Genomic DNA, 72,089 nt, shown 5'->3' with positions numbered 1-72,089 from the left:
GGACTGGATACATAGGAGAAGCTAGATACTTCTATAGCCATACAGGCATCTGTGCCACCTCTGGCAATGACTCGGCTTATTCACAGATGGTTAAATAAGCAATAATTAAAACTGTCTTAAAATTGACTTTGTTTCCTGGTAGTATCTGATATGAATTAACTAACGTACATGTTTAATGTAGCGAATTTGTCTATAACAACATATCTGCAGAAAAACCTAATACAATAAAAGTGCCATGTAAGACAGAACATTCTCTAATATGTATAATATCAAATCTGTTTAAATGTAATGTAGCAATTCATTCTTTTATATGCGTTCATGTATTTTAAACGTGCTTCACAGCGCGCTCATGTGATTTTCATCTTCTCACGTGCGGGGTCTTGTACCTGTGGGAGTGGGTGAATCCGCCATGTTTGTGCGGTTTGGAGCGGACGCGAGCAAAACAATGGATTATTTACCAAGAGATATTAATGTATGGCGTCATGTCGACAAAACAGTTCTGGTGAGCATCGACACACATTTACATTTGTAGTCATTTTACTTAGCAGACGCTTATAAAGGAACTTGTTAACTTCACGTGACTGCCGCAAACGCGGCTTTCTTGGCCTGTCTGCAAATTTTCGGTGTGCCACTATAGCTAATGAATGGACAAAATCTTTTTCATCTTTGATCTAAGCATTGATATGTGGATCTCGAATGTTTATGCTGCACTAAACTTTGACGAGCACCACTCTGATCTGCAAACAAAGAGCTGAGGAAGAGGATGATGGCGGTCCTGCATTCACAAGAAGAAAGAGCAGGTTTGTTTGTTTTTAGTTTCCACGCTCATATATTTATATAAATGCAATTGTAATAAGCAAAAGTTTTTTTATTCCATGTTTCTTCAAGAAGGTGAGTAAAGAGGATGTTTATACTGTCATAGAAGATCATTGTTTTCAGATAACCTCAATTTACTAAATACAAAAGCTAGTTACATAAGCTAGTTTCACTGATTATTTTTTTTGCTATGATGAGAATACTGCAATCCTATGCATTAGTATGTCTGAGATCATCTTCAGATGCTAAATGTTAGCAGATTTTACATTTACAGATTCTCATGACTGCTACCGCATCACAGCTTTTGTTGCTACTAGTTGATTCTTCGCTCAGCATGTCAAGGCGCACAGGAATAAGTTATTATATCTTATTACATGCCATAAATTGCTTTTAATATTTCTGTTTTGTAGTAATCAAAAGAAGTGTTATCATCGCTGAAGAAATGGCAGATTTTAATCCTGAGACACCGAGCAGTGCAAACCCTGTAACACCATGGACATCATCTTCTCTGACTGAACTAGCAAGGAGATGTTTGAACCAATGACAAGGTTGGTAAGTTCAAGTAAAGTTTGGCACATTCAGTTAGACCATGTAACCTTTATTAATAGACACTTTTTTTTACAGGTGGAATGTAAACCTGAGTAAACGCCGCTACTTTAATGATTATTTCTAAGTTTACTGAGTGATGTAAACTGCTGTCATCCACGTCACCTCATTGCCCTAACCGACGTTACCTGAAGAATCCTTTCAGCGTGGCATATATTTGCAAGCGTCTGGAGCAAACTTAAAATGTAAGTAAAGCAAAACATTTTCTTTTTTTTTTTTCTTATTTGATTTTGTAAGGTTATTTAGGCAAACAATGTTAACATTACCTACTTTTTCCCCCTGTCATCGTAGTCCTACATTATATAAGTGTGTTGCTGCTTTTTGTTAAGCACACTGATCTGAGAAATGTGATTTTATTCCTACATTCATGTGAATAAACTAGCAGTAGCTTTATCTATGATTAGTAAACCTTTACAATCTTTGTTTACTTGCAGGCTGAACTGGATACTTACTGGAAAGTGAGCTTCAACACTTAAGGTAACTTCAGTTGAGTTGAAATGCTAGTTGCGTGATGTTTCCTCAGATAACTGCACACAGACGTGACTTTCTCTTTTCTACATCCACAGTTGGTTATACACTTGTGTGGTTTTGGTTTTCTAGGTTTGTAAAAAGTTACACCGTATCACTGAAAACGGAACGCATCAACAAGATTTCAGAGACTCTGCGTGACATTTTAAATGTTTATGATCTTCAGGTGAGTTTAAAATTTGTCAACACTTACTACCTTAATATAAAATAAAGTTGGCTTGCTTGTTTAACATGTTAATTTTTGCTTGACTTTGAAGGGTGATGACTTTGATGATGTCACCATGAAACGCACCGTAGCCCTCCATGCTCCTCAGTGTACCTGTGAGGAGGACATACAGTTCTTCAAGACTTGAAATGTAGGTATTCAATGCATTAACAGATTTGCTAGTATCGGTGAATGTAACAGTCTACTTTTAGTCTACTGAGTGAAACTTACAGAAACTTACAGGATCCTCAATGCTTATTTCAGGAGGCCTTGGGAGAGCCAGACATCACTGATTCTGTCATTGTGGTCAACGAAATGAAAGCACAAGTCCTTCAAGCACTGCAGTTGTGATAGAAGATGATCTTCAGTTTTATAATAAAAGACTAATCTACAAAAAAATCTTCAATTGTACAGCTGGATTATTTTATTTTTTTAGGTTTTGTTGTTGTTTTTTTGTCTTTTGAGTTAGTTTTTTTATGTAATGAAGTCCTGCAGAGGTGCCTGATCCTGTTCCTGGAGATCTTCCTGCCTGCAGAGTTCAGCTAAGTTATTCAGCTCATTATTTTCATTATAAGTACAACAGCAAAACATTTTCCATTTATCAATGTATTTAAAACATTAAGTTTGTCTATACTTATTCAATTTTACACTCTGTGTATAAGTAAATGCTAGTGTATGTTTTTTTCAAAATGTGGTAAACATTTACAATAATTGTATAACTGCTGTTATTTGTAATATAGTTTTGTAATTGTTTTGTAAATAAAATGTTTTCATGCCAACCAGATCAACTGAGTTCTTTTCAAATGGACATATAATTGCTTTTCATAATAATGTGATTTATAGATTTAAGCAAAGTCCCTTTAAAGGGATACTCCACCGTTGTTTTATATTAAACTGTTATTCCCTTAACTAAGACGAGTTGATACATACCTCTCTCGTCTCAGTGCGTGCACTAAATCGCTCTTTCTTGCGGCGAAACTTTGTTAGCACTTAGCTTAGCCCAGTTCATTCAATAGGGGCCAAGCAGAGAAGCTACCAAACACCTCCACGTTTTCCCTATTTAAATACAGTTACTCGAGTAGTGTAACTCGACCTAGGACGGTGACACAAAACAAAACGTTGCGCTTTTCTAAACATGTAAAATGGATAACTATATTGTATGGCGGAATACCATAGCAATTGCTCGGGAGCACTTTCACTTGGCGCAGTAATATCTTCACTCGTGAAAAGTCCTCTCACCGGCCCCTGCTCCCTCTCCTCCTCCCTCTCATTTACGTCAATAGAACCAATGTGACTTACCACCTGTGCTATTTGCAAACTGCAAGAGATCATTTGCAATGGCGGACTTTGTAGATGATTATGACTTGTTTGTAGCAGACCCAGAGCCATATCTGTTTGAACCCGAGTACACGGAGGAGGAATTAGCTCTTATGGACCGTGAGAGGCAAAAAAGATACGAAGATACTCTTCGGAGGCGCGAGTCTGACTGTTTCTATAGAAACCGGTGATTCTAACGGCCGCTGAAGTGACGCGATGACTTGACCAGTCGGCGATTGGCTCTTGGCTTTAGAAGGCGGGACTTATTCCGCCATATTGCGCGTTACACTTTCTCCCATTCAAAACTATACGAGTGACACGTCTTGTGTTATTCTATAGTCTTTGATTTAAGTATTGTTATTTATGTATTATAATTTATATTACTAAAAAGTAAACGTTTTGGCTGGGTATCAAATTTAAATGAAAAATGAATGAACAGTATGGTAGATACATAAACGGGGATGGGCCGTTTCTGGCGCGCTGTGCACATTTGCGACGGGCCGAAACCGGCTTGATTCCGGCAGTGTCGGCATGGTAACGGCTGCAGTGTCTGGCCAGATTGACTCGGGCCGGAATAGGGCAGTGAGTACACCAGGCATCCGGTCCGAGTGGTAAGTCTTCGGCAGGCGAGAATCTAACCAGAACTGGCCCGATTGTATTTTGCTATCTGGGAATGTGCGGAGGCACCATGTTGAGAAACACCAGTCTTTCCGCAGCAATTTTCCCGAGGGATCTCAAGAGAGAGCTGCAAAAGTGCAGAGTTTGATTGCATCTTACAACCGGAGCAGTACTATGTAGGGAAAACACCCTAGGAAGTAAAATTAGCTCAAATGAAATATTTAGGGAATTATAAAGAGTTGTTTAGATTACGACCGAGCAACTGATTCGTCCAGCGTTCATTTGCTCGAGCCGTAATAAGCTCTTGTAACGGATATAAATATCCAACAATCGTGAAAACACTGATTAGAGCACGGTAACTTGATCACAGTTTAAGACATTAAATCATAAAGCACATAATACAAGACACTTTCCTTTTAAAATCTACAAGAGATTTTATTTATTCTAACACAAACTAATCTAACACAAAGGCACGCACATACACACACACACACATTCATACGCGTTGCAGTAAGAAGGAAATGAGAGAGAAAGAGTTTTGAAAGAGAGAGAGAGAGAGAGTGATCTGATTAACCGAATTCCTATCAATGCATAAGGACCAGAACGAACCATGAATCATTCATTTATGCACCAGTTCAGTTTTGGTCTGGAGGTACTTGCTTGCGTTGACTTAAAGGTGAATTTCCCTCGTCGTGCAGAGAGGGGTTTCCCAAGTCGATGATTGGTCCAGATCAGGTCCGTGTGGAACAATGAAGGAAGTCTCTTTGTCGCTGGAGTTGAAGCGGCAAAAGTCGTTGGTTGAACTTTGCGGCGAAACGTAGGACACGAGACTTTCAGCGGTAAAGGAAAATTAAGTAAAGAAAAGAAAAGTGAGTGAAGGTTGGATGGCTTGAATGAGCGGCTGGTCTGTTCTTCTTGTTACTCCATTGTTCTTGGTACTCTGGTCATGGTTTCTCTTACCAGAACTAACCAACTCCAGTTCGTTTACTAACCAACTTCTCTCCATTCACTATCTTGCCATATGATCATTTAAACTTAGTTGTTTGTCACACCTCTGAGGAGTCTTGGCCAATCAGACATTGTCCTGTTTCAAGAGGGCCTTCCTCTGCCCCCAATAAAACATAAGTGTTACATCCCGGTCTGTCTCTGCTTTAGCAGATTGCCATTTTAACATAATTGCTGTTAAATGGGATACAATACATTTTAAACAGATTTCATTCAAGTCAGGATATAGGAAAGGGGGAAAGATTCAAATTAAGTCCAAATAAGGCATACTTTCAGTCATTCAGTCAAGAGTTAACACATTTACATGAATTGTGAGTGTTTCTAAAGCCTAACTGTTTACAGGTAGTACTTGTGGACACATAATGCAAAATGTATGTAGTTAAAAGATGTTTGATAAGTCCGTTAAAATTGTTGGAACAATTTTGAAGCAGATTTATTTGTTCAACAGTCTCTTTGGCTCTCCTGTGAAGTAAGGAAACAAAAGGGTCTGGATTGTCTCTCTGTCTTCTTGGGTGACCCTTTGGTATGTCGCTTCTGCTATCAGGAAGCATGTGTCGTAAAAGTAATCAGCCTGGCTTTATCTGCAGACGGTCCGGAGCCGGAACCTCAATTCTGAATTAGAATTATGTTTTGAAAGAATCATCATTCATTTGTCTGGTTCGTCCACAGTTGCTACAACTACCATGGTGCGGTCATTCACAGCCCAAGAGAGAGCTACTGCTGCATCCCTTCCGGTTTCCTGGATATTGGCAAAAAAGAAATGGCCATTCACAGACTGTCGTGGATGAGGTGATAAATGACGATAAAATTAAAATGAGCGTGGTATCTGCTATAAAAAACGTACCCCTGTCAGGATTGAAATTTTTGCTGCAGATGTGTATGAAACGCTGTTAGGAGACCTGATGAAAGCTGACACTATGTCTATAGCAGTAGATGAGTCCACAGACAAAACTGATACTGCCCAGTTGTGCATATATGTCCGTTTTTTTGATAAGAAATGCTTCCGAGAGGAGCTGCTCGGCCTACTGCCGTTAGAAGGACACACAACTGGCGATGTAGTCTTGGGAAAATGTCCGCCTTTTTTAAAGACAATGGTCTGGATATGAAGCGTGTGTGCATGCTCCATCCATGACAGGGAAAGTGAATGGTTTGGCAGCACGTTGGTCTGCTGTTGCACCTCAGTTGATCTCCATACACTGCATTGTGCATCAGGCGGTGTTGTGCGCAAAACTAAGCGGGGTGCTCAAAACGACAATGGACAGCGTTATGGCTACAATTAATTTTATTTGCTCCACATCAAGCCTCCAACACCGCTTATTCCGCATGCTGCTGTCAGAAATGTCTGCTGAGCACCACGACCTTCTTTTGCATAATGACGTGAGATGGCTGTCCAAAGGCAAAGCACTGGAGCGTTTCTGCAGTCTCAGAGAGGAGATCATAACTTTCCTCCGCAGCAGCAAGCAAAAAAAGGCAGAAACGCACTTGAGTCGCATACTGGACGACAACCTCATGGCCGATGCCTGCTTTCTGAGCGACATATTCAAACACCTGAATGATCTCAATTTGGGAATGCAAGGCAGAGACAAAACTGTCATCGACCTTGTGGAACAGATGCGCGCATTACAAGTTAAATTGGACCTTTTCGCAAATGATTTGAGCACAGGCCGAATGCTGCATTTTCCGACACTCCGCAAATGCATCTCATCCCCCGCACAAATCACGGATGTGATGACAGATTTCTTTGCGATGTTGAAAAATAACTTTGCTGGTCGATTGGATGGATTTTTGTCAGAGACCCGTTCACTGTTGCAATAGAAGGGGACTTATCTGCCAGAGCAAAGAAAGTGGTCCCTTCCACTGACGAGGGGAAATTCACACTCAAACTTGTTGACATGCAGTCATCTGTAACCATGGCACAGGAGCTTTCCACTAACGGGCCTGCATTGTTTTGGACTTATGTCAACGTAAATCAGTTCCCTAACATTAAGAAAGTAGCGATCGTCATGCTCAGTATGTTTGGATCAACATATACGTGTGAGTCAAGTTTTTCACACATGAACGCCATTAAAAGCAACTCTCGTTGCTCCCTGACTGACCGTAGGCTACTCTCCACCAATGCCTTCGGATTGCATTGACAACTTACGAGACTAAAGTCACTGCTCTCGTTCAAAACAAAAAATTTCACTTCTTCCACTAAGTCAGCAGGGTACACTCAAAAAAATTAATTGTCGGATTTACTTAAATAAGTGTCAAGTGGTTCCACGCAACAATATTGAGTAATTTGTACAAAAAACGATTTAGTTGAATGAACAAAAGAAATTTAAGTAAAGTAAATACAAATAATTTGAGTGTCACTGACATAATATTTATATGTGCAGTTTACGTAATAATGTTATGTTGATTACATAAGGTGAACACATTTTTTTTTTTTGAATAATCATTTAAATAAAAAGGATACAACATAACAGAATGCAGCCCCTCACCCCAAAATGCACTCAAAAAATAACTAATTGAATAAACTCAATTGAATTGAGAGCAAGAATTTACTCCTATAAGCATGCGTTTATGAGTGCACACAGCCTAAACACAGGCGACACTCTTCTGCATGATGGTAACCACAAAATTCAAAAACATTACAGAAACTACTCTAAATGTCCAACATAACTGAACATTAAACACTAACATAAACTAACAACATATTTCCCTTTACTGAAAAACACATAAAATAACACTTTAATCCCTAAATTTACTCTCCTAATGCAGTCCCTTGCAAAGCATGCTGGGAACTACGGATCCACTGCACAGTTAGTTATGCGAACAATAATGTGTGCGTGAACAAACACTTACTAAGGAAAGCTGACAATACTCAATTTTAGTAGAAACAACGCTGTTAAATTACATTCATGTAGTTACATGAGTTTTTTAAGTAATGTGAACAAGGGTGGTTTAAGTGAAACTAACAACAGTGAAAGTTCATTTTTTTTTAGTGTAACTGTAGCCTACAGCACATCAGTATAATGTGGGATACGTAACAAAGGCATGCCTAATCACACATGGTGATTTAAAATATGTTCCCTAAGTGTTGTTATAGTTGTGAATACTGTGCACTTTTTATTTTATGCACTTTGAGATGTTCCTGGGTCAAATGTGTGCAAGATGTTTATTTTGTTTCAAAAGGAAACATTGTTATTTCTAATAGCCTACTTTTTTATGCACTTTGTGATCAGATAGGTCAAATATGTAGCCTAGGTCTGTTTTTTTTTTTTTTTTCTTTTGTAAGTGGAAAAAATAGGGGCTACCTCAGATTCTGTTTAGCTCTTTTATTGTTATTTATGCACCTTTTGCATAACCAAAGTTAAAAGAGAAACAATGAATAAACCTTATGTTTTTCAATAAATTTGTTTGTGTTGGTTTTAAAATTTGTCATTACGAGCTGCTTCGCCGCTAAAATGACTGGCCCAGCTAACCTTCTTGGTTTGAAAATCTGGCCCAACTGAATTTGTAATTGAATAGCCCTGTTGTAGTGTATCTAATGTTAAATTTGAGTATATTTTTTAAGTTTACTTCTTCATCCTTGGAATTCATTATGTTACTTGTGCTATTTATTTCAGTATGAATGCATTACAAGCCCATTTAGTATATGCAGTGTAGCCTATACAATTTCCAAATATGTGTAAATGTTTATTAAGTTTACACTGGCAGAATCATTTTACAGTCGTACGCACAAATCTATACTAAACAACACACCAGCAGCACAAGTAATGTTACATGCGAAAAATAATGTCTCTTCAACTTGGTCTGTGACCAATCAGATTTTGTTGCTCATTGCGTTCCTGAAAGAACCGGAGAAAAGTGCTGCTATTGGGAGGTGAGTTGTAGTCTACCAGTTAACAAACTTTATTTTGTTTTCTTTAACAAACGGAGAGCGATATTTCGGATTGATATCTCCTTTTTGAGTTTGTGTGTGGTGGTTTATGGCACATGTTTGTATGCAGCACCAAAACATTCATATGATTGGTCAAATTGGCCCGTATTTTGTACGATATTAATTCATAAAGTGTTTTATGCTTGACTATGTACCGAAAACAATATCGACATGCCATTCTGATACAGTTCTCTGCTGCTAATCCTCATTTACTGTTCAAAAATAGTATTGGTTAAATGTAGGATTTAGACAGACTATTGTAAACGTGAATAAAGAGTTGAACATGCTGTCTTATATTCTGTCAACAGATGCTGTTCTTAACGAATCTCTGCGGTCATCATTGTGCCATCAGACACAATGAGAAGATCATCAGAAAATGGAATATAATGTGTCATTTGTATTTGTGTATAGAGGGTCACCATGGTCCAATTTTTTTTTTTTTTTTGAAAAACATGGTATGTTTTGCTGAATCTAAGTTTAAATAAAAACTATTGGATTTGTCAATGAAATATGTCTGTTCATTAGTGATGTTGTTACATTTTATTTATTTTAATGGCCTTGAAAACAAAGTGTGTAATGTTTAATATTTGGAATAAGCCAAAGGTACTGAGCATACAGTATATACTATTACCTGTAAAATAATATATTCAGTGTATATTGCTTGTGTTTTCTGAAGACACTTGTAATTATTTTGTAATGTACTTAAATCACAAATAAAGTGTACTTATAACACAAATAAAAGTATACTTATAACAGAAATAAAGTATACTTATAATACAACATATATTATAAAAAATATACTTTTAACACAAAGTATACTTATAACACATTAAGTATACTTTAATATCACTAATCAAGCATTTAATTAGTCCCTACACAGACATATACTTAAAGTGTACTAAGTATACTTGAAGTTGTTCCAATTTAGCACACATAAGTATACTAAATATACTTAAAGTTGTATTTTAATACTACTTAATTTCAACTTAAATATACTTGGTACAAAATTAGTTGTTTCAAAATAGCACACTTTAAATAAACTAATCATTAACACACTTGAAATATACTAATAATTAGTCTTGCTGCAAGTATACTTAGCATATTTTTTTTCACTAGGGTTTACAGAGTAGATCATTTTTCATAAGGGACACTGGGTGATTAATGCTTTTAATCATTTTTTTTTTTCTTTTCTCTTTCCTTTTCTTCTTTTTTTATGTACAGGTGGTTAGTAAAATTAATGAAAAGATAATCAAGATTTGATCAGTAGTGGGAGGGGTGAATGTGATGGTCGTAACCACTTCAGTAATGCGGTAGTCCTGTTGGGTTGGGGGAGTACAGTACCTTCTGGTCCCATTTCCTCTTTATGAATGGAGTAGCGTTAGCCCAGTGTCAATGTGCTTCACAGATAGGCTTTACAGTAACACATTACTTTTAACATTTACAACAAAATATCCAAGTTACTTTTTCAAATAAGTAATGCAAGTTACTTTGTTTTCCCATTTATTGACTGACAGCTGTCAGACACAGACGAGGGTAGACGAGGTAAATAACTTAAGTTTATTGCATGTTAGCAGTATAGCAGCGACAACAACGCAGTGCAGGTAAGTGGAACAGTGACTGAAAACTTGCATGTGAACTTAACTAAAGGTAAAAGAGTTCTTGACCGGATGAACAGGAGAACAACGAACAGGAAGATGGGCAGAAGACAATGACAGGATTGGAACTGGATGGCAGGTAAGGAGTTACAGGTGAGTCCATATAGTCTTGACGTAGACAAGACCAGACATGGAAGTGAGGGAACGGTGAGCTTATAAAATGTGGATTGATGATGGCATGCAGGTGCAGGTGATCAGTATTCTGGTGATTGTGAACGAGTGGGTGGATCTGGTGTATATGGTGTGGTGACTGAATCTGTGACAGTACCCCCTCCTCCACGGGCGGCTCCTGACAACCGGAAGTGGCGAGGATGGGGATGACCATGCCCTCTGGGAGCAGGACGATTTGGGTGGTCACGGTGGAACTGGGTAAGGAGCAATGGGTCGAGGATGTTGTCTCGAGTTTCCCAGGAGCGTTCATCAGGGCTGTATTCCTCTCAGTCGACCAGGTATTCCAGGATTTTTCCCCGTCGTCGTGAGTTAAGGATGGCCCGGATCTGGTAGATGGAATCTTCCTCTGCGATGTTGGGAAGAGGAGGTTCACCATCATCACCATATGCTGTGAGGGGAGGGGATTTTTTTAATAGTGATACGTGAAATGAAGGTGAGATACGATACTGTGAGGGAAGGTTGAGACGATAGGTGACGTTGAGCTGCCTCTGCACAGTGAGTCCATGAGGGGTAGGCGACAGGTACAACGTAGGTTCACCCCTCAGGACCTCCTGGCGGAGCAGGTTCTGTGATGGTGGTTTGGTGGATTTGATCGTCGATAGATCATTGTATGGGACTAACTACCATGGCTGGAGGGAAGATGGTCCCAGGAGATTGAGGTTCAGGATCAGGAAGGTATAATCGTGAAAGAGCATCTGCTTTTACATTCTTGTGACCCGGGCGGTATGTAACAATGAAGTCAAACCTGCTGAAGAACAGAGCCCATCGAGCTTGGCGGGGATTGAGACGTTTGGCTTCACTTAAGTATTCCAGGTTTCTATTATCGGTTATGACTTTGAACTGATGGGTGGCTCCCTCCAGCCAATGTCTCCATTCTTCCAAGGCTAGTTTTATGGCCAGCAGCTCACGATTGCTGATATCATAATTCTGCTCCGCCGGGGACAGCTTTTTGGAGTAGAAGGCACATAGATGTAGGCGTTGTGAGTCACCCTGCCGCTGAGATAGTACTGCTACGACTTCAGTTGTAGAGGCATTCACTTCAATGACGAAGGGTGACTCTGGATCAGGATGGTGAAGGACTGGAGCGGAGATGAAGGCTTCTTTGAGTTTTTCAGAGGTGTTGGTGGCAAATGGTGTCCAGGACAGAGACTTGGGCCGTTTTCTCAGAAGGGATGTGTGTGGTGAACTGAGTAGACTGTACTACACACACCCTATCAACCACATACTCTAGCACCACATCCCAGCAACTGCATTGCAAGAGCCTAGCAACCCACTTTAGCAAACACCCAGAATGGCCTTACTGACCAAACTATTTAGTTTTTTTAAACAAGATTTAAGCTGGCTTTATGTCAAGCCAACATAAATGTGTCTTTCAAACTTTAAGTCTAGTTATTGATTTTCTTGATTGCTAATGCACAATTCATAACACAATTCAACATTTTCTCACAACTATAAACATGATCTCAAATACAAACTTGCACAAACCTCACACTTCCAGGTCAAAATAACATTTTCTAGTCAAAAACTTATTCTCTTCTGACAAAATGAAAATTTGGCCTCAGATGACGCACAAAACGTAACAAATACACAGACTACTCCACTGCCCATTGAACACTAGTGAGATCAATTCATTTAACACTAACAAAAACCTCTTATTGGGATTCATGAATTATTTTGCAGCTCACTGTCTACTACACTATACAAAAATAAATTTACAGATGCAGATACAGTAAAATACAGCAATGAACTTTTACAATTGTAAAGTGATCTTGCAGTAGATGAAAAGCATGAGAAAAGTATGTATATGAACTTGGTATGCACCACAGTACAGTATACTGTCAATTACAGTACAGTAATAAAAGCAAATTCAGCATCCTCTGCACATTTGGCCAAATATCATTACAGTATATACTGTACTATAGAAGTATATTGGTCTTCTGACACAAGACTATATCCCTATAGGCAGTCATTTCTCAGCTCTGCTAGGCTACACATAAAAATGACTACAAAGAAAGTTGACAATCACAAGTTTGAGGGTGTACAACATGTGCTACGATGTACTGTACATAGAATAGTGAAATTTTCCTCATCTAAAGTACTGCTACTCTAATTATAGGGTACTGTATGTGTAAATGATCTCTCTCAGATTTTGACTGGTGTGTCATCAGTTTTGCTACCTAATGTTGTCATTGTTAAACGCTTTGAGAAATATGCCTTTCTTTTAAGAACTGAACGAATGGTTTGGGGAAACTGGGCCAACTGAATCACTAATTAGCAATCGAGAAAAGCTAAAATACGTTTAGATTCTTACCTTAACTAGCTTGCCTAAAAATTATGAAATTAATCTCAGACATATTAGGATAGGATTACGTTTCTCTGAGGATTTCTGAGGTAGCCGAGAATAAGTCATTTTTCGATTCACGAACAAATAAAAAACAATTCGCAAGGGAACTAGGCTGCACTGTGTGTTTTTGACTCACAAACAACTGGTTCATGAGAGTAATTTGTTAAAGGATTAGTTTCAAATGAAAATTTCCTGATAATTTACTCACCCACATGTCATCCAAGATGTTTATGTCTTTTTTCTTCAGTCGAAAAGAAATTAAGGTTTTTGATGAAAACATTCCAGGATTTTTCTCCATATAGTGGACTTCAATGATATCCAAACGGTTGAAGGTCAAAATTACAGTTTCATTGCAGCTTCAAAGCATTCTATGTGATCCCAGACGAGGAATAAGGGTCTTATCTAGAGAAACCATCACTCATTTTCTAAAAAAAAAATTAAAATTTTATACATTTTAACCATAAATGCTCATCTTGAACTAGCTCTCCTCTTCTTCTTCTCTGGCAGTGTAGACACTGCTAAGTGTATTACTGCCCTCCCCAGGTCAAAGTTTGAACTAAATTGTCATATTCAATATGCTAGTGCAAGCATATAACAATTAGTTTAAACTTTGACCTGTGGAGGGCAGTAATACACTTAGCAGTGTCTACACTGCCGGAATTCGAAGAAGAAGAAGAAGAAGAGAGCTAGTTCAAGATGAGCGTTTATGGTTAAAATGTTTAAAATGTTCATTTTTTTTTTAGAAAATGAGTGATGGTTTCTCTAGATAAGACTCTCATTTCTTGTCTGGGATCATGTAGAATGCTTTGAAGCTGCAATGAAACTGTAATTTTGACCTTCAACCGTTGGAGGCTATTGAAATCCACTATGAAGAAAAATCCTGGAATGTTTCCATCAAAAACCTTAATTTCGTTTCGACTGAAGAGAGAAGGACATGGTAAATTATCAGGAAATTTTCATTTGAAAGTGAACTAATCCTTTAATGAAGCTGACTACACTAGGCGCGCTGCGTTCGCGTGCAACCATAATGCATTGAAAGACGTGTTTTCTTGCTATTGTTACGCTTTCGTTTTTATGTCATCACATTGAAGCCCCGCTGCTGAAAAGCAGTACTTGAAACACTGCTAACATATTTTATTTTATTTTGTGATAATTGTGGGGTGGTAAAGCTTCCATTTTTCTTCTGTTTTATTTTCGTATTTATAATTGTTTGATATTTGCACAATGTTTATTTAAAAAGCAAGGCTCCACGAAATAAAAGAAATACAGTCAAAGAAAATGGGGTTTACTGATCAAACTGGCGTCGTGACGCGAGTGCGTTTGGCCACAGTCGATGATGTCATTCGTCCGCGACACCACTCTTCTAGCATGTAATGCTAACCGACAGTGCAGAACGAGTGGAGGGTTTATTTTCGTAAAAGGTGTGTATCTAGCTTCAGATATTTGAACAGTTAAAATGCCTGTGTGGTTTAAGGACAGGCAGTAATCATTTAGTATATGTATATAGTACAATAAGCGTTGCAAGCCGTCTGGAATTAAATGCTAAATGTATAAATAATACTTGACTCTAAGAACCATCTTTTAGCATATTTTTGTAACGGAAGTTCTAGCTGCAGATTATTTTAGATTGTGGTTTTATGTTTAAAATACCTATATACTTCTAATTGACAACTTGTATGATACTTTAGCTTTTGTTACATAGCTTGCAACACGTTTATATGTATAATCCTGTTCTCATGTTTGTGTATTTCAGTGTTTTGGTTTGGGAAGGAGGTAAAATGTCTTTATATGATGATTTGGGGGTCGCAACGAGCGACACTAAAACAGAAGGATGGTCTAAAAACTTTAAACTGCTTCAGTCGCAGCTGAAAGTGAAGAAAGCTGCATTAACACAAGCAAAGGTGGGTCTATGTTTATGACACATGCCTGAAAATGATAATACAGTCATTGTATGTCTCTTTCCTATATTTCTAACTGAACAGTGTAACGTTAGGTGTCAATGTTCCAGTTGTCATTTAAAACCTGGAAACATTAGGGAATTTTAAAATTATTATTTCCATAAAAAATTTAAATGACTTAATTTATTTTGTGTTTCTATTATTGGTTAGATTTAAAATATTTAATTGGTGAAATGGACCAATGTGAGTGATATCTCTATCAAATATGATATATCTATAACTAGGGTTGCAAAGAGGAGGAAAGTTTCCGGTAAATTTCTGGAAACTTTTCAAGGGAACTTGAAGGGTTTGTTCACCCAAAAATGAAAATTCATTTTCATTATTTGTCATTAATCATGTCATTAATTACTCACCCTAATGTCATTCCACACCCATAAGACCTTCGTTGATCTTCAAAACACAAATTAAGATATTTTTGATGAAATCCGATGGCTCAGTGAGGCCTCCATAGCCAGCAAAGACATTTCCTCTCTCAAGATCCATTAATGTACTAAAAACATATTTAAATCAGTTCAAGTGAGTACAGTGGTTCAAAATTAATATTATAAAGCGACGAGAATATTTTTGGTGCGCCAAAAAAAACAAAATAACGACTTCTATAGTGATGGCCGATTTCGAAACACTGCTTCAGGAAGACTCGGAGCGTTATGAATCAGTGTATCGAATCATGATTCGGATACAAACTGCTGAAATCATGTGACTTTGGTGCTTCGAACTGCAGATTCGACACGCTGATTCATTATGCTCCGAAGCTTCATGAAGCAGTGTTTTGAAATCGGCCATCACTGAATAATTTTTTTTTTTTTTTTTGGCGCACCAAAAATATTCTCATCGCTTTATAATATTAATATTGAACCACTGTACTCACATTAACTGATTCAAATATATTTTTAGTACCTTTATGGATATTGAGAGAGGAAATGTCATTGTTGGCTAAGCAGGCCTCACGGAACCATCATATTTCATCAAAAATATCTTAATTTGTGTTCTGAAGATTAACGAAGGTCTTACGGGTGTGGAATGACATGAGGGTGAGTAATAAATGACATAACTTTCATTTTTGGGTGAACTAACCCTTTAACCTGGGGAATTTTGGAAATATTACAATTTGGAAACTTGACAGGAACGTATGGTAATTTACAGGGAATTTATGAGAATTTTTGGGAAGTAATTGGAAATTTTGGGAAATTTATATAAATGTATAATATTTATATAAAATGTATCATATAAAAACGATATAAATATAAACATTTTGTTTGGTCATAATATGAAATAACAATTATTTATTTTTCTCATTCAATTAATTCTAATTTAGTAAATATGAAAAATATATTTTTATTGCAGCAATTATGTGTTATTTATTTCAATGTCACATGATCCTTCAGAAATCATTCTAATATGCTGAATTGATACAGTTGTGCTGCTTAATATTTTTTTGGAACCTGTAATACTTTTTTCAGGATTCATTGATTAATAAAAAGTTAAAAAGAACAGAATTTATTCAAAATCTTTAATATCACTTTTTATCAATTTCACACATCCTTGCTAAATAAAAATATTAATTTCTTTAAAAAAAAAAACAACAACAACAAAAAAATACTGACCCCAAAATTTTGAACTGTAGTGTATATTACAAAAGATTTCTATTTTAAATAAATGCTGTTCTTTAAATTTTTATTTATTAAAGAATCCTGAAAAAAGTGTTGGATAAACAGTTTAGGTCCCTTGAAACCAGATATGTTGAATAAAGACCCAGAGTCAGAGTTAAAAAATAAATAAATAAATTGAAGAAAAATTTAATGAAGAGTAGTTTGCAGTTTCATCAGCAAAAGCCAGCTTCAAGTCACACGAGTTCGTAGGCCACTCTGTGTACATACACATTTCCACACCAATTATACTCTAACAGAGTCTACTAACTACATCATTACTAAGGTAAAAAAGATTCTGATTGGCTAAGAGAAGATAGACAAGATTAGAAGATTTCCACACATGGTCAGATAATAAGAAGCATATCTCCCTTCGTCGCGGTGATGTTGAGGGGGACCCTGGATTTAGGTACCGGATGTCCTTTTGGGGTCATGACATGGCGTCTGCTGGTCTCGACCTGCACAAAACTCTTAGCGCACATACACAGATACACATGATTTACAGCTTCTTTAAGGCTGAAGTTGATCTGAGCTCTGCTCTGAGCAGGAAACTTTCCCCAAAACATACTGATAACATGTTCTTTTCTCTCAGTGAGAGGTAAAGAGGAAAATAGATGCTTTAGCATATATTGTTAAGTCATTCAAATAATTCAACAGAAATATAAATGTTGATTAATAACTTAAAAGATATATATTGAAGCGGCAGTGGATTCCAGGATCCACCCCTTCAAAAGTATCACAGGTTATATAAAATATTAAGCAGCACAAATGTTTCCAACATAATTGATAGAGTTTCAAATCAGCATATTAAGGATTATGTGACACTGAAGACTGGAGATATGATGTTGAAAATTCAGCTTTGCATCATAGAAATAAATTATATTTTAATGTATATTAAAATAGAAAACTATTATTTAAATTGTAGTTATATTTCACAATATTACTGTTTTCTGTATTTTGGATCAAATGTGCACGTTATGGACTGGGGGAATGCACAGTGTATGTAGGGGGTGTGGCCTCAATATTCCTGCAGTAAGTAGTGTGCTGTGTGAATGTGATTGAGGAATGTGCAGGGTAAAAATTCAACTGAAATTGCATTAAATCTGGTTGGTTTAACCAAAATTACTTTGCAAGATGTTTTTTTCAACTACGTTTAAGTACCCTGTTATAGGCTAACCTGCAATTTTGCAAATTCCCTGTTAGTTCCCATTAATTTCCTTTAATTCCCATATATTCCCGTTAATTCCCATGGAAAGTTTCCAGCTTTGAAAATTCCCGGAATTTTTCAACCCTATTTATAACAATAATAATATAGTGTACAACATGTATTTTATCCAGTAATCACAAATGATTGAAAAAGTTATGGAGATTTATTTGTGAAACATGGAAAGTCGAACAAATGAACCTGGCTTCTTTTGCAGACTCAGAGGACGAGACAGTCAAATGTTCTAGCTCCAGTTATTGATCTGAAGAGAGGAAGTGCAGCAGATGACAGACAGATCTCTGATACACCTCCACACATCGCTGCAGGGATGAAGGTAAACAATGTGTATATTATGTGTGTCCTATTATTGCCGTCTTAAAAAAAGAGAAATAATTAAAGCTCCGGGCTAGATGAGTTGGCTTTTGTGGCCAACAAAATTGTGATTATGTATCAATATGATTCTAAAATTATTATTATATAGTATGATTATTATTATTATTACTACTAAATAAAAAATATTTAACAAAATAAGAAATATTGCTATTAAATATTTCACAAAAAAATTGAGTATTTAAGAAATGTATTATAATAACAATAATAAGTGTACTTTACAGTACAACTGTAAAATTACAATAAGAATATTTTTCAAATGTTCACCCATCAAGCTTTAATTTTGTCAAAAAAACGCTGGAATCTCTTAAAGCTTCTTTTGTTGACGACTGCCAGTTGATAAGCACTTCTCATTACAAGTTTACAAAGATGGTTGACGCATGTTGCTTTCCCAAAGCGACCCAATGTCCGAGCAGATGCAGAGATGTTCATGTGGAACAACATTTACTGCGTCACTGAAAACACTGGATCGTGAACTGCTCACATGTTAAAGAACACAGTGCTGTGCTGCACTCTAAAACATGCAGTTTAATTAAAGTATTAAACATATTTCAGTATTTAATTTAATTACAACCTCTGCGATTTGAAAGTTGGACAAAGCCATTCCACGATTTTCTGTTTTATCTTGATTAATCGTGCAGCCCTACTGGCATCTCTTAGCAGAAAGTTCAATATGCTTTTAAAATACTGATGTCAGCATTTGAGCTGTTTAAATCACAACCCTTCCTCCCAGTAATATGTTACATTAAAAATTGAGGATTTCTCACTAAGTGGTTCATTATACTAAGTTGCTCTTCTTGACTGTGTGTGTCCATTTTAGGACTCTGTGTCAGGTGGGTTTTCATCTGGAGATGTGCTGATTCCATTGGCTGATGAATATGACCCCATGTTTCCCAACGACTATGAGAAAGTGGTGAAGAGACACAGAGAGGAACGACAAAGACAGAGAGAACAGGAGCGACAGAAGGAGATTGAGGAGAGAGAGAAGTATGCATCCACTAGGGCTGCATGATTTTGAAGAAAAATGTGATATGTGATGACTATAAATTAAATGATAAATTTGATATGCTCTACAATAATGCTTTAAGTGTGTAAAGTCAATTTTAATTACATTTAAGTATATTTAAAAACTGAAAATGATATAACCAACATACATGTTTCACATTCTATTTTTTTAAGAAAAGAAAGCATCCCTACAACTTCTGAAAGTGAACAGCAGTGTTTTACTGTAGCATTACATAAAAAGTAAGTGTCATTTTAATGTCAGTGTAAACCAAGGGTTTCAGGTAGGCCTACATTAGGTTTATTTAAAGGTGCCCTAGAACCCTATTTCACAGGATGTATATAAGTCTAAGGTGTCCCCAGAATGTGTCTGTGAAGTTTCAGCTCAAAATAGATTTTTTTATTATACAATGTTTTAACTGCCTGTTTTGGGGTGTAATTAATAATGCGCCGATTCTATGCATGTCCCCTTTAAATGCTCGTGATCCCCGCCCCCAAGCTCGCAACTCTATAATAAATTGCATAAACGAAGTTCACACAGCTAATATAACTCTCAAACTCTCAATCTCAGATCATGTAAGTATGGTATTTATTTTGTGGATGTTTACATTTGATTCTGAATGAGTTTGATAGTATGCTGTGGCGAACGGGGCTAATGCTACACTGTTGGAGAGATTTATAAAGAATCAAGATACGTTTATGAATTATACAGACAGCAAGCGTTTAAAATTTAAAATAACGACATGGCTCTGATCTCCGTGAATACAGTAAGAAACAATGGTAACTTTAACCACATTTAACGGTACATTAGCAACATGCTAACGAAACATTTAGAAAGACAATTTACAAATATCACTAAAAATATCATGATATCATTGATCATGAACAGTTATTATCGCTCCATCTGCCATTTTCGCTATTGTCCTAGCTTGCTTCACAATACCTGCAGAACGTCTGATGGTTCGGCTGTGCAGCTCCAGATGTTAATACTGGCTTGTCTTATGCTTATAACATGGGCTGGCATATGCAAAAGTTGGGGGCGTACATATTAATGATCCCGACTGTTGCGTCACAGTCTGTGTTATGTTGAGATTAGCCTGTTTTTCAGTGGTCTTCTGCACAAATGAGATTTACATATGCAGGAGGAAACAATGGTGTTTGAGACTCACTGTATGTCTTTTCCATTTACAGAACTCTAATTATTTAACTATGCCAAGGTAAATTCAATTTTAAATTCTAGGGCACCTTTAAGGACAGAAATTGAATAATTAAATGTAAAAATATGGATTCACCGATACTAGGGGGGTGTAATATATATATAATTATCTATGATAATATTGTAATTGTTGGGTTATTGATGTGCAAATTGACATTGAGTATGTCCCTCACTTTGCAAAAACCAAACAAAAAGAAGACTAGAGAGTGCATACACTGCATCATGTAGACTTTCCGGTTTAGGTTAGACTAGTGCACATGTGCATTTAGAGTGCACGCTCTCACTGCGTGATTTATTACTCTATTAAAATGCAGTAAAATGCCCTTGTATTTGTCTTTTGGCTATATTTATATTATACAATTTAGTTAAGCAATCAGACACAGAGTGCTGTTTTATTTTTAAATGTCAGCACAATTGCAAATGCGATATTGATTTTACAGTTTAATAAACAATTAAGTGACTTACATTTTAGACACAATATTGACTGTTTTGCTCTATTTCGCCAATGAAAATAGTTCCAAACAAAGCCACAGCAAAACTCTTTTGCGTCTCTGAGTAATACACAGCGGCGCCGGTGTTTCGTTACTAAATGAATACGTTCATTTGAACAAATCAGTTGAATTAATGACTCAATGATTTGCTCATTAACACTTACTTTCTGCTACCTCTGCTACCTACTTGCTTAAGTACTTAAGTATCTTTTCAATTTTAAAACAATTTCATGTCAATGTTTTATGTGTGTGTGTGTGTGTGTGTGTGTGTATATATATATATATATAATTTTTTTTTTAATGTTTTTAAAAGAAGTTTCGTCTGCTCACCAAGGCTACATTTATTTAATTAAGAATACAGTAAAAACAGTAATATTGTGAAATATTATTACAATTTAAAATAACTGTTTTCTATTTGAATATATTTCACAAAGTAATTTATTCCTGTGATGCAAAGCTGAATTTTCAGCATCGTTACTCCAGTCTTCAGTGTCACATGATCCTTCAGAAATCATTCTAATATGCTGATCTGCTGCTCAAGAAACATTTAATGTGTACAATTGTACAAAATATTTGTGTACAAATATTTGTGTTCTTTTGAACTTTCTATTCATCAAGGAATCCTGAAAAAAAAGTACACAACTGTTTTCAACATTGAAAATAATCTTAAATGTTTGAGCAGCAAATCAGCATATTAGAATGATTTCTGAAGGATCATGTGACACTGAAGACTGGAGTAACGATGCTGAAAATTCAGCTATGCATCACAGGAATAAATTACTTTGTCAAATATATTTAAATAGTACACAGTTATTTTAAATTGTAATAATATTTCACAATATTACTGTTTTTACTGTATTTTTAATTAAATAAATGTAGCTTTGGTGAGCAGACGAAACTTCTTTTAAAAACATTAAAATTCTTAGTGTGTGTGTGTAACAACACCCTCATGTCACGATTCAATACATATTACGATAGTACATATAGTAAAAGGACAGCAAAAAATGTACTGTTGATAAAAATGCTAAATTTGGTATACATTGGGGGTGGAAATTAATAGGCTTGGACTTGGTGCTGGTAACCCAATGCACAGGACACTGGTGACACCAGAATAAAAATATTCATGATTCTAACACTGAAACCACTGAAACACAGATTTATTTTAGATGAATAGGTTTGCATTCTGTCACTAACTAGATATATTTAAATTAATTTAAGCCACTTTTTACTGGTAACATAAGACTTTTGGCATTATCAGGACCCACAAATATTCCCCCATTGCATTATTACACATCAGATTCAACATTATATATAGTAGTTTAATGTAGTACTGACACTAAATCTCTGTAAACTTGATTTTTTTTTTCTCACACAGTAATTTTTATTTTGGGTGAACTATGCACAACACATTGTCACTATCCACAATGTGATATTGTATTTTTGTATTGCAATATATTGTGACACAATATATTGTTACACCCCTAATATATGCCTGATCTGCACAGATCAGTGTTGATTTGTTGCCCATTGTGTTATGACCATTTTGCCCCTGTCTGTTAGGAAACGTAAAGAGAGGCATGAAGGAGGAGGAGCTCCAAGCGGATTTTCACGTTTCCCAAATCCTGAAGGCGAATCGGATGAGGAGGAGGAGTATGAGAGAGAAAAGAGGAAGAGGAGTGAGTTCCCTTTTGAAACAACATTTCTTCATATCCTCCTAACTCACTTTCTTTTATATCGATTTTGTCATATTTTGACAATTGTGATTAGATTATCCAAGGTAAATATTAAACAAGTGCTCTTAATATAATCTTCTATGGTTATAAGCTGTTGTTCATATGGCACACAGGTATGGGTGGAGCTGCCATTGCCCCTCCAACATCACTAATGGAGCGAGACTGTAAGTAAATCCCATAGATCTTTTAAGAACCTGTTTTGCCACTTTTGAACTCAATATACACTGATGAGCCAAAACATTGACTAGTCACAGGTGAAGTATCGTTGACCATTTAACCTACCCAGACTTTAATATGTGGTCTTGTTAGGTTAAATGATAAGCAAACAATCAGTTCTCGTAATCAGCGTGTTGGATGCAGGAGAAATGGCAGGAATAAAGATCTGATCTGCACCCTGCCACTGCACACGTTGTTCAAGAATGGTTTGAGGAACATGATGAAGAGTTCAAGGTGTTGCCCTGGCCTCCAAATTCCCCAGATTTCAATTCAATTGAGCATCTGCGGGATGTGCTGGACCAACAGGTTTGATCCACGGCAGCTCCACCTTGCAACCGACAGGACTTGGATCTGCTACTAACATCTTGGTGCCTGATACCACAGGACACCTTCAGGGCTTTTGTAGAGTTCATTGCTTGTTGGGTCGTGGCAGCATTTAGAGGACCAGCAGCATATTAGGCATGTGGTCATAATGTTTTGGCTCATCAGTGTATGATTTTTTGCGTGTTGTCAGTTTGTCTCTGATAGGTTGCGGCTTTACACAGTCTTAAATCCATTTGTAGGAAATGTGAGTTAAGTAACAAAACTGTGTTTGTTGACATGACAGCATCATATTCATATGACGAAGATGGTCGCCAGAGGTCGAAAGCTGCAATCCCACCTCCTGTGTTTGATGACTCGGATAGACCACGATCTCCCCCTGGACCAACTAATTCATTCTTGGCCAACATGGGGTAAAAGCCCTTCCAAATGACACCTCTACATTCAGAAGTCATTATGATTTTAGATATGGAATGTTGTTATTGGCCAATGATTGGCTGAACATTCTGGTTCTGAATTTATGCCAGAAAATTTAGATCCTCATCAAAAAAAAAAAAATATATATATATATATATAATATATATATTTTAAAACTTCTTTTTTTTTTTTTTTAGGTTAGATCAAGTCATTTTGATTTCCCAAAAATTTGATTCAGCGAAACAATCTAAATGTTACTAGAAATAAGGAAATGTTCATTTGGATTTAATTCAAATACTTTTAATGTTTAACAAGGATGTTTTTATCCAAATATTTGAAATTTAGCTAAAGCATTTAGATTTAACCACAACAATTTGATCTAACTAATAATAATTAATTTAAATGATTTTTTTTTAAATGGATTTAGATTTCAAAAGAATTTTACATATTTATAATTTACATATTTTAAAGAATTTAGATTTAACAAGAAAATTTTAGATTTAACCAATAAATAAATCTCATATTTAATTTAAATTATTTTTATGCCATAAATTTAGATTTAAAAAAAAAAAAAATGATGTAAAAATTTTATATTTAACAATAATTTAAATTTAAATAAATTCTGATTTAACTAAAAATAGATAAACTTTAATGAGGTTTATAATATAATAAATGAAGATTTAAACAATAAATTCAGATTTCCAAATAATGCATTGTAAAGGATTTAGATTTAACAAATGTTTTAAACGATTTAACAAAGTATTTTTTTAATATAACTAAAGGGTTTAGATTTAAGCAGAACATTTTTGATTTTAAAAAATCTTGTAGTATTTAATATAAATGAAGATTTAAACAATGAATTTAGATGTCCAAATAACTGGAAGGGATAGTTCACCCAAAAATGAAAATTTTATGTTTATCTGCTTATCCTCAGGCCATCCAAAATGTAGGTGACTTTGTTTCTTCAGTAGATCACAAATGATGATTTTTAACTGCAACCGCTGACGTCTGTCAGTCAAATAATGCGAGTCAATGGTAACACAATTTATAAGAGTCAATAAACATGCACAGACAAATCCAAATTAAACCCTGCAGCTCGTGACGACACTTTGATGTCCTAAGACATGAAACAATCGGTTTGTGTGAGAAACCGAATAGTATTTTATATAATTTTTTACCTCTAATACACCACTATGTCCAACTGCGCTCAGCATTCGCTTAGTGAGGTCTGATCACGCTCTGACAGCGGAAGTGATGTCTCGCGCATATACTTCAATGAGTGCTTAGGACAACAATGTGTCGTCATGTGCATGTTTATTGACTCTTATAAATTGTGTTACCATTGACCCACATTATAAGACTGACAGACGGCAACGGTTGGAGTTAAAAATCATCATTTGTGTTCTACTGAAGAAACAAAGTCACCTACATCTTGGATGCCCTGGGGGTAAGCAGATAAACATCAAATTTTCATTTTTGGGTGAACTATCCCTTTAAAGAATATAATTTAAATCTAGAATTTAAAGACTATTGTCTGTGTGTTTTTCAGTGGTACTGTGGCTCATAAAATCATGCAGAAGTATGGATTCCGGGAAGGACAGGGCCTTGGAAAACATGAGCAGGGCTTAAGCACAGCACTCTCAGTGGAGAAAACCAGCAAGCGAGGGGGCAAGATTATTATTGGAGACTCCACGGAAAAGAGTGAGATACACACACACAAACACACAGCAACCATTTACAATCTCACACATCACAGATTCAAAACAAACATTCTTGTTTTTTTTGTTTTTTTTGTTTTTTTTTATGCTCCTTTTTGTTATTTCAAGTATCATGTTTGTTTTCTATTCCATGTTTTGTCATTTGCGCAACCATACACCCACTGCGTGAGTGTATCATTTGGCTCATTCACATTTGTGTCTGTGTGTGCGTGTGTGTGTGTGTTTCAGCATCAGCATCCAGTCAGAATGTGGCTGATCCACATGGCTCTAATTCAGGTTTGACTTTATTTTATTTCCTGTTTCCCATATCATTTACTTAAATCCAGGGCTTAACATTAACACCCGCCAAACACATTTACTCCTACTAGCCACTTTGACAGATTTAATTTTATATATAATGTATACATTTTTCACCTGTAGTCTTTTAAAATGGCATCTGAAATGATAAACTAAGTGCGATGTAGTGTTGTCAAAAATATGGATTTTTCGATACACGTCGATACTGAAATATCTGAAACACTTTCAGTACAAATTTTCCGCAGAATAGACACACGATACAGCTGCAGGTTTTCACTCTCCCATCTCTTTGACAGCGAGTTGACACACAAACCCGCCTCACACTCAAAGTGTGTGCACATTAAGCCGCCTCTCAGTACTAAATTGAGTTGTTTTTGGCTGCTTATTGAGCTTAAACAGCCAAATACAAACAAAGTAATGTCAAAATGCAGGTCTTGAGAGTATTCCTTGAAACACAGTCAGTTAAGTAAAGTGAATGTAAACAGTTGAGGAAGAAAACGCACATGTAACAGTATAATGGATCTGCGCATCTGGTCTTAAAGTGACAGCAGCCTATTTTCCCCATGGTATCAATGTCCAAATTGTGGCCTGTGAAAATGCTGAGTGGCTAGTAACTTTGGAAAACCACTAGCCACAGTGGCTAGTGAGCAAAAAAGTTAATGTCAAGCCTTGCCTACAACATTTATTTGTTTGCATCTGCATCGTGATAACCCACATTAACACATCTGTGCTCTATTAGTCATTAGGAACCAGAAATTGTGCCTGTCATGTTTATGTAAACAGTGGCAACAGTAACTTCCTTAACAGGTGTAATAATAAAAATGCCATTACCACCAAATGCCCTTTTAGAGAGTATCTGTTCAGGATTTTTATGTATTTTTCTCTCTCTCTCTCTTTTTTTTAATCATTAGAACAGTCTTTTTAACATACCAGCCATTAAATTCATGTTTGAAGCAAGATGTAAAATACAGTAAAAATCTGGTAAAATGACGTGCTTTTCACTACATGAACACAAAGGAAGACTCATATTTAATCATTCTCATTTATATGCACCAGTATAACAATACATCGTCATAAACAGCAATGTTTACAGTACCATTCAGTGATTTTTTTATTTTATTTCTTTTTTATAAATTATTACTGTTTTTAGCAAGGATGCATTAAAATGATCACAAGTGAGTCTTTTATAATGTTGTAAGATTTCAGTTTCAAATAATTGCTTTTCTTTTGAGCTTTATTCATCATGGTGTGGCAGGGTGTCTGTAGGTCTTAAAAAGGTTTTTAAAAAAACTAAAAGTTCATCCTTCCTTCCTCAAATTCCGTAAGTCATGACATGTTGCATGCACTGCAAAAAAAAAAAAAAACTTCCTCACTTTTTTTTGTCTCAGTATTTATTTGAGATAGAATATAAAGGTATGACGTTTTCTGAGAAATTGAAGAAAATTCAGTGAGTTTACACTTGAAACAAAAACAAACATCTGTCAGTGGGCTATGAAAACTTAACTGAAAGGAAAAACAAGTTTTTTTTTTCTTGTTTTAATCATAAACTCACTTCATGTTGATCAGTTTCACAGAAAACAAGACTTCTCATCTTATATAATTTTGCTTCTTGAGTATCTTGATTTAAAGGATTAGTTCACTTTGAAATGAAAATTCCCCCAAGATTTACTCACCCTCAAGCCATCCTAGGTGTATTTGACCTTCTTTCTGATGAACATAATCGGAGTTATATTAATAAATATCCTGATGCGTCCAAGCTTTATGATGGATGGATGCGCTTTCTTGAGCTTCATACTAGTTGGTCCCGTTCACTGCCATTATAAAGCTTGGATCAGGATATTTATTAATGTAACTCCGATTATGTTCATCAGAAAGAAGGTCAAATACACCCAGGATGGCTTGAGGGTGAGTAAATCTTGGGGGAATTTTCATTTCAAAGTGAACTAATCCTTAAAGAATCTTTAGACATTTGCACTATAAAACAAGACCAAAGTACTGTCACCACTTTTTTTGCTGGAGGTACAGTAAAAGTTATGTCCAAATTCTAGTGGTTGAGAGCAGAGGGATTCAAACCTTAAAAAAAAATACTTAAAAGTGTTGCTAATACAACTACCTTCATGAAACCTGCAGAAATCCTGGAGTAGAAAGTTCAAAATAAATTATAAGTGTTGTAACAAATGTGTATAATGAGATAATAATGAAAATAATTGTTATAATCATTAAAAAAAGATAATTTATAAGAAATTTTCTTGAGCAACACATCTACATATTAGAATGATTTCTGAAGGGCCATGTGACATTGAAGACTGGAGTAATGATTATCACAGGAATAAATAACATTTTAAAATATATTAAAATAGAAAACACTTCATTTAAATTCTAATAATATTTCACAATATTACAATTTTACTGTGTTTTTTTTAAATAAATAAAAATTCAGCCTTGGTGAGCAGAAGAGACTTTTTCATAAAAATACGCCAAACTTTTAAACAGTAGTGTGTATATTTAGTTTTAATACTTTTCATATTAAAATACTTTTAATATTTTTTTTAATGCATGGGAAATGCCACATGTGATCACGAGTGATATCACAGACAACTCATAGTATCAGTTTTGAATTAATTCAATAATTCATTGACATTCATTATATTACTGTTATCAGCATTAAAAGAAGCTTTTCTATTAAATGAAGCTTTTGATATAAATGTAAATGTAACCATGATATCTGTTTTATAGCGGATGCCTCAAAGAAAAACGAGACCAACCCTCTTACAGAGATTCTCAAATGTCCAACAAAGGTGGTGTTGCTGCGGGTAAGCTGTGTCAATCATTCTAAATTAAACAGAACTTCATAAATGTCTGTTTTGGAAAGCTGATAGAGATTCTTCAAGTGAAACGCATGAAAGACTAGAATGCCAATTGATTTCAACAGAATTTGCTGTTGGATTTTTGCTAAGCTTATAACACAGTAGTCTAATAAGAATAATACTGCATAACAAAATAATTTTAATACAAGACCTTTTTATTTTTTTGAGACACTTTATTGTTGAATGATATGTAAGTGTTTATAATCATCTTTTAGGCCCTGTTTGCCTGGTATTAATATGTCTTTTGGTCGATCAAATCACAAGTGGACAATGCTAAATGCAGGTGTAAACGGGGTGTAAATGTTTTGAGTTTGTTCACTTTAGACCATTTCCAGAAGTAGTCGAAAATGCATTCGACTGGATTGTGTTCGTTGGATAAACACTTATGTGGTCGAATGTGTTTGAACAGCCACTAAAGACCGCCTACTCTCGGCCTACTGACACACTAAACATTATGGGAAGCGTGCAAAACAGACGTTTTTCCCGTCATCTCCAGTTGCAGTCATATATGCAAACTGCACACGGTTATTTTGCTTATTAGATCAAACGATCTGAAAAAGCCCATAACTTTACTTGCCTATAGACCTGCCCCCCAGACATCAGGACAGAAGTGGTCGAAAGTGGACAAAAGTGACAGATTGAAACACCAGGTGTAAACGGGTATGTCTCTCCCTCGTCCACTTGTGATCAGAATGACCAAAACGCAACTTAATACCAGGTGTGAACAGGGCCTTACATTTTTTGGATGAATTTCATTTTTTTCCTGATTCCTTACATTTCAGTCAAATTCTTTGAATACAGACATATGACACAGTTGCACTTCTGTTGACCAGTGTTGAAGTCCTAGCAAAAAAGACATCTAATAAATATATAAAATAAATAAATACCATCTTGCCAGCAATTGTTTTTCCTATTTATGTTGAAACACTTCAATTATTTACTTCATTAATTAACACCTGCATGCAGGGCAATTTATTTTTTTGGCAATTTCTGCCCCTTTTGACTTCATATTGCATGATATCCAGGACAATTTAGCCAAAACCATTTGTCGAGATTAATCTGCACATAAAAAACTGTCTGTCTGTGTGTGTGTATAGAACATGGTTGGAAGGGGAGAGGTGGATGAAGACCTGGAAGCTGAGACTAAAGAAGAGTGTGAGAAATATGGCAAAGTCATCAAGTGTGTCATCTTTGAGGTGAGGGTTATGTCGAGCATGTCTCACATGCAGCTGAAAGTTTACCTGCTCGTGTATGTAAGCTGCAGATGTCATCTCTTGCTGACATGAAACCTGTGTGTCTGGCTTTTGTTTTCAGATCTCAGGTGTGTCTGACGATGAGGCCGTCCGCATTTTCCTGGAGTTTGAACGGGTCGAATCAGCCATTAAAGGTGAGCAATTAAAGGACAAATTTGAAGTGGGTGGGTGTGTGTGTGTAGGTGGTCTTTATTTCAAGCGCCCCAGATCTTGCTTGATAAATCAGGTAAGTGTGTGAGGGCCATCCCTTAGGTGTTACATCACCTGGCTGGTTACATCACTTCCTCAAGGGATAGCAGATCAAACCAGTTTTCACGCTCTCACTTTCAGACCCTGACCGAAATATTAACAAGATGGATATTAACTCATCCTTCAAAACAATATTTTTCCTCAAGGATAGTATTTTAAATTAATATCTTGATTTGTATATTCATATTATAATGGTTTGTGTGTGTGTGTAATATATATACTCACTGATTGGTGAAGTGAACAACACTGATTATCTCTTCATCACGGCACCTGTTAGTGTGTGGGGTATATTAGGCAGCAAGTGAACATTCTCAAAGTTGATGTGTTAGAAGCAGGAAAAATGGGCAAGCATAAAGATTTGAGCGAGCTTGACATGGGCCAAATTGTGATGGCTAAACTGGCTCAGAGCATCCCCAAAACTGCCGCTCCTGTGGGGTGTTCACTGTCTGCAGTGGTCAGTATTTATCAAAACTGGTCCAAAGAACAGTAGTGAACCGGCAACAGGGTGATGGGCGGCCAAGGCTCACTGATGCACATGGGGAGCGAAGGCTGGCCCGTGTGGTCTGATCCAACAGACGAGCTACTGTATCTCAGATTGCTCAAGAAAGTTAATGCTGGTTCTAATAGAAAAGTGTCAGAATACACAGTGTATCGCAGTTTGTTGCGTATGGGGCTGCATAGCCGCAGACCAGTCAGGGTGCCCATACTGACCCCTGTCCACCACTGAAAGCACCAACAGTGGGCACATGAGCATCAGAACTGGACCACGGAGAAATGGAAGAAGGTGGCCTGGTCTGATGAATCATGTTTTCTTTTACCTCATGTGGGTGGCCGGGTGCACTTACCTGCCGAACACATGGCACCAGGATGCACTATGGGAAGAAGGCAAGCAGGTGGATGCAGTGTGATGCTTTGGGAAATGTCCTGCTGGGAAACCTTTGGTCCTGCCATCCATGTGGATGTTACTTTGACACGTAACACCTATTTAAGCATTGTTGTCCGATCCATGGAGGCCCCACCTCGCAACTTACAGGACTTAAAGGATCTGCTGCTAACATCTTGGTGCCAGATACCACAGCACACCTTCAGGGGTCTAGTGAAGTCCATGCCTCGACGGGTCAGGGCTGTTTTGGCACCAAAATGGGGACCAACACAATATTAGGAAGGTTGTCATAATATGCCTGATTGGTGTGTGTGTATATACCCTGTGTGTGTGTGTGTATAATATATAATATATATATATTATATATTATAGCAAATTAGCTCAAAATAAATATGAATAATTAATCATAACTAGTTATAATTAATTATTAATATTTTAATCAGTCAATAAAATTAACTTAATGTAATAAAATTAATATTACAATCAATTAACCTGTTGTTCAATGAACACACAGTGTTAATTGTTTATTAACTAAGAAATGTTCATTTCCAGGTTATGGGAAATAACAATCTTATTCTACTAAAAGCCTGTAGTCAGGACCGACATGAATAGGGACTCCCGTACATGAGCGCAAAACACGGACAACCTTACGTGTGACATGAACAAGACTTTATTAACTAGACTAAACACTTAAACTACTCTAACATTCACACACATACATGCATACAGTTTACCAAGAGAGAGAGAGAAAAGCAGAGTACAGGAAGCAAGAAGTTACAGCATTGTTGGACATTCAGCAGATCAACAGCCTTGAGCAAACCATCAGTTTAGTTTTAACAGGCCCTTTCTTAAAGGGGTAAGGATACTCAATGTATCCGATAATGAGACTAAGTTTGATACTTGCATGTCTCTCCAAGTTGAATTAAAACTGTCCTGATGCAATTTGTGGAGGCTCCTGTTGAATCTTTGCTGATATTTTCTTGACGAAAGAGAACCGGTTGGATTCAGAGGATCTTTGGTGAATGGAAGGTCTAGGCCGAGGCCTGGCACAAGCTTGGGGTTCCTTAGAAGCTTCTAGCTTCTTAAAGCATCATCTTGACGTCAGCATTCATCAGTAAAAGAGAAGAAGAGGAGGAAGAGCAGGAAGAGAGGGGGTTCCTTGTGATCAGTGAATATAAGGGGTGAAGATGTCACACCCTCTTGAGGTGTCTGAGCCAATAAGGAGTTCCCCTTTCAGAGGGAAGTTTTACGAGTCTTTGTTCTGTAGCAAGATATTAGCATAAGACACTGGATTGGATGAATGAGAGAATAACCTTCTAGATTCTTATAATACTAATGTGTCACAGAGTTAGTAACATGTGACATAAATTACCAAATAGGAAATGAAAGTTGGAGTCCGTAGATACCAAGCATGCTGCCAATGTGATCTCAGTTAACTATACATTTGCAACTATGGAACATTAATACCAAAATAGTTCAAAAGAGAGAATTAATACATAGAATAAAGCCTATAAAAGGAAAGTCATGAGATGGGAAACTTGGATACATGTTTATACATTTCCCAAGTGGTTATATAGAGAATACATAGGATTAAGAGAGTTTATTTGTCCTTCTCAGGAAGAATGAGTCACTAGTCTCTCCAGAATTCTTCTGGATCATAAAAGTACCATATAACTGTAACAGGACACCTAGGTTGGCCTGTGTGCTAGCAACATTGGGATGCTGGTTACAGTTTTAGGGGGATGAGTTCAGAGAACTTTGATAGGGAGAGTGAGTTTATGGGTAATTCATTAAATACAATGAATAATTGTGTGGCTGATTGGTCCAGACGTTACATATATATATATATATATATATATATATATATATATATATATATATATATATATATATATATATATATATAATATAATATAATTATACACATACACAGGGTTTTTCCCGAGTCGGAAAGTTTCGGTGGTGGCTGACAGACATGGTCATCAACACACAGTAAAAAGTACCCGCCACACTAACAATAAATTACCTGTCACTCTTGCCCTCTTTGCAAAAAAATCTGTGAATTCATAGCTTTGTAAGAAAAGATGCTCTTTGCTGGACCTGAAAATTATTTTGGTATATAATAATAATAATAATAATAATAATAATAATAATCAGTTTTAAAAAGTAGCATTAAAAAGTTAATTTAACTAATAATCTAATTTTCTACCATATACAATTAAATGCACCTAGCTAACAACGGACCCACTTTATATTAAGTGGCCTTAACTACTATGTACTTACATTTAAATTAATAATTTGATACAATGCACTTATTGTGTACATACATGTTTTTACATTGTACTTATATTTTTAAAACACCTGCATGTAATTACATCTGTAATTAATTTCTGTAATTACATTTATAATTACACTGTTGACCCATCCCTTACACCTTACCCCTACCCTTAAACCTACCCATACCACCAAAGCTTTCCCTAACCTTACCCGTATCCCACCTCAATAGCTGCATATGTGTTTTGCAATTCAATATGAACCCAATAAGTACATTGTACTTGTTTTTTGATGTAAGTACATAGTAGTTAAGGCCACTTAATATAAAGTGGGACCACAACAACTTGCTTTGTTCTGGTTTCACCTCACTCCAGTCTAAACTAACTGATTTTATAGGTAGGCCTCATTTATTGAAAGTGTGGTTTATGTCAGCTGCATGTGCAGGTTGCCTGTCAGGAAGGTAATGTTCTTTTGAGCACTATTCACACCCAGCGGTTATACAGGGGAAAAAAATTCAAAATGCTCCACGTGAAATATGGATTCGGTCTTCCGAACTTTTAGCATCGTGCCCGTTGATTTAGATTATTATGTGCGAGGGAGAGGGAGCAAATACAGCTCTTAGTTTGAAGACCGAGAGAGTTCGCGCACACGAGGGAGGAGCTCTCTGCTCGTTCTGTCCGTCAGCGCAGCAGTCATCTGCATCACTAATAAACAACTCTCAATAACTGATCAAATCAGGCTTTGGTGGGACAAAAATTCATTTTGGCGGCCGCCAACAAATGTTCAGTGTAGGAAAAACCCTGTGTGTGTGTGTACACACACACACACACACACACACACACACACATGGACAAAATTGTTGGTACCCTTGATAAATATGGCTGTAAAGATGACTAAATAAATCTTCATTGTTTATCCTTTTGATCTTTAATTCACAAAATTAGCTAAAATTTAACTTTTCATTGAAGGAAAAGAATTGAAAGTTTGGGGGAAATCACATTATGAAATAAATGTTTTCTCCAAAACACGTTGGCCACAATTATTGGCACCCCTAGAATTTTTTTTATGAGTAAAATATCTCTGAAGTAAATTCCCATTCATATTTACATTTTTGCTCATGATGATCATGAACATGAAATTGTCCAGCCATGACTTCCTGTTCCACAGGAGTGTAAACATGAGGACACAAAAAAGGCCAAATTCCCCTAATCTTTCATCACAATGAGAAAAACCAAAGAATATAGTTCTGATGTGCAGCAAAAGATTGTTGAGCTTCACAAAATAGAAAGTGGCTGTACATAGATTAGTTGAGTCTTGAGTCTCAGAAAGCCTAAAAAAAAATTATCAAACAGCACCTACATCCACGCAAGTTGTTCAGGAGGGTTTCAAGAAAAATCCTCCTCGCTCATCCAAAAACAAACACCAGCATATTCAGTTGTCAGACAAGGCTAGAACTTTAAAAGTGACCGGCTTCTATGGCCAGATGAAACTAAAAAAAGGGCTTTTTGGCAGCAAACCCACCAGATGGGTTTGGTGCACAGATGGATAAAAAGTACCCCATGCCCACAGTTAAATATACTGCTGAATCTTTAATGTTGTGGACATCTTGTTCAGATACATGGTATCATGGATTCTATCAAACACCAACAGATAAAAAATCAAAACCTGACCACTTCTGCTAGAAATCCAATAATGGGCCGTGGCTGGATCTTCCATCAGGACAATGATCCAAAACAAACATCACAATCAACACAAAAATGTGTCACTGAGCACAAAATGAAGCTTCTGCCATGACCATCCCAGTCCCCTGACCTGAACCCTATAGAAAATGAGTGGAGTGAACTGAAGAGAAGAATCACCAACATGTAGCTGGGAATCTGGATCTGGAGAGATTCTGTATGGAAGAATGGTCTCTGATCTCTTGTCAGGTGTTCTTCAAACTCATTAGGCATTATAGGTGAAGACTCAGAGCTGTTATCTTGGCAAAAGGAGGTTGCAAAAAGTCTTGAATAAAAGGGTGACAATAATTGTGGCCATTGTGTTTGAGAAAAAACATATTTATCAAGGGTACCAACAATTTTGTCCACGTCTGTATATGTATATATATATGTATGTATCTGGAACAGTTCTGACTAGGGCTGAAAGGACTGAAAATTATGATGACATATTTTGATTTCCTTTGGGATAAAAATAAAGTAAAACACCCTTAAATAGCATCAGAGCTAAACTGCACCATTTGGGAGAAAATTCATATTTACAGATACAGCAGCCCAAAAAATATTTGAACACTTTAGCTACACTTAAACGTTTCAGAATGTCACAGTGTTAGATTAAAATGTCAAATAATACTGATCAAAATCAATATTAAAATCATGTATATATAATATATTCTGCAGATAATTACATAATGTAAGTCTCTAATTACTTTTTGGGGTCTGGAAAAGTGTTTTAATGTTTTTAAAAGAAATCTGTTATGCTCACCGAGGCTGCATTTATTTAATTAATATTACAAATTGTAATAAAAATTGTAATAATATGTCAGATAATCCTTCAGTTTTCATTCTAATATGCTGATTTGATAACATTTCTTATCAATGTGGAAAATGGTTGTGCCGCCTAAGATTTTTGTGGAAACCATGATACTTTTTTTTTTTTTTTTTATCATAGAAATAGAAATATCAAAAGAACAGCATTTTATTTGAAATGGAAATCTTTTGTAACATTATAAATGTCCTAACTGACTAGTACAATTTGTCCTTGCCGAATAAAAGTACTGCACTACTACTACTTGAAATCAAAATATTGGCAGAACCAGTGGTGTTTGGAATGACCTTATGTTTGATGGAGCGTTTAGGTGAAGCCTGCTTGAAACGATCATCATTTTTGCAATTATGCAGCTAAAATTAAAGTCTTACTCTTCAAATATTATTTTTAGCCACTGTAAGTCAGGTATCTGAAAACAAAGCAAGCCTGAAAAAACATTTCTGTTTAAGAGTCGGGCATCACATGCATGAACACCTGTTTTACTTCCCAGGATAGGGCTGTTTGTTAGGAAGGCTTTTGTGTGTGGTATTTGTTTAAACTGGCTTTTTAAAAGAGCTGTGGATTGTCCCTTGGTGTTTTTGGTTTATTTGTTTTTAGAATAAGGGTATTTTTGATCATAAGACCAAATCATTATCAAGAACCCACTTCCTTTTGTGTTTTAAAATGGCTTAATGTGATCTCACCAACACTTGTGAGATCACATTGGGAACACCAAACAAAAAATGTTTCAAAAAAAAAAAAGTATAGTGACATGTGGCCAAGTATGGTGACCCATACTCGGAATTTGTGCTCTGCATTTAACCCATCCAAGTGCACACACACACACACACACACCGTGAACACACACCCGGAGCAGTGGGCAGCCATTGCTGCGGCGCCCGGGGTGCAGTTGGGGGTACGGTGCCTTGCTCAAGGGTCTCACCTCAGTCGTGGTATTGAGGGTGGGGAGAGCGCTGGACATTCACTCCCCTCACCGCCAATCCCTGCCGGACCTGAGACTCGAACCCATGACCTTTGGGTTACAAGTCCGACTCTCTATCCATTAGGCACGACTGCCCCTTAATAATAATGTTTGTGGTTGGGCGTCTGTGTCAGCTCTTAGAACCGTATATTTTGCACTATGTGAGAGTGAGTCAGAGTCTGAGTCTCAAGAATTTTGCTTCTCAAGAAACATTTCTTATTATCAGTGTTGAAATCAGTTATTGAGCTGCTTAATATTTTTTGTGAAAACAGTAGTGATAACTTTTTAAGGATTATTTTAATAAGTTCAAAAGTACATTATTTGAAACAAATCTTTTGTATTATTATAAATGTCTTTACTGTCACTTGATCAATTTAATGCATCTTTGCTGAATAAAAGGTATTATTTTCGGTCCCACTTTATAGTAGATGCCCTTAACTATGATGTACTTACATTTAAATTAATCATTGAATAAAATGCACTTATTGTGTACATACATGTTTTTACATTGTACTTATATTTTAAAAACACCTGCATGTAATTACATCTGTAATTAATTTCTGTAATTAAATTTATAATTACACTGTTGACTCAGCCTTTACACCTTAACCCACCCTTAAACCTACACATACCAACAAACCTGTCCCTAACTTTACCCGTATCCCACCTCAATAGCAGCAAAAGTGTTTTGCAATACAATATGAACACAATAAGTACATTGTGCTTATTTTTATGTAAGTACATAGTAGTTAAGGACACCTAATATAAAATGGGACCTTTAATTTCTTTAAAAAAAAAAAACTTTGACCCCAAGCTTTTGAATGGTTCTATTCTTTTTTTTGTTTGTTTGTTTTTGCTACTACTTCAAATCAAAATTTTGTCAGATCATCACATACATGAGGAACTGGATTTTTTATTTTCAAAAACGTTTTCCTGTAACACGATAACAAATTTAACTGCAAAGTCTTAGAACAGGATATGGGGTAATATCCTGGCAATGCTTTGTTATGTTAAAACAAAGCTCAGTATCTTACTTCAAGACGATGGCCTTTAGTGTCTGTGAATCGCTTTAGGACACTGCCATCAACTGGTCAGAAGTTATAAGTAATGGTACATCTATCCATAGCCTTTGAACTTTTTGTCCTAAAGTCACAGATGTTATAACCAATTCATTTTATTTCAAGTAACAGTGTGCAATTTGTGCTCATGGCCTTATTATTACAGTTTTATAAAGAAATTGTTTTTTATTTTATTATTTAAGATGTATTATTTAATATAATATATATTCATTTTATATATGAAATATTTAGATTTAATAACATTTAATATACTCGTTTATGTGTGTCCTAATGCTGTACATATTTTTTATCATATTTGTTTCATTTAATGTCAACATAACTGTGTGTTCTGCTGTTGATGTTGTTTTTTTCCCTCCTCAGCTGTGGTGGATCTGAATGGGCGGTACTTTGGAGGTCGAGTGGTGAAGGCCTGTTTTTATAACTTGGATAAGTTCCGTGTTTTAGACCTGGGAGATCAGGTGTGAGTGGGAGATCCAGACCTCTGCTCAAGGAAAGATTAAACACCAGGAAGTCATTTGTCTGTCTGTATATAGCATGAGTAATTTTATACACCCTTGTAAAACATTAGCTTATGTTCCCCTTCCCACAAAATGTTTTGTAATGAGGAACTAATTTGCTCTTTTGTGAATTGCTTCTAGGCTCTCTCTCACGTCAGAGTTAAAAATATCCTTTTGTCCTTGTGAATAAGATGTGATGTTGAACCCAGAAATAATAAAAAAAATGCTTTTGGGAGAATAACTTTCAGGATTGGTTCTGTTTTATACACTCTAAAAAATGCTGGGTTAAAAACAGACAAACACAGCGATTGGGTTGTTTTAACCCAGCGGTTGGGTTAAATGTTTGCCCAACCTGCTGGGTAGTTTTATTTAAACCAACTATTATTTAAAATTGCTATATGGCTAGCTTAAAATGAACCCAAAATAGTTGGGAAATTAAAAACCAGATGCAATTAGAGACAACAATAATAGACAAAAGGTGAATGTTTATTAATAAGCTTTAATATTTTATTAATATCAATTTAATAGTTTATTAATATAAATTTATTAATAAGCAATTTAATAAATGTTTACTGTTTAATAATTATTCATTGAACATTAATAAATATTCATTTCCAACATACTTTGGGTTAATTTTAATTAAGCAATACAGTAATTTTTAAACAATAGTTGAGTTAAATAAAACAACACAGCAGGTTGGCCAAACATTTAACCCTACAGCTGGGTTAAAACAACCCAATCGCTGGGTTAGTCCATTTTCATACCAACTTGGGTTTTTAACCCAGCATTTTTTAGAGTGTAGGTAAAATATGTATCTTTAAATATGAAACTTTTTCATATCTTCATATCACTTTAGACTTTCACTTTGGTGCTTTCGAAACATGACTTAACCAGTGGCGTGGGTTTTACGCTAATACTTGTCTTCTCCGGTTGTTACTATGTGGTTTTAAAGAAAAGGACAATTACATACTGATGTTGAATGGGGTGATGAAGATGGTGATGATAATAATGAATGAGCCCTGGTTCATGATTTATATAATCAGACACGCATGTCCCTGTGCGACTCTAGAAAGTAGGAAACCTACATTCATCTGTTGTGACATAACGGCGACTCCCATGAGCCCTCACTCTATGATCCACACACTATTGATAGACTTAAAGTATTATACTTTTTCTTAATGTGTGTCTTGACCCTAGCAGAAATTGGGTTTTGTGTGTTACTCAATAAAAGGTAACTTCAGTACATGCCAAGTTTTTCAAAAGCATGTCTGTAGGATGTTTTGTGTGCTTATAAATGCATCACCTAAATAATATTTGTCTGATAACTACACATGTAATGTGCATGATATTATGTTAATGCAGAATGTGTGTGGATATGTGTTAGACTGGGTCAGTGATGGTGTGATGTTCTGGTTTGGTAAGAAGAACACACTTACGCAAGACAAAGGTGCTGGGGAATAAAGTAAAGAATAGACTGAACTCCATGAGGATTCACTCAAACAGAACAGAGCTTCAGCAAATGACTCTTGTACGAACAGAGAGTCTGAAACATGTCAGAACAGGGTTGAGTTGTTCAGGTCACAAGTTCAGCGCTGGGTATTGAGCCGGTATGCTGTGTACATGTGCTAAAGGTGTTTACGGACAGTTTTAGATGGGGTTATGGCTTTGTTTGGATTAGTACTTTTGAAATTTACAATTATTCATACTTATGGTTTGGGGTTTGAAACATCCAAAATCCTACTCATATTTGTGCTACGGACATGTATGATAGTTCAAATCGTTCTGCTTGTTGAAGCGAGGCATACTTTTCTAAACAGTTGGACTGGCGCATAATAAAATGTGCAAAAACTCAGATCTCACAAAAAGTATTTTTATCAGATTTGTATTAAAAAAGGAAGCTTCAGCCCTAAATGTACCCCTCAGTGGGGCGAGAGCAGATGACAAAAAAGTACAAATTAATTCATATGAATTTGCTTCAATTCAAAATAGTTACACATTGTTTAACTGTGTTGGGGGAAAACCATAGACTTGCATTGTAGAAGGTACTTTAGTGATTTTCACCCAGGGGGTCTGGGCCCACTAGGAGGCCTCAGTAAACTTCCAAGGATATATGAATATATGAAACCTGGCTATATGATGTAGCCCAATTTTAAAAGTGTGATTTCTAGACTTGGAAGTCATGTAAATCAATAAAATGGTAAAACCAATAGCCTTTTTTTTTTTTTTTTTTTTTTGTTATAGTAAATATGCACTTTGGAAAAGTCCATATCTTTAACCCTTATTCACTAAATCATGAACAACTAGAAAAGTCATAGGAATATTGTTGTAGATAACTGTGGACTGAAGGCATGTAATATGTGGGCTTCATTAGAACAAAGACTTCTGTCTTTATTACTGCCAACCAATGAGATAGTTGCCACACCCCTTAACTCATCCTAGCATGTGTGGGGAAATAATCGTAGAGGTGGAGTGAGATATTTACAGTTGTGGTGGTTTATGTAGTTTTAAGACATACTATTTTAGATTTGGTGGACTTATTATAGACCTGCCCACTTTTATTTATTTATTTATTTTTAAACTAGGCTAAATGCTTAATTAAAGGCACTGTTTATCCATGTTGTTTGCATTTCTTCTGTGGAAAACAAAAGAAAATTACTATAAAAGTCTCTTTCTTTTCCTTTTATTGTTTTGTTTTGCCTCATGTGTCAGTGTTTTGTTTCATGTTTCAGTGTTTTGCTTTTTTTGTCTGTTGTCTCTCAGTGTTTTGTATTTTGTTTTATTTGTCTCATGTCTCAGTGTTGTTTTGTTTGTCACTTGTCTCTGTGTTTTGTGCTTTGTCTCACATCACAGTGTTTTGTTTTGTTTCTCTTATGTCTCAGTGTCTTGTATTTTATTTGTCTTATGTCTCAGGTTTTTGTCTCGTCTGTTTTTTTTTTTTTATTTGTTTGCCTTGCGTCTCAGTGTTGTTTTGTTTGTCATGTCTGTGTTTTGTTTCTTTTCTCAGTGTTGTTTTGTTTGTCTGATTTCTCATTGTTTTTTGTTTGTTTTGTTAATCTCTTGCTTTGTGTCTCATGTTTCTGTTTTGTTTTGTTGTTTTATTTGTCTCTTGTCTCAATGTTTTGTTTCTAATGTCTCCGTGTTTTGTTTCTCTTACGTCTCAATATTTTTTAATTTCTTCCACAGAAGAAATAGTTGTAAAACTATTGTCATATGGTATCATTATGTCACAGATGAACTTTTGCCTCAATAAACTCTTAATTTACAGAATAGTAATAGTAGTTGTAGCGTGTAAGTTTAGGTATGGGGCAGGGTTAAGGGATGTAGAATATGGTCATGCAGAATAAGGCATTAATATGTGCTTTATAAATACTAATAAACAACTAAAATACAGACTAATAAGCAACTAGTTAAAAGTGAGAATTGTTCTCCATACTAAAATGTTACCGAAATAGTCACAGGTTTGGAACCACATAAGAGTGAGTAAATAGTGACAGAATTTAATATTTTGGGTGAACTATCCCTTTAATGAAGTCTCAAGTCTAGCCTTTATTTCACACTTTGATCTCATGTTCATTACATGAGCTGCTTAACTACACTAGGGAGGTGTTGTTTAGTTGCTGTTTATTTTTGAATTACAGTGACTGCTGGTACGTGTTGTAAGAGCAGGGGGGTTGGGTTACTAGTTCTGTGTACAGTAAACAGCATATCAGGACACCATCTGAACCCTGTTAACTGGAAGTGATTCCCTACACTTGTGAAATTAATTTACGATGCATGACTATTTTAATGACGGTATACAGTAACGTCTGGGTAGTTCCATAAAAACACACCTGAAGGACATTTATTAACATGCACCAGCTTCCAAGTTCATTTCCATGTATTAACACACTGTACACTTCCTCTAAAATATCATCTCAAAGGCTCTGCAAGAAACTGATTCTGTCCTTTAGTAAAAGGTTAATTCATTACTTACTAATTAAAATGTGTGGGATTGTGTTGTACACTTTACTGTGTGTGCGTTTCATGTTCTCTCTGGTCTATTCCTGGTTTTGACATCTTATCCTTGCGGAGAGTGAATCAACATCAAAGGGACAACTTCAGTATCACTGCGTCACACTTGCTTTTCTCACTCTGCTCTTTTATTTTTGCTAATAGCCAGTCGGTCAACACTTCTCAGCAACAGTGTTTATCACAAGAAACCTGCGTACTGTTTACTGTTTACTCAAGACTTAAATTTCATGTTGTACGTGTGTGCTACATGCATCTGACCAAATAAGATTCTGTAATAAACTCTTTATAAATCTAGATTTCAAAATCTCTCATGAAACATGTTCTACAGTGTGTAGATTTGTAAATAAACTGAACGGCAGCTCTAGCAGTGAATGAAAAGTCATTGACGTTACGTATGCCAGTTTTTAACCCAAATTCCAGCATGTAATATCTCCTTACAGAGCTGCCCTAGAGTGTGTCCTCAATAATGATAATGAAACGTAGGGTTTTTTAGACTGTTTCCCGAATGAATCACTCATTTTTTTTTGTTCTGAAACTGGTTTGAGGGATCCACTATTTTTTAAATGAAATTTTTATTTATTTATTTGTAGTGCTTGCCTATGCAAAACTCACAAATTCTACAGTGTGTGTGTATGGGGTTGCTATGTAGTTGATAAGGTGCTCTGACTATACGTTCAACCCTATCTCATGAGATGTTTTAGAGTGCACAATTTCATAATTTGGGATAAGAGCAGATCCTATGAAATACGAACTCATGAATTTGCACCAAAACAAAATAGGAATTTTCTTGAGGTTGTTAGATCATTGCTGTGCAGTAGCACAGGTGTTCGGGGTGGTGGTTAAGATGTTAGGAGTGGTTGTTAGGGTGTTGCTATGCAGTAGCACAGGTGTTTGGAGAGGTGGTTAGAGCATTGCTATGTGGTTGTTAAGATGTTAGGAGTGGTTGTTAGGGTGTTGTTATGCAGTAGCAAAGGTGTTTGGAGTGGTGGTTAGAGCATACGGTTGTTAAGATGTTAAGAGTGGTTGTTGGGGTGTTGCTATGCAGTAGCAAAGGTGTTTGGAGTGGTGGTTGGAGCATTGCTATGCGGTTGTTAAGATGTTAGGGAGTGGTTGTTGGGGTGTTCCTTTGCAGTAGCAAAGGTGTTCGGAGTGGTGGTTAGAGCATTGCTAGGCAGTTATGATGTTAGGAGTGGTTGTTAAGGTGTTGCTATGCAGTAGCACAGGTGTTCGGAGTGGTGGTTAGAGCATTGCTAGGCAGTTATGATGTTAGGAGTGGTTGTTGGGGTGTTGCTATGCAGTAGCACAGGTGTTTGGAGTTGTGGTTAGAGCATTGCTATGCGGTTGTTAAGATGCCAGTTTTTAACCCAAATTCCAGCATGTAATATCTCCTTACAGAGCTGCCCTAGAGTGTGTCCTCAATAATGATAATGAAACGTAGGGTTTTTTAGACTGTTTCCCGAATGAATCACTCATTTTTTTTGTTCTGAAACTGGTTTGAGGGATCCACTATTTTTTAAATGAAATTTTTATTTATTTATTTGTAGTGCTTGCCTATGCAAAACTCACAAATTCTACAGTGTGTGTGTATGGGGTTGCTATGTAGTTGATAAGGTGCTCTGACTATACGTTCAACCCTATCTCATGAGATGTTTTAGAGTGCACAATTTCATAATTTGGGATAAGAGCAGATCCTATGAAATACGAACTCATGAATTTGCACCAAAACAAAATAGGAATTTTCTTGAGGTTGTTAGATCATTGCTGTGCAGTAGCACAGGTGTTCGGGGTGGTGGTTAAGATGTTAGGAGTGGTTGTTAGGGTGTTGCTATGCAGTAGCACAGGTGTTCGGGGTGGTGGTTAAGATGTTAGGAGTGGTTGTTAGGGTGTTGCTATGCAGTAGCACAGGTGTTTGGAGAGGTGGTTAGAGCATTGCTATGTGGTTGTTAAGATGTTAGGAGTGGTTGTTAGGGTGTTGTTATGCAGTAGCAAAGGTGTTTGGAGTGGTGGTTAGAGCATACGGTTGTTAAGATGTTAAGAGTGGTTGTTGGGGTGTTGCTATGCAGTAGCAAAGGTGTTTGGAGAGGTGGTTAGAGCATTGCTATGTGGTTGTTAAGATGTTAGGAGTGGTTGTTAGGGTGTTGTTATGCAGTAGCAAAGGTGTTTGGAGTGGTGGTTAGAGCATACGGTTGTTAAGATGTTAAGAGTGGTTGTTGGGGTGTTGCTATGCAGTAGCAAAGGTGTTTGGAGTGGTGGTTGGAGCATTGCTATGCGGTTGTTAAGATGTTAGGGAGTGGTTGTTGTGGTGTTCCTTTGCAGTAGCAAAGGTGTTCGGAGTGGTGGTTAGAGCATTGCTAGGCAGTTATGATGTTAGGAGTGGTTGTTAGGGTGTTGCTATGCAGTAGCACAGGTGTTCGGAGTGGTGGTTAGAGCATTGCTAGGCAGTTATGATGTTAGGAGTGGTTGTTGGGGTGTTGCTATGCAGTAGCACAGGTGTTTGGAGTTGTGGTTAGAGCATTGCTATGCGGTTGTTAAGATGTTAGGAGTGGTTGTTAGGGTGTTGCTATGCAGTAGCACTGGTGTTTGGAGTAATGGTTAGAGCATTGCTATGTGGTTGTTAAGATGTTAGGAGTGGTTGTTAGGGTGTTGTTATGCAGTAGCAAAGGTGTTTGGAGTGGTGGTTAGAGCATGCGGTTGTTAAGATGTTAAGAGTGGTTGTTGGGGTGTTGCTATGCAGTAGCAAAGGTGTTTGGAGAGGTGGTTAGAGCATTGCTATGTGGTTGTTAAGATGTTAGTAGTGGTTGTTAGGGTATTGTTATGCAGTAGCAAAGGTGTTTGGAGTGGTGGTTAGAGCATACAGTTGTTAAGATGTTAAGAGTGGTTGTTGGGGTGTTGCTATGCAGTAGCAAAGGTGTTTGGAGAGGTGGTTAGAGCATTGCTATGTGGTTGTTAAGATGTTAGGAGTGGTTGTTGGGGTGTTGCTATGCAGTAGCACTGGTGTTTGGAGTAATGGTTAGAGCATTGCTATGTGGTTGTTAAGATGTTAGGAGTGGTTGTTAGGGTGTTGTTATGCAGTAGCAAAGGTGTTTGGAGTGGTGGTTAGAGCATACGGTTGTTAAGATGTTAAGTGGTTGTTGGGGTGTTGCTATGCAGTAGCAAAGGTGTTTGGAGTGGTGGTTAGAGCATTGCTATGTGGTTGTTAAGATGTTAGTAGTGGTTGTTAGGGTGTTGTTATGCAGTAGCAAAGGTGTTTGGAGTGGTGGTTAGAGCATACGGTTGTTAAGATGTTAAGTGGTTGTTGGGGTGTTGCTATGCAGTAGCAAAGGTGTTTGGAGTGGTGGTTAGAGCATTGCTATGCGGTTGTTAAGATGTTAGTAGTGGTTGTTGGGGTGTTGCTATGCAGTAGCACAGGTGTTTGGAGTGGTAGTTAGAGCATTGCTATGTGGTTGTTAAGATGTTAGGAGTGGTTGTTAGGGTGTTACTATGCAGTAGCAAAGGTGTTTGGAATGGTGGTTAGAGCATGCGGTTGTTAAGATGTTAAGAGTGGTTGTTAGGGTGTTGCTATGCAGTAGCAAAGGTGTTCGGAGTGGTGGTTAAAGCATTGCTATGCAGTTGCTAAGATGTTAGTAGTGGTTGCTGGGGTGTTGCTATGCAGCAGCAAAGGTGTTCGGAGTGGTGGTTAAAGCATTGCTATGCAGTTGCTAAGATGTTAGTAGTGGTTGCTGGGGTGTTGCTATGCAGTAGCAAAGGTGTTCGGGGTGGTGGTCAGAGCATTGCTATGCGGTTGTTTTAAGCGTGTTTTTGGTCAGTGTTTGAATTGGTTAGGAAAGTGAAGCATTTTTAAAAAAGGTAATAGCCTAAGAAAACCACAATATGTTTATAGCACATTTCATACACAATGGTAATTCAAAGTGCTTTACATAAAGAAGATTCAAATACATAATAATAAAAATGGAATGCATAAGACATAGAAATAACAGTAAAAACAGAGAATTTCGCTATCTGGATGGAAGAGCTAGGAAGTTTCAGGGAGTTTTTTGTTGTCCATAAGAGCAGATCTAAGTAGATCTTCCTCACACGTCAAGACCGCTGTCTAGATCTACCTGTTAAGAAGTGCCTCTAATTTTGACCTTCAACCATTTGGGCTCCATTGAAGTCCACTATATGGAGAAAAATCCTGGAATGTTTTCATCAAAAACCTTAATTTCTTTTTTCGACTGAAGAAAGAAAGACATGAACATCTTGGATGACATGGGGGTGAGTAAATTATCAGGAAATTTTAATTTGAAAGTGAACTAATCCTTTAAGTTTAATGTAAAGCTTTTGTGAAATCTCACCATAAGGGTGAACAGTAGTAATAAATCTGCTTGCCTTAGCAAACACTGCTAGCCGTTCTACTGTGTGTATACATTTTTTAGAAGCATATTCATTTCAGCTAACCCAGTGTGCCCCGCGAATATCAGGCAACTAAAAAAAAATCATTGAGAGCTCAGCCAGACAGCTATCTGACTGGAAGTGGGTCAGCACAGCAGCCTGCGGTAAACAGGTTCACTGTGCAGTAACTAACGCTTGAAAGAGAGGGAAATTGATACTAGCCTACATTGAATCACTAGAAAGTGACATGAAGCTTGAGGAAAAAGAAAACTGTTCTCACGTGACTTGCAGTTAACTTTCTTTAGATATCGCATTTCTGTAAGAGAATGGATTAGGTGGATTAGAATAATAGTTTTCCGAAAGCAATATCTAATGAAATATTAGTCGGTAAGTGCTAGCTGCCACACATGAGAAAGACTGAAACTAGACCAAAAAGTCATTTTTTCCTACTCAACACAATAATATTTGCTAGAGTAGCCTAGGCTATGTGAGGTTGGCACAGTGATGTCACTAGCGTGGATTTCATCCTGTACGTGCAGATGTGCGAGTCACCAACCGCTCAGCATTTTCTCAAAACCAACAAAGCATTTCTTTAAAAAACAAAATAGGATTAAATGCATTGCAGTCTTTTTTCTCAATACATGGATAGCTATAGCCTTTATTTTTCCCTTCCATCTTACAAGAACATATGTCTAGCCTATAGGAAAAAAAGAACAAAGCAATATTAAAACAATGTAGACTATTGAAACTATGTTCAGCACAGTCGCATTTTATTTAATGCACCAATGATGGTGAACTTTAATTAGGCTAGAAGTTTTTGAAATATTTCGGATCATTTTTATTTATTTTTTTTACCCTCGTTTATTTATCTATTTTTTTTTTTTTTTTTTTTTTGTTAAACAAATCCCCAATATAATAGCCAACTGCAAACAGTGATTTCTCTCCCAAAAAAATCGTTTGCTATAAATCTTCTATAAATCAATCGAAATTAAATGTTTGTTCAATTTAATTTGATTGCAACCTTTTTACAGATACGGAAATGCAACAGATTATCATGCATTTAAAACTTACCGTTACATTTATTATTAATTTACTACTTTTATTTCGGAAAATAAAAAACAAAACAAAAATTAAGCTAGTGATTTACAGCTCGAAGATGCTTGCTGTTATTTCAGGGATTTATGGATGAAGATTGATGGATTGATGTAGTGACTCCCCGCACGTAGGCATGTGTGGGGATGCCCACTCGACGCGTGACCTGCATCTTTAATGAATTTGTGCACTGCCCTTCATTCCATTTTACCGTGTCAAGACTATTAAATGCATATCATTAGCATCCAGAAAAATCTAATAGCAAAATAACAATTTCTTTATTATTAAAACCCATGGATAAATCTAAAATACAAATAGCATAATTTATTTATATTCATCAACAAATGTTTCGCGTTTGGCCGCAGGGTGGCGCAAGTGAACGCCCTCAATGATAGACACGCCTTCTGAAGAGGCGTCACATGCTCGCGTTGCCGGTTCCGTATTTAAAGCGCAGAAGATGAGAAACGTGATGTTAGAGATTACCGGAAAGCAGAGAGAGGTTGTGTTCGACATTATAACCGATACAAACCGCCGCAAATCTTCAGACTGCCTTTAAAGAAGAACATTTACAACGAAGAGCATCGTATTTCTTAACTTTGTGTTTATTTTCTCTAAACCACATTTTGGGAATTCCCGGAGCCGGTGTTTTTTTTTTTTTTGTTTTTTTTTGCCTCAGTATTCTTGCTTTCTCCATCCTAAAGGAATGCCAAGGGAACTAACACAAAACAGAATCCAAAAAATCTGGATTCCCTCTAAGGATGATAAACCTTCAATGCCCCGCACATGTAAGTCATATAGAATCATATTTTCTTTCATATTTAAGAATAAAAATTGCTGTCCAGTATTTATTACAGATAGGCTACTGGCATAGTGTTTCTGCATATACATACATAGGCTATTATTATTTTACAGTAAAGCGCACTTTACATGTAATGAAGTGAAATATTTAGCTACTATGAATGAACATGTGACTTACTGTCACCGGTGCTTTCACATGCACTGATCAAGCGTGTTTAAGGTGATGGTCATCGGATGCCATGACAACAGAATTAAGTGGTTCCATGGACATTCTTGAGTTGCAGTCTCACGATTCTAAGAGCGCTGTCTCAAGTGATTCTGTTGTCATGGAAACCCACGCGCAGCGCCTTTGTAAAGACTTTAGAACTCAATGGTACACTGATGACGACATGCATTGAATCGCGCGCTGAATAGTGATTCAACAGAGAGGAATGTGGGAATATTGCACTTTTTCATTCATAGTGGTCTGTGATTGGTCGAACATATTTACGTGCGTTTGGCGTGTGCATGATGATTGTAGGATATGCATATTAATTGCTCATTACAAGTGTATTTTAATATATGCTGCGTCAGTGATATCTGTGACCTCATTGTGACTATAATGAAGGCATCATTTACTAATTACAAGAAGTATAATAGTAATATGAGCTCTATTTCGACTAAATAATAATATAATATTGCAAAAATGTTTCCAGAACAGTATGTTTTTTATTACTGTACTACAATATATTGTAGAATATAATGAGAATATTAAGAATCATGAGAATTATAAACAAAATGTGTGTTAAATTTGGGATTAAACATCCTTAACTGTCAAATAACATTACCAAAGTTACCAACATTACCTAAAATGTTAATGGCCCTAAAAATAGGCTTCAGAAATATAATATTGTTTTAATTCTGAGGTGAATCGTGACCTAGACATGAGCAGTTTCTGTCTGCTCAGTGTATGTGGAGAACCAGCAAAAGCCTAATCAGATCATTGCTGACTGAGTTGAGTTTGAGTTTGTGTTTCCATTAAGGATCTTCTTAAGGATTAACCCCGACTGCGCTGGTTCACGCTGCCCATTCACATGGCCACCTGCCAATGGACATCTATAATTCATTGAGGAAAACTGCTGTGTACTTTCTCTCTCTCCCTGTTAGGGATTACTCTAACCCATAAATAATATGATGAAGTAGAAACCCAATCGAAATAGCTTGAATCCTAGACTAATTCACAACTGCATAAATACATATATTTCATGGCAATTCCCAATACACACAAACATTTACTTTCTAGAGGATTTATGTGTCTGTGTGTGTATGAGAAAGTGAGACTTATCTGCGTCTGACCCGGTTAACGTCTTGCTGGAATGTCCATGTGCATTTAAGTGTAGTAAATGTTTAGTTTTGAAAGTGCATCTGTGCGCACATGACCTGGCCCGTGGCTGTGCGGTCTGATTGGCTGGCGTCGTTAAAAGGTTCTGAGAAATCACTGAATGAAAAAAAAGAAGAGTCCATACTCGTGAAAACCCTTAGGCTGATGGCAGTTCTGTTCATACACTTTGTTTCAGCAAAGTGTGATAATGTATTTCACTTCATCTTTGTATTTCAGCACATGGGGGCCCACACCTTGCAAACCCCCCAACGGTGATAGTGATGGTTGGGCTTCCTGCTCGAGGCAAAACCTATATGTCAAGGAAACTCACACGCTACCTCAACTGGATCGGTATTCCCACAAAAGGTACATAATAATAAAAAAAAAAACACTTTTATCACTCTACTTAATATTAAATTAATATAATATATTTAGATATTTGCTTTATGCATTTCACCTATACATAATAGTAAAGTTTTTCAGGAATATTCTTAATGGTTGAATATGTGTATTTTTAGTCTTTAATGTTGGCGAGTATCGTCGAGAAGCAGTGAAACACTACAGCTCCTATGATTTCTTCAAATCGGACAATGAGGATGCCGTAAAAATTCGACAGTGAGTTGTGTGCTGAAGCTACACAATACCATAATATTAAAACGAATTCTTCTTCAAGTCCATATATAAATGGTTATACATATATATGGAGTAATTTTCATTTTGTTTTGTCCCCAGGCAGTGTGCATTGGCTGCTCTGAGAGATGTCAAGAATTACCTCACTGAAGAGGAAGGTCAAGTGGCTGTAAGTATCTGCTTCAAATGCATAAACAAGTTTAGACACAATAAAAAAAAGAGTAGATCATCACTACCATATCTATCCACAGGTTTTTGACGCTACAAACACAACCAGAGAGCGACGGGATATAATCCTGGAGTTTGGTGCAGAAAATGGCTTCAAGGTCAGTTGTATTCTCTTGAAGATTGCTTTTGATGACAGTCACATTGATGAAGAAGACCACTAATACAAATGTACTTTGCAGATTTTCTTCATTGAGTCTGTTTGTGAGGACCCAAATGTAATCGCCTGTAACATTTTGGTAAGTTGTGTGATAAAGTCTTCTATGTTTTTACTAGTGAGATAACTACTTTTTGATATAAAGTCTGCAAAACCTCTGAACATTACAATAATCCCTTAACAGGAAGTTAAGGTGTCATGTCCTGACTACCAAGATTGCAACAAAACAGATGCGGTGGAGGACTTTAAGAAAAGAATCGAATGTTACAGAGTGAACTATCAGCCACTTGACCCCGACCAGTATGACAGGTACACTACCAATACACACATACTTTCTTTGGCGCTGAGTTTGTATCTTTAATGTCGCAGGCTTAACCACTTTTCCTTGTTTCTTCTCAGAAATTTGTCTTTCATCAAAGTGATTGACGTCGGTCGCAGATTCCTGGTCAATCGTATTCAAGACCACATCCAGAGTCGGATCGTCTACTACCTGATGAACATCCACGTGCAGCCGCGCACTATTTATTTGTGTCGTCATGGCGAGAGCCAACACAACTTGCAGGGTAGACTGGGCGGAGACTCTGGGCTGTCTACACGTGGACGAAAGGTACTATGCTCTTAAATCTTGGAAAAGAATGAAAATATTGGAGTATGTAGGTACGACTTGGGTAATTACTTTTTTAATAGCTCATGACTCATTATTAAGTCTTCATAAACAGTCATGTTTTGCCATGAAGCTCAGTTTCAGTATTTGTACAATTTAGAGACAGTGCGTGCTAGTTAAGAGTACTAAATTACCCATGTGTCCAATTTGTCCAAACTCTACGGTATAACAAATCATCCCACTCTGTAGTTTGCAGGAGCTCTTGCTAAATTCGTGGAGGAGCAGAACTTGAAGGACTTGAAGGTTTGGACAAGCCAGCTGCGTCGTAGTATCCAAACAGCCGAGGCCCTCAATGCGCCGTACGAGCAATGGAAAGCCCTGAATGAGATTGACGCAGTAAGTTCTTCAGCGTGCATCTCTGGTTCGATTTTTCCGTCTCCATTTCCGTCTCCATAAAACATGTGTATGATCTCTGCAGGGTGTGTGTGAGGAGATGACCTATGAAGAAGTAAGGGAGAGGTTTCCAGAAGAGTTTGCTCTGAGAGATCAGGACAAATACTACTACCGCTACCCCTCTGGAGAGGTACAAACAGATGAAATGCCTTCACTTTAATATGACAAATCGGAAGAAAGCGTCCTTTAATTAAATTCTTGTGTTTCTCCAGTCATATCAGGATTTGGTTCAGCGGGTGGAACCATTGATCATGGAACTGGAACGACAGGAGAATGTTCTTGTCATCTGTCACCAGGCTGTGATGCGCTGCCTACTCGCATACTTCCTGGATAAAAGTGCAGGTGAGATTATTAAACCAGTAGTTCACGGAGAAATGAATCTCATGAAATTAAAGGGATAGTTCACCCAAAAATGAAAATTTGATGTTTATCTGCTTACCCCCAGTGCATCCAAGATGTAGATGACTTTTTTTCTTCAGTCGAATGCAAATTATGATTTTTAACTGCAACCGCTGCCGTCTGTCAGTCAAATAATAGCAGTGATTGGGAACTTGAACAATAAGAGTCGAAAAAACTTCCATAGACAAATCCAAATTAAACCCTGCGGCTCGTGACGACACATTGATGTCCTAAGACACGAAACGATCGGTTTGTGCGAGAAACCGAACAGTATTTATATAATTTTTACCTTTAATACACCACTATGTCCAACTTCATTCAGCTTCCGGCTAGTGAGGTCTGATCGCGCTCTGACAACGGAAGTGATGTCTCGCGCTCATTGAAGTATATGGGCGAGACATCACTTCCGTCACCAGAACGCATTTGGATTTGTCTATGGAAGTTTTTTCGACTCTTATTGTTCAAGTTCCCAATCACTGCTATTATTTGACTGACAGACGGCAGCGGTTGCAGTTAAAAATCATAATTTGCGTTCGACTGAAGAAAAAAAGTCACCTACATCTTGGATGCCCTGGGGGTAAGCAGATAAACATTGAATTTTCATTTTTGGGTGAACTATCCCTTTAAGCCATTTCAAACTGATATGACATTCTTTCTTCTATGGAACACAATAGGAGAAGTTCAGCATATTGTGCCAGATTCTCTTTTCCACAGAGATGGAAGTGGAAGTTGACGTGAATGGGAGTGGGTGCTGTTGAGCTCCAAAAGTAGACCAAATGACTTCTGAAAGCATTTGTAGGTTCATGTTCACAGACTGAAACTAAGCTGTTGTTCTCCTCCTCATTCAAGCCAAAGTATCAAAAAAATACTCTATTGAAACTTGCAATTTATATCATTTAAAATATATATTACCTTTAAATGCAGAATTGAATAGCATACTGCAGTTTACAAGTGCTTATGTATGTTAGTCACATTAAAAATAAGTGTACTTCTTTAAAGCATGACAAAGCATAATGATTTCACGCTTTTAATTTGACATTATTACAAAGTGCACTTTTTAAAATTGTACTTAAGTGTGTTACTAAGAAACAGTCATAAAACACTCCTTAAGTACACTTAAGTTGGCTTTATTTCTTTAATATTTCATCTTTAAATACAGTTTATTTGAAGTAAAAAGTACAAAATTTACACATTGAAGCACACTTATTTTTCACAGTGGTCAGGTTTGATGTCATCAAGATTTTTTTTCTTAAAATTTTGGCCTGTTCATGATACTAAGCTATTATATGACTTCAGGGGGCAGTTGCATAAACACAGTTTCTTTGTTAAGACCATGTACTTAAAACTAGTCTGACCAACTAGCAGTTAGCCAAGAAGTAATCAGACTTATTTTTCAGATTCAAATGAGGGCAATCTACATATTTATGTAACTGTTATGAAAAGAAAAATATTAGATAACTAAGCATTTTATGCAACCAGCCCAGAAGTCAAATGGACTACTTTATTTTTATTTTTTTTGGAGTGTGACAGCACCAATAATTTTGATAGAATGAAAATTAAAAAAAAATAAAAACATCAAAATGTCTCTTTTTGTGTTTCATGTAAGAAAAAGTTATACAGATTTGGTGAACTATCCCTATAAATTCATCCCCTCATCTGCGTCAGCTGACATTTTTTCCATTCCATTCCATTGCAATCATACTTACCTTTAATTTCCTGTTGGTAGATGAGATGCCATACCTGAAGTGTCCACTCCACACAGTACTGAAGCTGACCCCAGTGGCTTATGGTAGGATTTTTAGCTTATTTATCTCTGACATATCTAATCTGAATTATACTGACAAGTATAATGCAAACTAACTCTGTTATTTTTGGTATTTTAAAGGGTGCAAAGTTGAATCTATTTCTCTGAATGTGGAGGCAGTGAACACACATAGAGACAGACCAGAGGTAAGCACAAACTCACACACTTGCATATACAAACAAAAGCTGTACCATTTCAGCTTCTGATCTCTTGTTCTATATTCTCCCTCTAGGAGGTGAAGAGAGGCCCGAGCACTCTGATCAGGAGAAACAGCGTGACCCCTCTCACCAGCCCTGAACCCAATAAAAAGCCTCGCATTGAAGGTCTGGATGACCCGATCATGAGAGAGGTGACGCCCGCCCAACTGACCCTGTGTTCAACATCACACACCACACTTGCTCTGTCCACACAGGTGAGCCACAGTTACTGCTCATAGATCTAAAACCTCTGTCATATAACACTTTCATAACCCATACTAATCATTTCATGCTACACCCTTTCACATTCTCTTCCTGTTGCCTTCAATTCATCCTTCCTCATTCACCTTTATGTGCTACAGCACTGGCTTAGTGAAGCTTGTCTGTAAGTATTTCCTCTTTCTGTTTCTTTCTTATCTTCTTCAAATAATTTCACCTCCTTGAAACATGACTATCACACATATTTGTGCAACATCCGTAAACGGGCCATACAGTATAAAAGATTTTTCTTAAATAGGCTTAAATACAACAAGGAAACATAGCTCATATCTTTGTTTATTGACATCCAATCAAACTCAAACTTCATCTTGCTGCATCTGTCACTTGGTTATTTACAGAAACAAGGCTGCAATCAGAAGTCTTTGTGATTATGATGTCACAAGCTCATTAACATAACAGACCCCCTTATTTACATACCATTACCTATTTAGTATTTCAAAACTTTACCTATACAGATGAACGTTTTTGTTGAACCATGCCAGTACATAAAGATTAGCCAATCATAAGGGACCATATTTGGGATGAGGGTGGAGGGTGGAAAACAATAACTTGATAAAGCCAAATTACAAACAATTATGAAAATGAAATGCGATAATCTTACAATATGGGCCCTTTTAAAGGTGGTATTGATGAAGATATACATGTAAACAAGTACCGTAGTTACACACCACTTTGTTTATATCTAGACACTTTCTCATTTGTTCTGTAAATGGTCACAGTCTGTCTCTTGCTCATCTTTTGCATGCTTAAAGACGCACTTTTTTACATTACCTACAAGAGGTTTCAGTGCTGCTCTTTCAGAGGTAATGCTCATATTACCTAATAATGTAGAGTAGCTAAATAGTATAGCAATTTCTAAATTTAGGACAGAATTATTCAGAATGAATTTGAATGTGGTAAAATGTGTTAAATGGAGGTAGAATTACACTTTAAAGCCCTGTTTATAACTGGTATTAACATCTGGTACTTGCATTTAGCACATGCTAACCACCCGAAACATGTTAATACCAAAATACCAGGGTTATTAGCTGAAAACATTGTCAAATTAGCAAAATATTCAATAAACAAACTGGCAAGGAGCGTAAAATATATAGAGCTTGCGTTCGTTGTTCAAATTCTCTGGAAATACGTCCATGTAGACCAATAATAGCAATTTCTGTTATGCTAGTTGCTAATATGCTATTAGTTAGCGGCTAGCTTGTTGAATAGACCAACTGTTCAGTAATTAACCGAATGTTCTCCATTATGTTTTTCACAGAACCTGAAAAAATGCTCTATGGAGTGCCACGAACCCCCTCAGCTCTGCCTGTGAAATTGTTCAGCTATATTGCTTTTCTCTGCGCGGAAGAGTTTCCTGCCAAGCTGCTTCCTCTCTTCCTCTTACAGAGGATTGTGCATCCATCTCCCAAAAAATGGACACTGAGTGCCACCTGGGTTTTTCTATTCGTCTATGAATTCATAATTAATGTACGTATTGTGTGGTTTGTACAAGTACTTCAGTTTGGTGTTTTATATGTGTGTTTTTGTGTATGAAGAGAAATCAGAGCCCAGTGGCAGGGATTAAACATTCGGCTAAGTCATGTCGTCAACCAACCACCCCCACATTTTTGGACACTATTCCCTGTTTACATAACAGGATACCACTTGTAGATGTTTTTTATTCTGGTCTCGGCTGGATTTTTAACACTGATGGTAAGAATATGCCCTGAACGTTGAAGGATGATACTAAAACAGACCAAAGATCTCCTGCAGATGCTTGCGGGCTGATTTATGTCTATTCTGCACTCTCTTTCAAACATATGCTGCAAATAAATTGCACATTGTAATTGCACATTTAGATTATTTGCATATATTTGTCTTAATCTTCGAGGGCAAAAATGAATCGTACTATTTTTAATGCTGCTGGCAGTTTTGAAGGCTGTTTAAAAGTTCTCATGTTGTCCACTGCAGTTTCAGATTATTTGTGTTATGGATATGGATTGTGAGTGTGTTTTTTGTGTAATTTGTGTGTTTTTCTAAGACCTGATGACAAGGTCATTGCGCAAGGTTATAAAACAGGGTGTTTTATGTGTGTTTGGATGGGACAAAGTGAAACAGTGTTTATATTTGTTGTTTATAATTAATGTAATTTATGGTTTAAAGGATATCAGATACATTTTTATACTGTTCTATTATTAATTCCCTAGAGTGCCTAGTGCTTGAGCTATCAGGCCAGACCTGCTTTTTTTTTTTTTTTTTTTCATTCTACAATGAGAATTATGTTTAAAAAATAACATTTAAATGAAATTCATTTGAGGTTTTTTTTCCAGTTCAGTTCCACTTTTGTTAGTACGTCTCAGCCTGAACAAGAGATTAAACTAGTATTTGATAATGTTTGTACAGATTTACCCTTGTAAATGAAATGTTTACAGATTGAATTTGTAAGAGATTTTGTAGGAACAGTCAAAATTTTAACTCTTTGAATCTAAATACCAGCTTTAACTGTAAATTATGGTTTTGAGAAGACGTCTAGTTGTTGATGTCTAGACATTCTATTAACCACATAACTATAGGTGCAATGTTGTACATTGGCTCAAAATGGTAATTCATTTGTTCGCTTCTGATACTTGAACCTTATTTTGTAATATCTTTCCTTTTTTGTTAAAAAAATATTTATTTATTTGTACTAGACTTTGTGTTTTTAAGCACTTTGTTCATTACTGAGTTTGTATAGCATATCTACAAGTCTCTTTCTGAAGAAAGTGAATCATTTATATGCATTTACTGAATCAATAAACAGTCTAAAAGAGGATTTGTGGGTGTTTTGTTTTCACAGAATGCATTTCCTTGTCTTGCCATTTTTCCATAAATGGTCAGATATAGGGCGAGAGTTTCCCATCCTACTGAGCTCCCTTCAGCGGTCAGTTTTCTTTTTTTATTTAGACAAACAACAGTATAACTCCTCATTTCAGCCACAACCACATCCGCCTTCTTTCTAATGAGCACTATCTATGTTTTATGGCCCTTTGGATTCTTTACTTTGCTTACCTGTTGGAACAGATCTGTTGCCCTTAATGGAAACTTGTTGTATAACCAGTCAGCCTTTCATTTACCTTTCAAATTATCGTGAGATGATGCAATTTGCATGTCACTTTAAGTCACATGGCATCTGTCACTTGCCATCTATTCCCTGCAGCAGGAAGGCAGTATTAGATTACACTTGAAAACACTGAATTGTATAAACAGTTTAATAACCAGTGTAAACAAAAACAGCTATTGGTTACAGGACCAGCACAGATGATATTTTATTTGCTATAAACAACAGTAAAACATGATAGCTTTGCGTGGACAAAATATGTTATTAGCTAAGTCTCAGGAAAACATTTGAGTTTATTTAAAATCTTTGTATTTATTTATTTCTTGTACGTAATTTTACTTTAATAAAAAAACTTCACAAAACATATATGCTATATTATATATTAGATATAATTATTTTTTCTATTCCTGTGCTTTCAATTTTTTCTATTCCTGTGCTTTCCTGTGCTGACATTTTCCTCCTTTAAAAAAAAGCATTCATAAACAAAAATAAAATCTGAAAAAAAATTCATTTTTTTTTGCTAGTAAATTTCACAAGAAACAGCAAATAACACATAATATGACATTTTGAAATACAAAGACTTAATTTTTTGTAAAACACTCTTTGTGTGTGTGTGTGTGTGTGTGTGTGTATATATATATATATAAATATTGATTGTACATGTGGTGTGGTGCAACTACAATATTTGCTATTTAAGGCCATTTTTCACTGACCTTCAAATCTTGAATGTATCTGAAAATTGGACGACTGGATCTTCCCAAACACAGGCATGGTACTGAAATTGGAAAATATAATTTTCCAAAATTATTTCCTGTGACCAGCCAACTTTTCAAATGAAATGACTTTAAAAATCCTAAAATACAGCAAATAACACTTTAGAAATAAATATGAAATTTTGAAATACAAAGACTTAATTTTCTTGTAAAACACTCCAATAATTTTTGTTGTATTTACAACTTCGATATATATATATATATATATATATATATATATATATATATATATATATATATATATATATATATATATATATATTTGTATAAACTTTGTGTGTGTGTGTATATATATATATATATTTCCACTAAGATTTTTAATGTTTTTAAAAGAAGTTTATATATATTTCCACTAAGATTTTTAATGTTTTTAAAAGAAGTTTCGTCTGCTCACCAAGGCTACATTTATTTAATTAAAAATACAGTAAAAACAGTAATATTGTGAAATATTATTACAATTTAAAATAACTGTTTAGTATTTGAATATATTTGACAAAGTAATTTATTCCTGTGATGCAAAGCTGAATTTTCAGCATCATTACTCCAGTCTTCAGTGTCACATGATCCTTCAGAAATCATTCTAATATGCTGATTTGCTGCTCAAGAAACATTTAATGTGTACAATTGTACAAAATATTTGTGTACAATATTTTTTTTCAGGATTATTTGATGAATAGAAAGTTCAAAAGATCAGTGTTTATCTGAAATCTAATCTTTTGTAAATGTCTTTACTGCCACTTTTGATTGATTTAATGCATCCTTGCTGAATAAAAGTATTCATTTCTTTAATTTCTTTAAAAAAAAATAAAAATAAAAATTCTTACTGACCCCAAACTTTTGAACGGTAGTGTATAATGCTACAGAAGCTTTGTATTTCAGATAAATGCTGTTCTTTTGAACTTTCTATTCATCAAGGAATCCTGAAAAAAAAATGTACACAACTGTTTTCAACATTGAAAATAATCATAAATGTTTATTGAGCAGCAAATCAGCATATTAGATTGATTTCTGAAGGATCATGTGACACTGAAGACTGGAGTAACGATGCTGAAAATTCAGCTTTGCATCACAGGAATAAATTACTTTGTCAAATATATTCAAATAGAAAACAGTTATTTTAAATTGTAATAATATTTCACAATATTACTGTTGTTTACTGTATTTTTAATTAAATAAATGTATGAGCAGACGAAACTTCTTTTAAAAACATTAAAAATCTTAGTGGTTCCAAACTTTTGGACTGTACTGTATATATATATATATATATATATATATATATATATATATATATATATATATATATATATACACACACATACATACATTGTTCTTGGCACAAAAAATATTGATTGTACATGTGGTGTGGTGCAACTAGCATATTTGCTATTTAAGGCCATCTGATCTTGAATGTATCTGAAAATTGAACGACTGGATCTTTCCAAATGTCTATGGCAACACAGGCATGGTGCTGAAATTGGAAAATATAATTTTCCAAAATTATTTCCTGTGACCAGCCAACTTTTCAAATGAAATGACTTTAAAAATCCTAAAATAACACCTTAAATATACTTAATTATACCTCTTGAATTAAAATGACCATGTAGTAAATGGCAGTGTAGTTCAAGAGTGTATGTGACTGTTATCAGGGAGCTCTAATGATTATTTATAGGTCAGTGTTGAGTCTGAGCTCCAGGCTAAAGGGATGCAGAGCATATATCGGCAGACTGCAATCAGATTGTGAAGTCAATCAGGTCGTCAGTGTTAGAGCTTATCACATGAGACTAACCCAACGCCCCAGAGTTATTCATGTGCAGATGGATACAGTCGGATTGTCCTGCATGCTATGGAAATGTCCCACCAGCAGCTTCCCTGTGTTTTGGAAATGTCAATAACATCTGTAAAAGCGACTTGTGGTTGTGGAATGTGGCACATATTTAAAATAAAAGTAGTTTGTTGTCATTGAAACCTGACCAAATCAGAACTTTTTTATGAGCATCATTTTAATTCCTGTGTGGACATATTTCCTATTCGAACAGGAAATTAAAGCGCTTATCCTTTTTTAAAAATAGGCAGTTGGATTTGGCTTACAGTATGGCAATGAACCATAATGTACTTGTGTGCTAATTCTAGTTGGATGCAGGTTTTATCAGGGAAAATACACTCACTGGCCACTTTATTAGGTACACTTGCCATCAGAACTCCCTTAATTCTTTGTGGTATAAATTCAGAAAGGTGCAGGAAACATTACTCAGAGATTTTGACACGATAGCATCTCACAGTTGCTGCAGATTTGTCAGCTGCACATCCATGATGCAAATCTCCCGTTCCACCACATCCCAAAGATGCTCTTTTGAATTGAGATCTGGTGACTGTGGAGGCCATTTGATGATAGTGAACTTATTGTCATGTTCAAGAAACCAGTTTGAGATCATTTAAGCTTTGTGAGATGGTGCGATATCCTGCTGGAAGATGGATGGATACACTGTGGTCATAAAGGGATGGACATGGTCAGAAACAATACTCAGGTAGGCTGTAGCATTTAAACAATGCTCAATTGGTACACTCTAAAAAATGCTGGGTTAAAAACAACCCAAGTTGGGTTGAAAATGGACAAACCCAGCAGTTGGGTTAAATGTTTGCCCAACCTGCTGGGTAGTTTTATTTAAACCAACTATTATTTAAAAATTGCTATATGGCTAGCTTAAAATGAACCCAAAATAGTTGAGTAGGAAATTAAAAACCAGATGCAATTAGAGACAACAATAATAGGTTTATTAATAAGCTTTAATATTTTATTAATATAAATTTAATAGTTTAATATTTTATTAATATAAATTTATTAATAAGCAATTTAATAAATGTTTATTGTTTCATAATTATTCATTGAACATTAATAAATGTTCATTTCCAACATACTTTGGGTTCATTTTAATTAAGCAATACAGTAATTTTTAAACAATAGTTGAGTTAAATAAAACTACCCAGTAGGTTGGGCAAACATTTAACCCTACCGCTGGGTTAAAACAACCCAATTGCTGGGTTTGTCCATTTTTAACCCAACTTGGGTTGTTTTTAACCCAGCATTTTTTAGAGTGTACTAAGAGGCCCAAAGTGCGCCAAGAACATTTCCCCCACAACATTACACCACCCCTACCAGCACCAGCCTGAACTGTTGATACAAAGCAGGATGGATCCATGCTTTCATGTTATTTACATGAAAACATGGTCCCACTTTATATTAAGTGGCCTTAACTACTATGTACTTGCATCAAAAAATAAGTACAATGTACTTATTGGGTTCATACTGAATTGCGAAACACTATTGAGGTGGGATATGGATAAGGTTAGGGAAAGCTCTGGTGGTATGGGTAGGTTTAAGGGTAGGGGTAAGTGTTAAGGGATGGGTCAACAGTGTAATTATAAATGTAATTACAGAAATTAATTACAGATCTAATTACATGCAGGTGTTTTTAAAATATAAGTATAATGTAAAAACATGTATGTACACAATAAGTGCATTGTATCAAATTATTAATTTAAATGTAAGTACATAGTAGTTAAGGCCACTTAATATAAAGTGAGACCGAAAACATATTTGACCCCACCATTTGAATGTCACAGCAGACATCAAGACTCATCAGACCAGGCAACGTTTTTCCAATCTTGTATTGTCCAATTTTGGTGAGCCCGTGCAAATTGTCGCCTCAAGGTTTCAGAGATGCTCTTTTGCAGACCGAGGTTATTTGAGTTACTGCTGCTTTTCTATCAGCTTGAACCAGTCTGGTCATTCACCTCTGGCATTAACAAGGCATTTTCATCCACAAAACTACCGCTGACTGGATATTTTCTCTTTTTTGAAGCATTCTCTGTAAACCCTACAGATGGTTTTGCATGAAAATACTAGTAGATCAGCAGTTTCTGAAATACTCAGACCAACCTTCTGGCACCAAAAACCATGCCACGTTCAAAGTCACTTAAATCACTTTCTTCTCCATTCTGATCCTCAGTTTGACCTTCAGCAGATCATCTTGATCATGTCTAAATGCATTGAGTTTTGCTGATTAGATATTTGCGTTAACAAACACTTGAACAGGTGTACCAAAAAAAAAAAAGTTTTTACATTTTTGTAAGCATTTTGTTGGTTGAAAGTTTGAAAATGTTTGCAATATTTATTGTCTAATAGTTTGGTTTTCCAGGAAGAAAAAGTTTTAAATGCATATATACGCAAAGTACATTAGCATACTTGGAGTACATTAGCATACTGCATAGAGCACTGCGGTAATGACATATGCTGCGTTCCAATTCGCCTACTTATACTACGCCCTAAAAGTAAATATTCTTTCTGTGAACAAAAAGTACTTACTTTTGAGTGTGTAGTAAAAGAGTAGACAAGCTTTGGGACATACTAACACGTCATACAATCGCGTCTTTTCTCTCCGTCGCATCCTGTCACCGTAAACTGGCCTGTCAATCATCTTACATCCTCCACATTTCATTTAGTTAATTTCCTACCGTATCGGAGAGAAATGCAGCACGTTGATCTGCAGTCGCGTGTCTTTCATGTGGAGAACTGTCCTCATATTAATGCATAATGATGCATTTAAAAGTTAATGGCCATTCGGATCTTTATAAAAGTCCACATTGGTATTTGCAGATGAAAAATAACACAGATAACATTAAATATATATTTTCTATCAGGTTAAACTGATTATTAGTCACTCAAATCTCTCAGCGTCGATCGCGTATATCCGCCATGTTTTGTAGTTTTTTAACACTTTTTACTCGTGTTTGTAGTTCTGAACTGAATCCTCGTCCAATGCGCAATGGGTTTGTGAGCAATATTAGCCTTTATAGTGTGCACGGATCCACACTTCGAAAATCTACCGGAAATAGTAGACCATCCGGGGACTTTTGGCATACTCTTTTCAACATACTATGCTTTGGGACACACTTATTTTAATCTCACATACTATTTAGGATGGATAGTATGGACATTGGAACGCAGGGATATTTTTATAACCCAACCCAGAAGTTCACCCTGGTTCCCTCAACAAAATGCTAACAGATTTTTCTTCCATTGGCTTTTAGATTATTGCAGACAATAAACTCTCTGACCAACAAAATTCTTACATGTTTTCTTCATCAAGATGATCTTCGCAAATTAACAACTTCTATGAATTCTGAAGTTAGGCTATGAAGGCAACTCTTTAATCTTGAAGTAAAATCTACATGTTAAAAAGTTTGCAAGAACCTGAGAATAAACACAATGAGGCTGCAAAAGCGGACCAGTGATACATTTTCCCATTTCCCTTTTTCAAGACACGTAAAAGTGTTAAAAAGTCACAAGGGGATATAACTGATGTAGTTTATGTCATAGAATAGCGTGTGGAAACCACAGACCTTATTTAACCAAAAAAACAAAACAAAACCAAAACACTGACTTTAGGACAATAGAACCAGAAGAGCGAATATTGTTTCCAGATTTTAGAACTCATTCCTGCAGCACTCGATGACCTCAGATCTAAAGCCAAAGACATGGACGAAAAAGCCATACAGTCATTAAAATTTTGATTTCATGGGATTACTTTTGACATGGTCACTTTCTACCATTTTTTTGTCATTGCTTAATGTTAGGACTTTCTTTTTGAAGTTTTGTTTTTCGTGAAACATTCTAGACTTGTATTTTCTTGTTTACTTACAACTGGAGACTGTGGCTGGAGGAAGTTGGATCAGGGTCATGATGAAACCACACAGTTTCCTGTGAGCAGGGCTGACATAGATGTGCACTGGGCAAGAAATTCCACTCGTTCTCAGAAAACAAAGATGGTTCTAATTACTTTGGCAAAATGTGCTGGATAATTAATGCTCATTTTCCCAGACCTGCTTATAAAGAGACATTATGAAGTCTGACAGACATTATTAAAGGATCAGTTCACTTTCAAATAAAATTTTCTTGATAATTTACTCACTCCCATGACATCCAAGATGTCCATGTCCTTCTTTCTTCAGTCGAAAAGAAATTAAGGTTTTGGATGAAAACATTCCAGGATTATTCTCCTTAGAGTGAACAGTTGAAGGTCAAAATTACAGTTTCAGTGCAGCTTCAAAGGGCTTTACCCAGGTGAAAAAAGTAAATTTTTATAATGCACTTAAAGTGCTCTATTTTTGTGCACTAATTTTGTACTTAATATACTAAAAATTCTTCTTTAGCAATTATTAAGATCATCTTAAGAACATGTAAGTGTGCTCAACTGTGCAATTTTGAGACACCATATGAACTAAATTATGCTTTTAATCTCTGTATTTAAAAAAAAAAAAATGTATTTAGATACTAGTTATAGTACATTTGAACCCATAGTGTACTACAAGTGGTAACTACATGTATTTTTAAAATACAGAGAAATACTCAGATCAGCATGTCTGGCACCAAAAACCATGCCATGTTCAAAGTCACTTAAATCACCTTTCTTCCCCATTCTGATCCTCAGTTTGACCTTTAGCAGATCATCTTGACCTAAATGCATTGAGTTTTGCTGCATTACTAGTTATAGTACATTTTTTTACCCATAGTGTACTACAAGTGGTAACTAAATGTATTTTTAACTGTCACCCCCACTTTTTTTTTTTAGACAAGAAAATGCACTATCCAAACGTAAATGGTTGTAATTCAAGAATACTTTGGAGTATAGACATACGACTGGTCTTGTTTTAAAGATGAAATTTGGCAGATTATTGTAGAGGTGAAATAACTTATGTAAGTGAAACAGAAAAAAAGTTATAGAAGTTTAAGTTTATGAAAATGTAAAATGTAAAAATATAATATTTTATATAAAATATAAAATATATATTTTACAAAAGAAGTTTTACTCTAAAACTGCAAGGAAATCAAAGCCAAAAATCTGAACAAGTTGTGTTCCAAATTTCAGGTTGATATCTCAAAAAATGAGCTTTCAGTAAGATTTTGTTTGGGCGCAGTACCACACTTTTTCACTAGATGACAACCAAGCTCCATTGGTGACTATATAAAGGCGCCTCCATTTCCATATATGGTTTTAGTGATCTGAACCATATATTTCCATTATTTTCATACAATTTATGAAGTAGACATCTGTTACGTCTGCGATTGTATTTTGGTTGTTGTATTTTGGTTGGTCTCCTTTCTCTTTTCTCTACTGTCATAACTCTTAGGTTCGCAATTGGTTGACGGGTATGTCAATCATCATCACATCCTTCAATGAGTCGACACCTTTCTCCTAAACAACCAATCTGAACTCGCCTGTCTGGTATAAAGTTCCGGAAGTGACGAGAGGAGAGGCGCGCGTGACTTCTCTCGTTGTGACTTGCTGTCTGTTATTAACGATCCTGATTTATTAGTTTGTTTGTTTTTCCTTTTGTGTGCAATCTTGGAAAACTTATGGCGTTCACTTTGGTAATGAGTTGATTTCATTCCAAAGATTTTTCCCGGACTCGGAGAGGAGAGGTAGCTAGCATGTCACGTGACTTACACAATGCAACACGTTAGTTTGAGTTTGTTTATTCACACCAGGTAGGAGCGGACGTTACCCTTTGTACTTATGTTTGCTAGTTAGTGTAGTTTAGTTGACGATTGGTATTATTTTGATGCTTTATTTTCTTTCTTAGATTAGTATGTTAAATGGGGTAAGTTAGCATACGTTTGGTTTTGTTTATTTCTTTGATTTTTAGCGCCGCTCTTTTCCCCTCCCTCCTGTGTTCCGTGTTTGGTTTATTATTTGTATATATATATATATTTTCCTTTTGTAAATATTTGTTTCTGAGTTCACTGTATTGTGTATATACCATCGGGTGTTTTCTCAATGAGATACTAAAGAAAGTTCTATTTCTAATCCGTCTCTGTCTGATTCATCTCACCACACAAGTTTTTCAGTAGCGTAACTGAACCCGTTTATTTATTTATTTATTTTTCTCATTATTTAATTTCAATAATTAACATGTTACACTTTTTATATACTTGTACTTGGTACAAATAGAGGGTCGTAACAACATCCTATATAGAAGTAGTATGGGAAGTTTGGCAGAAAATTGATATGAATTCAGCCTCTAATAAACATAAAAGTAACATGCATGTGGGTTATAGATCGCCGCCACAATCATAAATTTATTTATTTTTTTCTATTAAAAACATTTTCAGACCTTTTTTTTGGATTGGATTGGATTTTATCTTTTGAACTCTTGGCATGAAAACAAACATGTTTCAACCAATCTTTAATGATTTTTTATGTTCATCGCTATTTCAAAATAAAGGTCTGAACATGCCTTATGAGTATGAAAATATGCTTGTTGCAAATTGATAAACTACTGCTCCTCTGTAATTTATTTTGAAAATCAGTCACCAAATAAGGATTCTAAGCTTTCAAATGATATATAGTTTGTCAAGATTAGTTTAGGTTTAGTGTAGAATATTACTGTTTTAAATATGTAATGGCTGTGGGCCCACCGGTGGGCCCGTGACAGTTAACAGGTTAAAAGCACATTTTATTTCATATTTCATGGTGTCTCAAAATTGCACAGTTGAGTACACTTACATGTTCTTAAGATGATCTTAAGAAGTACTAAAGAAGAATTTTTAGGTACAAAATTAGTGCACGAAAATAGAGCACTTTAAGTACATTATAGAAATTTACTTTACCAGACGAGGAATAAAGGTCTTATCTAGCGAAACGATCTGTCATTTTTGAAAAAAATTTAAATGTATATGCTTTATATAAACAAATGATCACCTTCCAAGTGCTTACGCTGTATGTCCTACACCTTCCCTATTCTACTTACGGAAAAAATGGAACTGGCGCTGCGTTCGTTCCCGTTTGGAAGCCATTGAAGTGCACTAAAAGGAGAATAATCCTGGAATGTTTTCATCAAAAACCTTAATTTCTTTTCAACTGAAGAAAGAATGACATGAACATCTTGGATGACATGGGGGGTGAGTAAATTATCAGGAAAATTTTATTTGAAAGTGAACTAATCCTTTAAGTTAATCCAGTAGGCCAGTGGTAGAATGTGACACAGGGAATACTGCTGAAAAGCAGATCCATTTGAGGGTATTTTATATGACAACATTGTACTAAAAGCTGAAAGCTGTTTTTCTTTTACCCTTTTAATGTACGGACAGCCACATTGTCAAAACATTTACACAGATCCTCGTAAAATGACTGTTGTAAAATTATTCATGCCAGGCCAGTAGATGGCGATGTCACTATGTAAAGAAAAATTACATGCCGATTATGGTATCATTTTCTTTGATACCCATTTTCAAAAGTTTGTGTTTTCAGGACCCCAAAATGCTGTTGTTGCGTAAATTAATGGCCAAAATGTTTTTGGTGAAAACATTGTCATGTAAACGACCTATAATATGTGTATTGTCTTGTTTGTGATTCATTGTCTAAATGAATGACAGTAAATCCTAAAAAAAACCCACACATTAAAAATTAGCTTAATAAAAAACGTATATGCCAAGATGCCAAAGCAATCTAGCAAGCGTCCAGAAAAGGAGTAATAGCATATAGCAACATACTATAAACAACTCAATCAGATCCCATTAGGTGGTGAATCAGTATATCGTGTACACCAGGGGCGCAATTCGGTTCGATCCTGCAAAGTTCAGATCCAACCCTGATCAAACACACCTGTCTGTAATTATCAAGTGCTCCTGAAGATCTTAATTAGCTGGTTCAGTTGTGTTTGATCAGAGTTGGAGCTGAACTTTGCAGGACCTCCAGGAATTCCTGGTGTACACAAATTCAGGCATTTGTAACAATGGTATCACTGTAACAATCACTAAACATCGGGACACTGGAAACTTTGTTTCCTGCGCCATGACAATGTCCTCGTTGCACAATGTAGATTAATAACAATGACGCAGAAGCATCTAACCCTGGTTGTAAGCCTAAAATGGATATAAACTGTAAACTTGTCCCTCAAATCTTATGGGTTGACTGGAATGTTGTTCCAGGATCGACAAAGATGTTGATCCAGGAACATGTTGTACTTGGTGAAATCACATTTATCACGTCACTACAGTTATTTATGAACAACAGTACAAGGATGAAAAGATTTTTGCTCTTCTGTTCCAACTCCATCCAAGGGCCATTTGGAATTCCTAAAAGCAAAGAAGAATATTGACGGGTTTGCTAATTGTGACACCTTTAGTTCAGTGAGCCATGTTTTGATTTCTTTTGTTGCACTGCTCAAGAAAGTGTGCAGTTCTTAAAGGTGCCCTAGATTCAAAAATTGAATTTATCTAGGCATAGTCAAATAACAAGAGTTCAGTACATGGAAATGACATACAGTGAGTCTCAAACTTCATTGTTTCCTCCTTCTTATATAAATCTCATTTGTTTAAAAGACCTCCGAAGAACAGGCGAATCTCAACATAACACCGACTGTTACGTAACAGTCGGGGTGTACACCCCCAATATTTGCATATGCCAGCCCATGTTCCCAACATTATGAAAGGCATTAGACAAGGGCAGAACGTCTGGATCTGTGCAGAGCTGAATCAACAGACTAGGGAAGCAAGCAAGGACAATAGCAAAAAATGGCAGATGGAGCAATAATAACTAACATGATCCATGATAACATGATATTTTTAGTGATAATTGTGAATTGTCTTTCTAAATGTTTCGTTAGCATGTTGCTAATGTACTGTTAAATGTGGTTAAAGTTACCATCGTTTCTTACTGTATTCACGGAGACAAGAGCCGTTGCTATTTTAATTTTTAAACACTTGCAGTCTGTATAATGCATAAACACAACTTCATTCTTTATAAATCTCTCCAACAGTGTAGCATTAGCCGTTAGCCACGGAACACTATCAAACTCATTTTAGAATCAAATGTAAACATCAAAATAAACACTGTACTTACGCGATTAGACATGCTGCATGACGAACACTTTGTAAAGATCCATTTTGAGGGATATATTAGCTGTGTGAACTTTTTTTTATGTTGTTTAAGGCAAGCGCGAGCTCTTGGGGTGTGGAGCACGAGATTTAAAGGGCCACACACCCTGAATCGGCTCATTTCTAATTATGCCCCAAAATAGGCAGTTCAAAAAATTAATTTAAAAAAATCTATGGGGTATTTTGAGCTGAAACTTCAGAGACACATTCAGGGGACACCTTAGACTTATATTACATCTTTTAAAAAAATGTTCTAGGGCACCTTTAAGGTGATGCAGCACCGTAAAAGTGCAGTCATGTTCCAGAACACATGGTGTAAAAGAAGTATTAGAGATTCATGAAAATCCTCAGACTCCAGGAGAACATAGCAAACAACCATGTGGCAAAGATAGCAGGTTTTGTAGTTCCTGTCACAAAAAGTAGACCATACAGTTGAAAAATGCTGGTCGTGGTCACATCCACCTTATTTTCAGAAAAATAGGAAATCACTTTCTGTGGTCTGCATGTACAGGTAGAACTCTTGACGAGTATTATCCATATTCAAGTTACGAAGAAAGTGTAAACTGGCGTCGTGTCAGTTAAGCTTTTCACGTAAGTTAAATAGGAAAGGTGTAGGACATAGCATAAGCTTTTTGAACTGCGAGAGTTTTACACTTTCTTCGTACGTTGAATACAGAAAGGCGGTCTAGCGGAGGCTAGATATTTTACTTCATAACTTGTTAAATAGAGATATTTTTTTACACAAATGCATCACTTCGCTTCAAAAGGCCTTTATTAACCCATGTGGAGTATATGTTTATGATTGATGGAGACAGCTCATTTTCTTCAGCTGTTTTGAAATCGGTCCATATAGATATTGTTGAAAAGTTGTTATTTAGTTTTTTTGCCACACAAAAAGTATTCTTGTCGCTTTATAATATTAATGTAGAACCACTGAACTCACATGAACTGTTTTAAATATGTTTTTAGTACCTTTGTGGATCTTGAGAGTTTCAATGGCTTTGCTCTCTATAGAGGCTTCACTGAGTCATCGGATTTCATCAACAATATCTTAATTTGTGTTTGGAAGATGAACAAATGTCTTATGGGTGTGGAACGACATGATGGTGAGTAGTAAAGGACATTATTTTAATTTTTGGGTGAACTAACCCTTTAAGATCTTCTTTTGTTCTTACCTTGACCATCTTATTAAGTACATCAATTTAAGGGCTGTTTGCCAGAGACAAATTTATTCTGACCACGCCAAACCTTTGACCCTTTAACTTTTTTTCTGTTTGTTGTGCCATGTGCTCTTTTAAAATCCCAGGATGCACAAATTCAAGTGTCCTGCCTTAAGAGAGGGACAAGAAGATTTTACCTTATTTAATGCTTGTTCTTGTGGAGGTATGAAGGATTTGCATATCTATGAATGGTGCAACACTATTCAATGAAGATCTTTCACACAGGGCTGAAAGGAGAACTCAAACAAAAGTAAGTCTGAAGATGACAAATGCACAAAAAAGAAAGCATGTTTTATGGACTGTTCAACCTTTGATCTCTGTAAGTGTGGCAAATAGTGCCAAGGTGGGATGTAAGGATGAAAAGACTTTTGCTTTCCTGTTCCAACACCTTGCAAGGGCCATTTGGAATTCCTAAAGGCAAAAAGGTGCTGATAGTGATCAAGGCCTTTAGGCCAGGATGTTCCCTAGCTCCCTATATTGTGTACTCCAGGGGTGCCCAATCATGTTCCTGGATAACTTTTTTTTTTTAATCAAAAGTTAAGAAAGCTTAAAAGTTTAAGGCAACAAACTTCAGCAGATTTTTGAGTTTTCTCAACTTGTATTCATTTTATACAACCAAAAGCTGAGAAAACTCAAAAATCTCCTACAAAAACTAGTTGAGAACTCAAAAATCTGCTAAACTTTGTTTTCTCAACTTTTGATTTTTATTTATTGAGTCTGCTAGCGAAACATGTTTCACATTTCAGAATTTTTTGTTAAAGGGTTAGTTCACCCAAAAATGAAAATTCTATCATTTATTACTTACCCTCATGCCGTTCCAGACCCGTAAGACCTTCATTAATCTTCGGAACACAAATTAAGATATTTTAGATGGCTCCGTGAGGCCTCCATATAGAGCGATGGACACTTCCTCTCTCAAGATCCATAAAGGTACTAAAAACATATTTAAATCAGTTCATGTGAGTACAGTGGTTTAATATCAATATTATAAAGCGACGATAATATTTTTGGAGCACCAAAAATAACAAAATAACGACTTATTTAGTGATGGCCGATTTCAAAACACTGCTTCAGGAAGCATCGGATCATAAATGAATCAGTGTGTCGAATCTGCTGTTCGGAGTGCCAAAGTCATGTGTTTTCAGCCGTTGGCAGTTTGACACGCGATCCGAATCATGATTCGATACGCTGATTCATTATGCTCCGAATCTTCCTGAAGCAGTGTTTTGAAATCGGCCATCACTATATAAGTCGTTATTTTTATTTTTTATTTTTTTGGTGCACCAAAAATATTCTCA

At 36.1% G+C, this 72,089-nt stretch overlaps 2 protein-coding genes and 1 long non-coding RNA gene across 5 annotated transcripts; all 3 read left to right on the top strand.

The window, feature by feature from the left end:
• The first annotated feature begins 1,026 nt into the window (after positions 1–1,026).
• LOC137023971 (uncharacterized) lies at positions 1,027–2,724 on the top strand. Its single transcript, XR_010895604.1, has 6 exons — positions 1,027–1,364; positions 1,441–1,607; positions 1,857–1,899; positions 2,023–2,116; positions 2,208–2,306; positions 2,420–2,724. It is a non-coding gene; the product is annotated as an uncharacterized lncRNA (long non-coding RNA).
• Positions 2,725–14,543: 11,819 nt separating this feature from the next.
• rbm17 (RNA binding motif protein 17) lies at positions 14,544–40,599 on the top strand. Its single transcript, XM_067392306.1, has 14 exons — positions 14,544–14,611; positions 14,944–15,091; positions 18,216–18,332; positions 19,209–19,375; positions 19,568–19,633; positions 22,658–22,773; positions 22,944–22,994; positions 23,654–23,780; positions 25,334–25,485; positions 25,731–25,778; positions 28,536–28,612; positions 29,764–29,862; positions 29,981–30,053; positions 38,270–40,599. The coding sequence occupies exons 2-14, from the start codon at positions 14,969–14,971 to the stop codon at positions 38,371–38,373; spliced, it is 1,320 nt and encodes a 439-aa protein (XP_067248407.1). The 5' UTR covers positions 14,544–14,611; positions 14,944–14,968; the 3' UTR covers positions 38,374–40,599.
• Positions 40,600–48,335: 7,736 nt separating this feature from the next.
• pfkfb3 (6-phosphofructo-2-kinase/fructose-2,6-biphosphatase 3) lies at positions 48,336–57,026 on the top strand. Of its 3 annotated transcripts, none has more exons than XM_067392304.1 (16): positions 48,336–48,665; positions 50,276–50,404; positions 50,557–50,653; positions 50,771–50,837; positions 50,920–50,994; positions 51,076–51,132; positions 51,235–51,359; positions 51,450–51,657; positions 51,904–52,050; positions 52,133–52,237; positions 52,320–52,449; positions 54,233–54,295; positions 54,392–54,456; positions 54,543–54,722; positions 54,870–54,892; positions 56,045–57,026. In XM_067392304.1, the coding sequence occupies exons 1-16, from the start codon at positions 48,584–48,586 to the stop codon at positions 56,049–56,051; spliced, it is 1,560 nt and encodes a 519-aa protein (XP_067248405.1). In that variant the 5' UTR covers positions 48,336–48,583; the 3' UTR covers positions 56,052–57,026. The 3 variants fall into 3 exon arrangements, with proteins under 3 accessions (XP_067248405.1, XP_067248406.1, XP_067248404.1); XM_067392305.1 differs by lacking the exon at positions 56,045–57,026 and adding an exon at positions 55,539–56,020; XM_067392303.1 differs by lacking the exon at positions 54,870–54,892.
• The last annotated feature ends 15,063 nt before the right edge of the window (positions 57,027–72,089 follow it).

Source organism: Chanodichthys erythropterus, chromosome 8 (genome assembly GCF_024489055.1).
Source record: "Chanodichthys erythropterus isolate Z2021 chromosome 8, ASM2448905v1, whole genome shotgun sequence".
Lineage (NCBI taxonomy): Eukaryota > Metazoa > Chordata > Actinopteri > Cypriniformes > Xenocyprididae > Chanodichthys > Chanodichthys erythropterus.
The sequence above is the reverse complement of the archived record's forward strand: the minus strand, read 5'-3'. Positions and strand labels throughout refer to the sequence as shown.

Bases quoted from the DNA above. Each gene is read 5' to 3' on its own strand.
- pfkfb3 (XM_067392305.1), top strand. From the start codon at position 48,584: ATGCCAAGGGAACTAACACAAAACAGAATCCAAAAAATCTGGATTCCC. The intron at 52,051-52,132 runs GTAAGTTCTTCA...TGATCTCTGCAG, and splicing joins CCCTGAATGAGATTGACGCA to GGTGTGTGTGAGGAGATGAC. The intron at 52,238-52,319 runs GTACAAACAGAT...GTGTTTCTCCAG, and splicing joins ACCGCTACCCCTCTGGAGAG to TCATATCAGGATTTGGTTCA.
- rbm17 (XM_067392306.1), top strand. From the start codon at position 14,969: ATGTCTTTATATGATGATTTGGGGGTCGCAACGAGCGACACTAAAACA. The intron at 18,333-19,208 runs GTAAACAATGTG...TGTCCATTTTAG, and splicing joins ACATCGCTGCAGGGATGAAG to GACTCTGTGTCAGGTGGGTT. The intron at 19,634-22,657 runs GTAAGTGTCATT...CCTGTCTGTTAG, and splicing joins ACTGTAGCATTACATAAAAA to GAAACGTAAAGAGAGGCATG.